The sequence below is a fragment of the Cupressus sempervirens genome, chromosome 11 (assembly GCF_028749045.1).
Source record: "Cupressus sempervirens isolate cs-2001-9-10 chromosome 11, ASM2874904v1, whole genome shotgun sequence".
NCBI classification, from domain to species: domain Eukaryota; kingdom Viridiplantae; phylum Streptophyta; class Pinopsida; order Cupressales; family Cupressaceae; genus Cupressus; species Cupressus sempervirens.
Genome location: NC_143128.1, coordinates 517946742 through 518018830, shown reverse-complemented (window position 1 = coordinate 518018830; position 72089 = coordinate 517946742). Strand labels below are relative to the sequence as shown.

The window sequence follows — 72089 nt, the reverse complement described above, 5'->3', positions numbered from 1 at the left end:
TTATTGAAATTTCGTTATAACTAAATATTCATTGGAGCTTACTTCATGACGATGAGCTTGTGCTCTCAAATCTGATAGCCTCTTCATCATCTCCTCAGATTCCATATTTACCTCATCCAAAATTTTCATTGCTTCTAAATTAATTTTTTTAAATTTTTTCTTCAACATTTTTATGAAATTGGGAGTTTCAGCAATATCCTCATCAGAAGGCGTAGCTAGTGGCTTGGTACTTACTGATGCTGCTTTACCCTTATCTTGAACATCAAATTGTGAGAGGAATATCAGTAAAACTATCATAAAAACTAAAAAATCATAAATAAAATAACATAATAATATAACATTTTTCAACTATCTAATTTGTACAATTTCAAAAACGTTTAGCCTTACTGAAGAAGGGGCGGGAGTAGCATCCTAGTGACCTCTATCATCTATCAGATCCATATCGTCCTGTCACAAAGATTAAACATAAAAAATTCAGCTAACTGAAAGCAATAGATAGCAAAAAAAAAACTTATTAACAAAATGGTAAATAGTACTTGTAGCCCTCATGATAGTAACTTTGTTTGTATCTATGTGATTTAAATGGTAATCGATTAGCAATTCTTCCCCTGCACTTATTGATTTTATTGCACAAACAAAAATTTTGTTCCCCTCACGTGCCTCAAATATGCAATTGGGTTGCTTACTAGTTGAAGGTCACGTACTATTTATAAAACCTACAATATTACCTATTGCTTTTGGTCTCCCATCAATGTATATAGCAAATCTTTTACTTTGATCATTTTCTTTCCGTTGTATATAATTAGCTGATACCCCATACCTATGCATACTTTTTTTATATCGAACAATCCACATCCAATAATTGTAATTGTAACATGGACCGACATACTTGAACAATTCGACAACTTTGTTGTAACATACCTTTATCCAATCCATGGAAAATAGGCCCAAACCATGTAATGAGGATGGAGCAATGCGATATATCCTCTCATTAACACAAAAATCTGTGTTAATTGGAGGTAGCTCATTGGGTACCCATTCTTTCTCAATGTGTGAGTACCGAAAGGGCACCTTGATGTCGCCTTTGGTCTCATCATCATAAGAACATGACCCCCCATTAGCAAGGAAAAATTGCATGCGTTTATCAATTTTTTTTCTATTCTTTTGACCTCTAGTTGATCTCCCTATTTTAGTCGTGCTACATGTAGAGCTTTCATCTACTAGTTCCTCATTTCGCTCATTCGATGTAGATAGATCTAAAAAGTACCTATTTGGTGGGTCCTGCAATCCATCAAATGGAAAGTGAAAGTGACAAATATAAAATGTAGTAAGTTGAAAGTGATTATACAATTATATTTCTATACGGACCTTCTTTGTCTATATATACATTATATGATTATATAATATGTCTATTTATAACATACGTGCTCAATGATAAACAAGAAGAATATAAGAAAATTATGTCTATTTATTGACTTATACCCGCTAATCCATGTCATTGTGCACAATCCATGCCAAACGGGTCAAATTTCCTGTAGTCAATTGAATGTTTGCAAAAAGGGTGACAATCAAACAAAATATAAATATTGGTAATTATAAATAACATATGTTGTAATCATTAGAAATCAACACAATAAGTATGTAATCAAATTTCCTGAATATGTTAATCGTTTACCTTAAGTTAGCTAAAAATTACATGATACACGTTTGCTACAAATAACTTCGAAGACAACATGAACAATAGGCAACATCGCAAACATGAACAAATTTCCCTTATATATGGAATGCAAGATCATCAAAAAAAGGAGTGACGATGTACCTATAGTCAATTGACTATTTGCAAAAAGGGTCATAATCAGACACAACATAAACATTGGTAACTATAAATAACATATGTTGTAATCATTAGAAATTAACATAATAAATATGTAATCAAATTTCCTACATATGTTAATCATTTATCTTAAGTTAGCTAAAAATTACATGATACATGTATGCTACAAATAACTTAGAAGACAACATGAACAATATGCAGCATTGTAAACATGAACAAATTTACCTTATATATGGAATGCAAGATCATCAACAAAAGGTGTGACGACGTTTGTATTCATTGATTATCTTCTTCTTCCTTTTCATCATCATCATCATCATTGCCATCATCGCCATCATCATCGCCATCATCGCCATCATCATCGCCATCATCACCATTGCCATCATCATCATCATCACCATCATCATCATCATCATCACCATCACCATCACCATCATCGTCATCACCATCATCTTGATCTTCATCATCTTCAATATCTTCTTCTTCCATAACATTATACTTTATTGGCCTTCCTCTTGGATCATGTCTAACAACAAATGACTAACCCTGTTTATGTGGAACCTCTAAGTAAAACACTTGCTCACATTGGCTTGGAAGAACATAGGGCTCATCTCCAACTGGCTCAAATGACCTTGTATCGATCATTGTAAATCCATTATCATGTTGAATAGTCGTTCTATCTGGATCATTTTGATTTAGTCATAACCTATACCATTTGACGACGAATAGAACTACTTTGAAGGTGTTAAATTCACACTCAATTATATCATCCAAGATGCCATAGTATTGATTTTGAGATTGTTGAGGATGTATGTCGTTTCTAGATGATATATTGGTGACCTCAAAAACTGCATTTATCCTAAAATCACAAGTTTTCTTTGTGCCATCCAACCTTTTTATGCAAAATTTGTGGCCATGATAGTACATAGCTTTGTGGTGCTTGACCTACAATTTTTGAAGTGTGTGTAAATTATTTGCATCGTGAGTTGATATGAAAAATACGTCGAGTTATGATCATTAATAAATTTCTACGTACCTCTCTACTTCTTAAACCCTTTACTAGATCAACTACCATCGGCATAACATTGGAATCTCCATTACAATGAGCTTCTGTAATCAATGAAGCAACACCTTTCCATGTTAATGAGAAACCATTTTGTTGACATCGTTCAATCCATTCCATCATCTAATCAAGATTGTTCGCAATATACAAATGTATTGCATCCCACTCTCAACCACTTGTTTCAAAAAAATACACCAATTAAAAATAACTTATATTGAAGATTTATAAGAATTAATTAACTACAATAACATCTTAGATTTACCTCTCACTTTCCTTGATCTACCTTTGCCCATCAAGTACTCCCCTTCAAATTTGTTAATTGATTTGGGATCCCAAATACGATCTACATGGATCTTTGCTGCAAACTTAGGAAGATATTCACTAATGTACACCATGGTCTAGTATACCATATATCCTTCCACCATAGAACCCTCGAGATGTGCTCTCTATCGAACCAAGTCTTTCAAAAATTTCAAGTGCCTCTCAACCATCCACATTGACTTGGTTGGTATAGGTCCACACAATTCAATCTCCTCAACTTGATGTATGAGGTAGTGTTCTTGTGCATTGAAAAAACTTGGAGGTAGACACTTTTGCATTTCACACATCAGAAGAGGAATTTTTCTCTTCTAATATTTTATATCTTCTTTATTGATTTCTTTAGATGACAACCACCTCATGTATTTTTCAAGATCATATATAACCTGTTTGACATTGTTGGCGAAGTGACGTGGGAGAGATAGAGGTAGAACATACTGCAATATTTGTAAAATGATCTTGTCAATATTTTATAAAAGAATGCAATTGAAACTACATGCAGTATATAAATATATAGTGATTACAAAATAACATGAGTTACCTTAATAAATGTATGCCAATCATGTGTTTTTAACCTTGGCCCAAATTCACTTTGATTTGATATGAAATTGTTTATGTTCGCAGCAAATCCTGTGGGAAATCGTATTTTTTTATGACTTCTTTTATAGCATTGCTCTGCTACTCTGACAATAACAAACTAAGGGCACTTGTATCAATCGAGTCTCCATTTTTATTTGATTGAATGCCATTTTTCATTGCATGGTTGGATTCTTCAATGTCACTACAAGTTTTGACAATTTGATCTTTGTCACACCTTCCATCCAAGATTTTCCATAATGTCTCTGCTACATTCTTTCCAATATGCATAGGATCAAACAAATGCACAATTGGGAGTTGCTAGTAGTATGGCAACCTAGTAAATTGCGTAGGATAAATTTTTAGTCCTTTTGGAAGTTGGTCATTGATGTCTTGACGACCTTCACAAGCATCAATCACATCATCAGTAAACAAAACACAATATTGAAATATAAATTTGAAACAAAAACCATCAAATGGAATGAGATTACCTCGACAATTTATTTTATTGCATGCCAACTTCCACAGGTGAGGTGTCATTCTCCCTGGCTTTGACATAGTCTCTTCTAGACCATTGAAAAGATGTTTTTCGGTAATTCAGTACTTATGATTTCTGTGCAGAAAGTGTCTATTCTCATCAAACACCTGCTTTCTTAAAAATTTTGAATGACAAGATTTTGTCTTTGGACCACAAACTAGACATGCAAATTTACCCTTTGTCTGAAGACCTACAAGATTGTGTATAATTGGATTAAATGTGTTAACTTTGACATACCAAAAAAGAGGTGTCAAGAAGAGAACATACCACAATAATGTATTAGCACAGGGGCATCGTGTATTGTCCATACAAGCATTGCATGAAATTGAAATTTTCTTTGTCCTATTGGTCTACAAATGTCATACATAGTAACCCCATTACATAACACAACCAACTCATCGATAAGGGGTTAAATATATACGTTGATATCTTTAACTTAGTACTTACCTAGTTGAATGAGAAAAAACATTACATAATTATTTTGACCATTTGATGGATTAGTAATAATAAATTAATTTAGATGACCACTAAATCAAAAAATACCTAGAACAATCAGTGTCAACATTATGTGTTCTCTCTTTATGGACAACCAAGGAGGTATGTTATTGTTGATAACAAAAACAGGCCACACTGAGTAAGTAGATCTCATCTCTCCATAAGGATTGACATCGTCTGCTACCAATGAAAGCTTGAGATTATGAGGTTCTTCTTTAAAGTGTGGCCATTTTTCCTCTATTTCCTTAAATGTCAAACCATCTACAGGCATTCGTATAATGTCATCTTGACTTCTATTGCGTGCATGGTAATCCATAAATTGTGCCAAGCTATTGCACTTGAATAATCGTTGCAGACGTGGAATAATGGGAATATGTCAAAGAACCTTGCGAGGCACCTTTTTTGTTAATTGATCTTATTGATATCTATTGATATGACAAGTAGGGCATTGTGTTGAAAATTCATGATGTTTATGATATATAATATGATTGTTCGGACATGCATGTATTATTTGATACTCCATTCCAATATCTTTCATGATGGCAGATAATTCTCAGTACGAGCGAGGTAGAATGTTTGACCTATCAACCTACGACCAAAATATAATTTCTTAATTTAAAGAATATTAATTGCTACACGAACCCAATGTTAATTGTAAGGGAACTACGAGTAAAATAATGAAAGAATATGGCATACCTTAACATATGTGTCATTGCTACATTGGATAAACCATTCATAAACTTCAAGTTCACCAATAGCAATACAGCAGCAAGAAGAGTTGTTTTGGAGCCTTCATATAAGGACTGGTGTACCTTCTCAAGTAAAAGTACATCAAGCTCTACATCATCATCATCATCATCTTGATCATCATGATCTTCATCATCCTGGTCTTCTTCCGTGGTATCATTACCTTCTACTTCGATATTCACACCTCCATGTTCCCTCGTTTGGAAATCCGCATTCTCCAAATTGTCATGGTCCATAACATGAAACTCAAGGATGTTGACCTATATGAAAATGATGACCTTATATTAACCATGACCATGATGTCATCATCAAATCATGTCTTATGTAATTTATAAACTATTAAAATACATACCAATGGGCGATACTCATTTCCCCCTTCAATGGGACCATGTTGCCTACAATGTTGCTCAATTGTTGTGATTAGATATCTTCGAGTCTTTAAGCCCTTACACATTTTGCAAGGACAATAAAATTTTCCATCACCTTTTCTTTTATAGTTAGACCATAGTCTAGCAATTGTCTCCCTATTTTTTTGTGTGTTGATATCGTCAAACATGATCTTTCTTGAATGGAATGACTCGTTGGTGGAAGAAGGATGATTTGTTTGCAACCTGCAGATGGAGTAGTAAGAGGAAGACACATATAAAAAGGAGTTAGGTCTCTAAACCAAGTAGGAGTTAGGACATGCTAGAGTGGAGTCAGCCCAAGATATTTTGGAATCTTGAAGAACCTGGTAAAGGGTATTTGGAAAGGTCAAAATAAACAAGTATTTTTACAGCTACAAAGGAGGAATCGAGAGCATTATAAATAATGAAGAAGAAACTTAAATCCATACAACTTCACCTCTATTTACAATTTGACCTTTCTACAAGTGAAATATGACAATATACAAAATTTCCAATCACATTTTCACTTTAAAAAGAACACCAAATATACCTTTGCTACAATATCTTCTTCAAATTCTTCACTATCAGATTCTTCAGAACTGCAAGCTCCTATGCAGAAAAAAGATGAGATGTACTAAGTAATTTTTGATGGGCAATATTTAAACAAATCAACTATCAAAAAAATAATTTATGAAATTCAGTTGCTTTATTATGTACTGAACACTTGGCAAGATGTTCCCAAGTCTATCTATAGAATGCCTATCTGCATGGTTGTTTCCAAATAGTCTAGTATGGTGCTACTTTTGAACAACAGCAAATGTCACTAGGGCTGGTAATTTGGCTCAAGAGATGCACAAGCCTGTTGACACCACAGAACTTTTAGTTCATATAGCATTCAGCTGTCTTCTTTAACAAAATCCAAAGAGAATACAAACAAACTAATGAGCCGTGTCTATCTCAATTGAATAGTGAGTATTATGAAACTAACCTTGCGAATAGCATCCAGTTCATAAAGTATTAGGAAACTGATCTTGTTGATTAGTTTAACATAGATTGGTGAACAGAAAATTCATAATAAAAATCTTATTTTTTTCCACACTTGTTCAAACCATATAATGAAATGACAAAAAATGAATTGTATATGAGTCACTTCAAATCCTTAGCTTATAATACGCTTCATAGATGAGATTGCATTATATGTTTTGAACAAGATGTGGAAAAGAATCAAACGACATAGATATAAGCATTCTCACACCCTGAGTGAAGCAACAATTGCATAAAGCTTTATTGCAAAAAAATTGTCAATATTATTTACATTGTACATACTTGTTTATATAATGCTTCAATTCCTAAACTAAGAAACTATAGCTAGTGTTCTAACCATGCATAAAAATAAAATTACAATGCAGATGTATGAAATTATATGCATAACTACTCCTATACTAGTTTATAACTACTATGGAAGCACAACATTGCAATCACCATACCAAATCCAACTCCATAACTTAATCCCAATCCCACTGCCCACCATCGACTCTCCATTATATCTTTTCTGCTAAAAATTGTAGTCTTATTCCATTCTGCTTGATGCTCTCTGCAACCTGAACCACAACCCAGTGTCATATTTTCAAGGGGAAACCCATGAAGGTTGAGGTTTCCTAAAAAGGAGGAAGCCTCAAATGTTGTGAATTGTTTTCCCTATGGTATTAATCCTGACAACATGTTGTTTGAAAGATTCAATACTTCGAGGAAGGTTAGATTTGAAAATTCGAAAGGAATTTTTCCTAACAACTTGTTTTCTGAAAGATCTAGAGACTCTAAATGGGCCATGTTTGCCAAGGATTCAGGAATTGAACCACATAGGTGATTATTTGAGAAGTTGAGAGAAATTAAACCTTGGAGGACTCTCGATGCTGGAGGAATATTGCCTGAGAGGTTGTTATGTGAGAGATCCATGAACTTGTCTGCATAGATTATCTTCTCGTATGTTTGAACCCTTCCTTTTATCCAAATTGTTACTTCATCCTTGAACTTTGATTCATAAGGAGAGTCCAGATTTAAATCAGTGAAATAAGAGAAGGTAAGTCGTTCATCAATAATTTGAGATTGATTGACCATAGCATATAGATTACTTAGATCTTGAGGGATACTTTTTGATAAACAATTACTCGATAAATCTAGAATTTGGAGATTCTGCAACCTCATAAGTTGGGATGGAATTTTACCTTCGAAATTATTACAGGTTAAGCTCAAAATTTTCAAATCTTTCAGCTTTTCAATCCAAACAGGAATTTTACCTTCAAATTTATTATTTCCCAAATCAAATATTTTGAGACCTGTGCAATTTGAAAGGGACGGAGGAATATTACCTTGAAACCTATTGCCATTGAGATTTAGTGCATGAAGAGCTGTGAGATTTCCCAACTCCTCTAGAATCTCCCCTTCCAAATCATTGTGAGACAATTTTAAAACCACTAATTGAGAACACAACCTGATAGTTACAGGGATCTTGCCCATCAGCTTGTTATTTGACAAGTCCAAAATGCCCACTCTATTTGAATTTGTGCAAGTAGAACTTGGAATTTCTCCAAAGAGGTTATTTCTTGACAATGACAGAAAGATCGATGCCCAAATATCTGATGGAGGTCTAATGTTTGGAATCGAGTCGTTAAACATATTATCTAACAGATCTAATATGAATGAAACAAAATCCAGAGTAGGAAGTGTGTTATACAATCTATTCCCTTGCAAATCCACTGCAGAAAACCAATGGGATATCTGCCAGGGTAGAGAACCTTCTAGATTGTTATTTGAAAGAATGAGTGTATCAAGATTAGGAAGATCCCACAACCACGAAGGAATATTTCCCACAATGTTGTTACTTGAAAGATCTAGTTCCTTCAATTGATATTGTTGGGACAAAAATGCAGGGAAAGCACCTTCTATATTGCAAGACCTCAATGCCAAGTACTCCAAATGGTCAAACTGTGGAATCCAACTTGCAAATATAGTAATAGATAACTAATTTTCAGAAAGGTCCAATCCTCGTAAGCGAGAAAAATTTTCGAGCATCTAAAATGAAATGTTGCCTCTTAATCTGTTGGAAGCAAGCACCAACACTTTTAAACTGCTCATCTTCAAAAGAGAATCTGGAATTGTTCCTGACAGTTGGTTATCGCCCAGATGTAGCTCACTTAATGTTGAAAGCTCACATAGAGAGGGTGGAATCTGGCCAGTCAGATGATTATAGCTGAGTAACAATACTCTTAAACTTGCCAACTTTGAATTGGAGTCTAGGATTCTTTCTAACAGCTGGTTGTTACTGAGTTCTAGATGTGCAAGGGATAAAAGGTTGTCAAAAGAGGATGGCATAGTTCTCTCCAAATTATTACGGGACAGATCCATGGTCTCAAGTTTTGAATAGTTTGCAGCAGAGTGGGGAAACTCTCCACTTAAATTGCAGCCAGAAAGAGATAGAGCAACAAGTGAGTTGGAATGGCCTAAAATGAAAGAAAGGTTTCCCTTCAAGTCATTATTACCACTAAGGTCAAGATTTCTCAATTTCGAATGGGGCATGAAATTGGAAGGGATGGAGCCATTTAGATTACTGTAGCTGAGATCAAGTGAAACCAACAAAGACCCATTTTCAATCCAAGAGGGTAGTTCGAACAAAAATGAATTCCATGATAAATTCAGATGGGACAAAGAGGTCAGATTTGATACATCTAGAATATTACCTAACAGCCCACAACTAGATAGTTGAATCTGGGTGAGATTGTGAAGACCACTGAGGGCCTCACCCTAGTGCTCCGAGCCCATTGTCAGGTTCACTTCATTCATTCCCAAGAATTCAAGGCTTCTCAGACCTTTGGCTCATACATCAAACTTACCACCCTTAAATTCCCAATTATATGAAAGATCCAGATGACGCAAGCTTGACATATTTCCCAACACTAGAGGAACCTCACCGCTAAATCCAACATTTGACAAGCTAAGAAATGAAAGCCTCTACAGTTTTGAGAATTGTGGAGGAATAGAAATATCTTGAAAGTAATTCCAGCTGAAATCCAAGTGTTGCAGGTGTTGTAGATCAAACAGCGATGGATGAATTTCACCACTCAACTGATTGCTTAGATCAAGGGTAATCACATGAGATGTATGATAATCGCAGCCAACGCCCTCCCACTCGCAACAATTCAATCCATGCCAAGAGGATAACTGACTAGAGGAAAGATAAAGGCCACCCTTGAAATCTAACAGAGAACTTCTCTCATCTTCGATACATGTTGTTGAAATTGACATATTAAGTTATGGAGTTGGATTTGGTATTGTGATTGCGGTTTTGTGCTTCCACATTTCTAAAAATTACAGTGCAAATGTATGAAATTATATGCATAACTACTCCTATACTAGTTTATAACTCCTATATTGTGATTGTTTAACTCCATCACCCAAGAGGATGCCAAACAAGATTAAGTTTTACCAGAGATGTCAAAAAATTACATTCAGAAAAATCTAATTCATAGAAATAACTGCAGCAGGCAAAGCACATTTGAAAGATAAAAATAGACAACTTATGTCTATAAATCCCAGAATCGTTATGATTCAAAATATTACTTGACTTATAATTAATAATTATGGAAGGTTTTGTTTCCACTATAGTCAAAATCCGTTAACAGAATGGGTGAAGGTAAGGTAGGGATATACCAAACTTGCACTGTAACGTGGTTCCACATTTATAAGACACAACAAAAATTGGTTCCACATTTATATTACACTTTTGAAATATTAAAAATATATAAGTAGTTCACCATAGTTTTTAACTCTCAAAATATTAAAGAAATGATATTCTATGATGCCATTGTTTTTCCTAAATGCTAGACAAACTACATTAGAGATGTATAGTATTCCATATACTACTACTCAAGAGTTCTAATCATTTCAAATTGTAATAGAATAATTACTATATATTAAATGTACATTTATCTCACATGGCCTTTACCTTATTGTTCACTTGTTGTAATGCTTATTTATGGATCATGTACAAATGTGTTATGAGTTTTGGAAGATATTACCTTATCTCATAGACATCCTTGGTATCAAGACTAGCTTAGTTGTATATATGCAAAGCATATTTTCAACATTTCCATTTAAAAGGATACTTCTACATTTTCCATTATCTCCTCACTAAAACACAAAACACTAATTATGAGCCATAAGTTTCCATCAATAAAATACAGATGTATTGATAAGACACAGATCAATGCAAAAGCAAAGAAGAAAAGCTTGGTGAGATAAGGCCACATAATAGAAGGAAAGAAGTATAGGAGAAAATTGTTAAATAGGCACACTAAATTGCTCGTGGAGAACATTAAAATAAAGTCAATGAATTGAACTTCTATGATGCCCCCAATCCATCCGGTCAATGCACCACTACAAGTGATAAACATGACATTTTTAATTACCCTTATAAATACCCATAACTAGTTGAAAAAGCTAAGACTTGTGCATCTCAAATGCAACTAGAAATTTTTTGCTAACACTATTTTGTAACCCTGTGAATAACATGCAATTAGCGAAAGCACCAAACTTCCATTAAGTTTCAAGCAGATTCCATTTAATGTAGAAGAAAAGAAATCTCAAACCAGTCAGCATATTAGTTTCTTGATTTACACCAGTTCTGGAGGGCCTATAAGCAAATGAGAGGGAAATTCCCTTAGTGATGTAACATAAACAATTATTGTTCTTGGCTCTCAGTTGAAGAGGTTTTAGTACAAGGCTCGCACTCCCATACCAAGTAACAAAGACGATTGGTGTTCTTTCTACCAATTAAGAATATCCCAATCTAAGGTTTGTGCTCTCATATCAAGTAACAAAAATAATTATGGTTCTTGGTTCTTATCAAAGAGGTTTTTCAAGCTAGGTCGCAGACTTCCATACCAAGTAGCGAAAATAATTATTGTCCTTGGCACTCAACTGAAAAGGTTTCAGTTTAAGGCTCTTGCTCCCATACAGACTAGAACAAAAATAATTATTGCTCTTAGCTTACAATTGAAGAAGCTCTAATATAAGACTCATGCTCTCATATCAAACAATTAAAAATTATTAGTATTCTTGATTATTTGTCCAAGAAATATTAATCTAGAACTCATACTCTTATATCCAATAACAAAAATATATCATTCTCAACTGTCAATCCAAAAAGTTTCACTCTAAGAATTCTACTTCCATATCAAATAACAAATATAATTACTGTGTTGCTCCCAAATAAAAAGTTCCAATCTAAAGCTCATGATCCTATATAAAATATTATTAAACAAGCTAAGATTTCTTCAATCCATAATAACCTCTCCAAATACAGAATATTATTCATCAATTTTACCAATAACCAAAGTAATTGGTAGATAAAAGGTCACAAGCTACAGATTCAAACAATTAGAGTGTCTAAAAGAAATTACATTGTACAGCTGACACAAAACCTGAGCCAAATTGTTGCATGAAGCTTACAATAGTGAAATAGTTGAAGTCAATCATAACGTAGGTTCAGAAAATCTAAATGTTTTTGGTAGAACTTGCTCAGCACACTAAATTAAGATCTGAATTGTCAATTTTTCAGCTCCCCAAAAGTAGGATGCCACAGCAAAAAAATTGCCTTCTCAGGACAGCATAAATGAATATCTCACCAAGCCACTTTCCACATGAAATCAAAGATTATCTTGGTTAATTTCTTTGTTCAATTCAATGGGCTCAATATAACTTCAATCTCTTTTCATAATTACTGTTGTTTTCAGATGTTATATGGTACATAGTATTATAGTTGTTTGAAAGTTTTTGTAATGCACATTCAAAGCCCTTCTAACGGACAGTTTGATGGACCAAAAGTTCCACAAGATGAATACAACATGTGGTTGTAGAAGACCGGGATGCATTAAGCAATCAGTACTGAAAAAGTAGCACAAGATTAATGCATGGAGTGCTCAAACCACTAATTTTGGAGAAAATGTCCCCAACATAGAGTCCCCAAGCACATTCTTATGAAACCCCTTATAGTGTGGTTGAATTGACACCACATGGTGGAGAAGGGAACACTTTCTACTATTGAATATAGGAGGATAATAAATCATGTAAATCATGTACCAACTAAAAATACATAAACAAGGGCTTGAATGCAAAAAAAGGCATGATCCAAGGCTTGATCGTGCATGAGGAGTTGAGTGCTTGGAAGAGGGGACGAAGTCATTCATGGTGAATCTGTGTGGAGTCTGGACAAGATAGAGGGCGACAAAACTAGACTGTGGGAGTTACCACCAAAAAAATGCACCATCAAAAAATGACACAGGTCACAGAGCGCCTATAGCCCATGCTGATCTTCCTTGCCATCTAGACACAAAGCTGCGGCCAAAAGATTGATTGCAGCAAGAGTATCATAACTGAAAGTCCCATAGAAGGTCAAAACGCTCCCTTCCTCAATTGAATTTAAGTCATACAATTCAAGAGTTTCACATTCTTCACTACTGAGTGGTGATCGTTTGGAAAAATTACTCCCATCCTCATCTGAAGAATCCTTCTCTGATCTCTTTGAACACATGTATCTAACAATCGGTACTCCAAATGTAGACACATTTATGAGAAAACAATAGTTAAACATGAGAGTCATATTAAGGGTTTGAAAGCCTGCAAGGCTTTTAATAACAAGTTTTTATGTTTGGCCCCGGGTATATATGGGAAGTAATCAGTGGTTAACCCTACACCTCAGACACAAGGATTTCATACATAATTAGCCAAACAAAAACCTTATCAACTAAAATTTTATATATTACAACCCTACACAATGTCGTGGTAAAGAAAACCATATAACGCTAAACTCTTACCTGTTACAATGGTCCCTACACAATGCCGAGTCCTCTCTTCTGGAACCCACCCTTGAAAATCTATGCCCTCCTACGAGCAAAATCCTAGAAGTGAAGGAGTTGAAGTGGTGGGTCAATGGAGGTTGACCATCGGCACATCAAGAAGCATTCTAGCAATTTCCATACAATTCTATGCCTAAAATTATATGGCAATCGCGAACCATCGAAAGCACGCCCTTATGTTCTGTTCTCCGGACTCACAGCAACCCTCGCGCCAAATGAAATGTGTTATATTTTTTCCCTTCTTTTTTTTTTATGCTGTGGTGTGTATCGCAATTTCAACAAAAATAATTTTTCGCAATTACGACCAACACGCGCATGTTATTAAAAAAAACAAAAATTTGCTTTATAACTTGACCAACCAACCCATTTAAAATACTTGGTCGCAATTTAGGGTAAAATGCACTAGTGTGTTTCACAAGAATCTATCTCTTGTGAGAATGAATGGACACTTAACATTCATTACATCTAGGAGATGCTCACAAAGGTTAATTATTGGGCCTTCCTATGATGTCACCCATCCTATTACTACTCAAATGCAAGTACAAATATCCCTATAGTTTCCTCTAAGGTTAAGCTAGTTAAGCTTGCAGCCCCATTTGAAAAACCTTCAACACATGTTATACCTTATGAATCATTAATTATAGAGACACTTTAGACAAAAATATTTAAATAAGTGTTGCGCCTTATGAGCCCTTCATTAGATATTCTCTTTAGTTCATCAATTGAGATTGCAAGCTAAGATGGTTTATCCTTGCAAGAAAATCCATGGTTAAGTGTTTCTTGGTCAAATCGGTATTGGAAAGGGTAACATCCTGTGAAGGCCCAACGCTTAATAATTGTGAGCGTCACCTATATGCAATGTTTTGAGTGTTCCAATCATTCTCATGAGAGATGGATTCTTATGGTGTCAATGATTTTGACTCAAAAACTACACAATTAAATCTTAATAGTAATAGCATATTCTGAATTTCTATGGAAATTATCTCCTATTACCAACTAATTATCAAAAGAGACTCCAAAATTAATGGTTCATAAGACACAAAAATTGATAAAGGTTCTACAGATAGGGTCTCAAGCTAAGTGGGCTTAAACATTTTCTTCAATATGTACATTATAGAGTTCTTATTCATATTATAATAGATCTCGTACTTTTTTCTCCATCTCAAAGTAACACCTTAGCACTCCCTTCACCTATTATGTTGCTTCACACTATGTGCCATTAGTAGTTTACCTTGTCAGGGGATATTTTTGGGCATGGTGATATTATTCATATACAATCCTTGTCCCTGTGCCTAGCAAGCAAGAATAGTGTTTCAATCTATTATCGTTCCTAAGGATCCAATTTTCCTTTGTTGCATATTTCATATAATTATTTCCTTTGCATAAGAATTTTCTCTTTTTCAAGATGCTTCAATCCTTGACTACAACTTATTCCTTCCTTTCTTGAAAGAACGTGTTTATTATAAATGATCTCTAACTTGGGGTAGGAAATGTGTTATCCTTCACCAAGAATCCCATTACCTGACAACATGGAAGGTGTGTATTCTTGATATATTTCCCCTCACTTCGTCAAGGGTATTGTACTTGTTGAATATCTCCTCTTTGGGGTATATATCTTTGAGAAAAGACCTCTTCTTGATTTCATTGTGCATCCTTGAAAATGATCTCTTTACAATTGTTGCAAGATATATTTTTACAATAAATATTTCCTTCCCTCAAAATAGATATGCCTTCTTTGTCTTAGATTCCATGTATATTATCACTTATAGGATATCTCCTTTGTGATTAAAGTAGTTATCCTCATTTTTATTTTCCTTAAAATTCCACCATATTCCTATGCTTCCATCTTAAGGGGGCATATATGCAACCTTCTTGTGGAAAATGTTGCATGGTTTTCTTAGAAATAGTGTGCTAATTTTGGAAATCCTTATTCAAATATTGCAAGATTTCCTTACAAATAATGTGCTTCATTTAGTTAGTATTTTTGAAAAGTTGCAGCATTTTCTTATGTTCTTTTCTTGGTTATCCTTATACAAATGTTGCATGATTTCCTTGCAAACGACATTATTTTGTTATCCTTTCTCATAGTTCATCATAATGAATAGACCAATATTACACAATTCTCTAGACCCTTTAACTCTCTTTAGCATCAATTTGTAGTTTTTGTTCTATAAAATAATTTTGTTGGTTATCCTTGGCACCAATTTCTAAGGATGAGTTAACTATAATAAAACAACTTGTGAGATCATTTGACTCTCCTTAGAAACAATTTATATATTTCATTACATACAATGATTTTCCCAATAATCCTTAGCACCGATTTTTCAAGATGAATCGACTAGCTTAACACAAATTTCTAAACTATTTGAGTTTCCTTCTACTGAACACTTAAGATGAGTGGGACTAACATAACACAAATTTCTAGACTATTACAACTATTTATCCTCTCCTCACATAGATCATAGAACATGACACAACTTGGTACCTTGTAGAGTTTGTGCTCTTTCATTTATCACCTAGCATAACACTGTTAGAAAGTCCACAAATATAACTAAGAGTGGGGGGGGGGGGGTGGGGTTAAATTAGTTATACAACTATTATAAAAATTACCAACCTTATTAATCCTCAACCATATGAGCAATATAATTAGCAACCATAACAAAATACTCATACACAATAACACCATATATATTAACTAGGGAAACCCCTGATCAAAGGGAAAACTCAATGGGAAATATGCCCACAAAATGATGTACTAAGGATGGACCCTATTAGGTGTCAATGAAGTACATTCAGTACATATCAATCCCTATTAAGAGACTTTGAACCCAATTAGGAAATTCCAACCCTGTTAGGAGTTGTAGAAGGCAGGTGGACCCATTGTCCAAATAGCTTTAAGGGAAAGACCACTAAACTCATCGTCCAGCTGATCGTTGTATTATTCCTTGTTGAATAATATAAATGAATTTTACTTTAACTTCCTCTTCCTCTATCCTATCAACTGAACTTCTCTTATTCTTTTGATCTTAATGCCAGGTCACCAATTTTGCATCCAATAATCCCTTGGATCACTTACTCGCATTTACCAAATACTCTACTCTTTCTCGCACACTTTGCACTTCATGCATGTTTCCAAACAAGGAAAATATCCTTCCTTTATACCATGTCCTGAAAAAAATTCCTTGAGTCAGCCTTGAGGTTTTCCCAATTAATTATATTAGGACCACATTAAGATAATTAATTATATTACAATTACACAACATTATCAACTCACAGCTCTACAACTTCTCACATGTGCAACCTCAAACCTTGGACACTCGTTGAAATCATCATTAGAATATTTACTATCACTGTCTAACCTCGCATAACACGATTCTATCTCTGTTAGGAGATATAATCCATTCATCAGAAACTTCTTCTTGAGAACTCTATCTATATACTGCTCTCGGTAAATCAAGCATATCTTTTGCATATCTTCACCTTTCTTGATGCACAATTAACCTCGTCATTAGGGCATAGTGTAGAACACGTCCTTAAATACCCTTAACCTGATCATCAACTCATTGTTTGTACGACCTCGTTCTCTCTCTGCTACTTTGTCAATCTTCATAGAAATATTGCTATGTTGACATCAATGACAAACACAGTCATGAATGCAACATGTCAATCATGCTAACAATCTACCACATGCTCTTGCAATGCTTAGGATACTCCCCCAAAGTAATACCATCAACATTCATGTTAACAATCTCCTTTGACATTGATGACAACATATATGAAAAACATCTAAGTTCCTAGAATACCAAACCAAACGTTGTTGTTGTTGTTGCTCTATTCTTTTCAAATCCTCTTCATCAATCAAATCTGAAATCCTTTGGAACATTACTCTATTTGCATCTCTTTCATTAGGATCGGCATAAGTTGTTCACACTCTGACTCTCAGGAAAAACTCTCAATCTTACATGGATGGAAATCAATTGTTCATAATTTCTCCCTATTGACGTCAACAACTCAATCTCTCCCCTATTAGAGGATCTTCTCCCCCATTTGTGGTACTTCTCTCTCCCCATTCATAGGAGATATCTTTTATGAAATATCTCCCCCATTCACACAATCTCTCCCCCATTCATACATAGGAGATGTTATTCATTCAATCTCTCCCCCATTAACATCAATGACAAAGGCTTCATTATGTCAATCATATGGTCCAAGTCTTCAACCAGCTTGAGTGTCCACAGACATTGTTTTATACCAACTACAAAGAGTCCTTGATGACTCTGCTCATCTCATATACTCCCCCATACAGGAAGCATCCACATTTAGTTCAGTCAAACAATAGTACTTTGTACCACTGGACTGATGCAATCTCTACATCATCTACTCAGAAGTAGGCAGGGGCATAACCCCAAGCATACCTCGCAAATATTCAAATGTATCTTTAGGTAAGGGCTTCGTAAATATGTATGTATTCTAATCTTTTGTACTCACATACTCCAATCTTATTTCTTTCTCTGCAACTCTCTCTCTCAATACATGATACTTAATGGATATATGCTTAGTCTTAGAATGCATCACAGGACTCTTAGACATACTCATTGTACTTGTGTAATCACAATGTATGAAAATAGGTTCTAAAAATTCTATCCCAATATCCTTCAGCATCTACTTCATCCACATAATATGATTACAATTGTTTGTTGTTTCTACATACTCTTCTTCAGCTGTAATCTATGAAATAAAATCTTGTTTCTTGCTCAGCCAAGAAACCAAATTTCCTCTAAGAAAAAATGCCCCACCATAAGTTCTTTTTCTATTATCCAAATCACTTACCCAATCTGCATTAGTATAAGCACATAAAGTGAAATCACTTGATATATCATACCATAATCCATAATCAGGTGTACCCTTTAGATATCTAAATATACTCTTTACTGTTGCATAATGAGATTCCTTAGGATTAGCTTGAAATCTTGTTGTTATCCCAAATGTATTTTCTATAACTAGTCTAATGTGAGTCAGATATTGTAAACCTCCAATCATAGATCTATACTTTTTCTTCTCAACTGTAGGTATCTCATCCTTGCTAGATAACTTATGACCAATTATCATAGGCATACCAACAGGCTTATAAATTTCTAAGACATATTTTTAGTAAGTCTTTCAAGTATTTAGCTTGTGATATGAAAATACTATCTTTGTTGTGCACGATCTATAAACCCAAGAAGAAATTCATCTCTCCAATCATACTCATCTCAAACTCATTCATCACATCTTCAGCAAACTTATCACTTGTTTCATCATTACCTTCAAAGATTATGCCATCAACAAATATCACAATGATCAACAAACTATAATATAAGTCACTACATGTTGCACCTTTAACAAATCCCATTTTTTCCAAATACGTATCCAATCTTTCATACTAGGTTCTAGGTGCTTTCTTTAGACCATATAGTTCTTTCTTCAATTTGCATACCATATCCTTTTCTTTTGTCAAAGGAAATCCTTCAGGCTACTCAATGTAAACCTCGTCTTCAAGTTTTTCTAATTCAAAAATGTTGATTTAACATCTATCTGATACACTTTAAACTTCTTACTTGTTGCATAAGCCAAGAACATTCTTACTACTTCCATTTTGGCTACAGAAGTATATGTTTCTTCATAATCTATACCTTCTTTTTGTGAATATCCTATGGATACCAATCTAGCTTTATTCCTCACAACTTCACATTGTTCATTCATCTTGTTTATGAATACTCATTTAGTTCCTATAACATTTTTTTCTTTAGGCCTAGGGAACGATTCCCATGTCTCATTATTCTTGATATGATCTAATTCCTACTTCATTGCTTGAATCCAATGATCATCCTTGCATTCCTCATCTACACTCTTAGGTTCAACTTGATAAATCAAGCATAATTCCTCATCCACTTTGTTTCTTGTCATTACCCATTTATCTTTGCTTCCAATAATTTGTTATGTAGGGTGGTTCTTTGCCAAGTTCATGTTAGGTGTAGGATTTTTTATCTCAACTCTTATCTCTTCTCTAGGTTATGTTCTTTGTTGTCCTCTTTTCTCAACAATCTGTACATCATTCTGCAAAACATTGTAAGTATCAAAGAAAGCTTCAATATTTTCCCTAACAATCTTAGGATTATCTTCTTCTTTATCATCAACAATAGTTACTAAAGTATCTTCTTCTTCATCATCAACAATAGTTGCTAAAGTTGTTTATTCCTTTACTTCTTCTTTCTCAATCAATTCAAGTCCATCGTCATTACTATCATTCAAGAATCTTTCCATACTTGCTTTAAATTCTTCATCATCATCAGACAACGAGTTATTTCTAGTTTTTCCTACTCTCTTAGGACATTTGGACAAAAAATGGCCAAATTCTTTACATGCCCAACAAACAAAAATTTTCATACATTATGGCTCTCTTTTCATAAGAAGATCAATACCTTCTTTGATCTTCTTGTCTTATTCGGACCTAGATTTTTCTTTACTTGTGCTTCTATTCTTGTGTATGCAACAAAAAGATTCTGGATCTGGAAACTCAATGCTTTGTTTTGTACACAATTATGATATCTCACCAAGGAACTCCATCTTTTGAATATCAAGATCAACTTCATCAGACTTTGGGCTTTCTTTTCTAAAGTCACCTGCCATTGATCTCCCCAAGCTATTAAGCTTTCTCTTCGAGCACCTAGTGCTTTGATACGAATTGTTAGAAACTAAATTCCACCAATATAACTGAGAGGGGGGGTGAATCAGTTATACAACTATTATAACAATTATTAGCCTTATTAATCCTTAACCATATGAGCAGTATAATCAGAAACTATAGCAAAATACTCATGCACAATAACACCAGATATGTTAACTAGGGAAACCCTTGATCAAAGGGAAAACCATGGTGGCGATCATACATGTAGACACCTAAATTTGATTACATCACTAGGTAATCTAATTTAGTTATCTTCTAGGACATTATTGATTAAATATTTTATATTTAATTAATTAATCGTCATCCCCTAGTTAATTTATTTATTTAATTAACTATAGTCCAATTGGTAAAATCAAATGATAACCCAAAATCAATTTATCAATAAAATCCTCATTCCTCTATTAAATTAAATAAATGCAAAATTTGATTTAATTTAATCCCACATGCCCATTTATTAAATAAAACATTTAATAAATCAATTATAAATCCCTAACCATCCCTAAACCCTATCATTTACCCTAAGCCAACTCATTCACCCATACTAACCTCACTTAACCAACTAACTAACCCATCCCATCAATGTTAACCCACTTACCTCCTAAGTCCCCTCCTAAGCTAAGCCCAATCCCCCTCCAGAACATGTGGACAACTTTAAGCAAGGGTTGAGACTTTCTAACCCAAGCAAAGTCAAAGGTCTCCCTTATCCTCCTACATTTCTATCCAAGAGCATTAATGGCTCTTACATGCCATAAATGCCTCATACATCCCTCTTCCACACTCCTCCCTCATAATTCTCTTTGACCCCCCACTTTGGCCACCCAATCCCCTTGTGACACTTGTCACAAGGCTAGAGCTTTGAAGAAGCACAATCCGTGTGCTCTCCCTTCCTTGCATCCTAGCCCTTCCTCACCTTTTCTCCATCCTCACATCCCAACCTTCCATCACACCACCCCTTAGGCTATAAATTGAGCCCTTCCCCTCTCACAATATATCTAACTTTCATGCAAACTTATAATGCCTCATTAATCACTATAGCACAACCATTTTACATCCTCACCATGTCAAAATCCCCACACATCTCCATTGTTGAGTCCTTCATCCACCTCCATGCTTGCACTTATCACTTGAAGCTTGAGCTCATGTGAGCACACATCCCCCATTGCTAGACATATCAATGTCATCATAGGTTACACTTGAGGAGCTTACCATTTTTGGTCTACCTTCCTCCATGGCGTTTGCCTTCATCTTATCATAAGTGTTGCTTTGATTTAGTTGTGAATGTTAATTTAACTCTTAATGTCCGTAGCATACTAAGTTTAATAAGCTCTACAATACCCATAAAATAATGTACTAATATAAATGTTCCTTGTTAGAGGATGGACCCTGTCAGGAATCAATGAAATACATTTAGTACATATTAGTCCTTGTTAGGAGTTGTAGAAGGCAAATGGACGCACTATCCAAACAGCTTCAAGGGAAAAGCCACTAAACTCATTGTCCAACTAATCTATGTATTATTCCTTGCATAATAATAGAAATAAACTATACTTGCACTTCTTCTTCTTATGTCCTGTCAACCAGACTTCTCTTTTTCTTCTGATCTCGATGCCAAATCACCAATTTCGCATTCAATAATCTCTTGGATCGCTTACTCGCGTTTACAAATACTCTGCTCTCGCTCACACACTTTGCACTCCATGCATGTTTCCAAACAAGGAAAATATCCTTCCTTTATACCATGTCCTCAAAACAATTCCTTGAGTCGGCCTTGAGACTTTCCCAATTAATTATAATAGGACCACATTAAGATAATTAATTACATTACAATTACACAACATTGTCGGCTCACAATCTCTACAACTTTTCCCACATGCGACCTCAGACCTTACGCACTCATTAACATTATCATCACACTATATACTATTAATGTCTAACCTCACATAACACGATTCTATCTCTACTAGGGGATACAATCCATTCATCATAAATTGCTTCTCAAGAACTCTGTTTGTATACTTCTCTTTGTAAATCAAACATATCTTCGTCTTTCTTGATGTGCACTTAACCTCATCATTAGGACACAGTATAGAACACATCCTTAATCGCGCTTGACCTGATCATCAATTCTTTGTTCGTAAGACCGCATTCTCTGTCTACTATTATGTTTGTCTTCACAGAAATACTGCAATGTTGACATCAATGACTAACACAGTCATGAATGCAACATGTCAATCATGCTAACAATCTCCCACATGCTCTAGCAATTCTTAAGATACTCCCCCAAAGGAATACCATTAGCATTCATGCTAACAGTCGCAACTTGTTATACTATGGAATCAATGTTCCATTTCTCTCTTTTTCCATGATCCATAGAATAATATTAGTGGTTGAGACATTTTAACTATGGAGGTCTCTTCAACTACTTGACTAGGGGCCTTTAGTTTTTAGTACTAACCCCCTTCTGCATATCTTTTTTTTTTGCGTCCTTGCATGTGGTTGTAAGAGTTAAGATCCTAAGGTTGGGATCTTGTTTCATTGAAGTTAGTGATGTCATATCCTCTTGCAGTGTTCTCTCTCTCTCCTACTTTATTTTGAATATGTGGGTATACTCATACTCTTGCTAAAATGGGAGATAAATATACCATCATAAATTGTAATTTTGTTCATTCTACACCATATTTTATGTCATTTCCTTTGTGTGCGGTTTCCTAGCCTTATCCAGGCCTATCTACAACCAAAATATTCAATGTTCAACATTGTGACTTTTCTTGGTGATCCAAATCGCTATAACAAACCAAGTACACCTAATTGTCCACTTGTCTACCTTGATTTAGTAAGTCAAAGGTACCTAAGGCACCCTTAGCCCACCAATTTATGCCCAAATTCAATTATGTTTGTATTAGGTTCTCACTAGTTGTTTGTGAATCCTAGTGTCTCAATATGACCATTGGAAGTTGGCTTGATTTATGAAATACTTGAGAACCCTATATAAGATAATTCTAAATCCATTTTCACATCAACCAAATTTTATTAACATTAGGCATAAGCAATTTTAATTCAAGAAGTGAAGGAGATATTTTACCTGACCTTATCCTTCAAGAATTTCAAGATATTAGTATTGTGGCAAAGTATAACAACCTTCATGCAATTGTGTCTTTATGGTTCATCTCTTTTATGTCATGTCATGTTATTTTATCAACACGTGAATCATATTCAAAGAGAATTCCATCAACAAATCTAGGGTATAACATTTAACATTAGAACTACCATTTCAATTGCATTTCATTGTTAATTCTAAAATTGGAGTTCGACCTAAGCAAACTGCCACCCAACATTTTCTCTTCAATGTATGCGCAGGTGAAAAGATAGAGGAATACAAATTTAGAATCAAGGACTAGACATAGACCTAATAATTTAGCATTCACATTTCAGAAAAAGATGGGTCAAGCAAACCCCAAGAACCACTGACATGCACCTTTTTTCCAAAGATTTTGAAGGGAATATTATGAGCACCATTCGCATTTTGAAAACATAACTTTTATCTACAAACATTTCTAGGTCAAGGACACCCAAAGAACAATTTTACAAAGATTGAAAGGTGTAGAAGTAATGGAAGCTACATTCACCTTCCACACCGAAGGGAAAAAACAAAAAGCTCTTCTAGGGCTAGTTGAGGGCCATAGGTTGAAGTCATTGCTTGAATGCCCTTCAAAGGTAATGATAGTGGTAGTTTAGAAAATGTTAGGGAGTCTCTACTAGGAGACAACACATAAGTTGAAGTTAAATATTGACATTGTTGCAATGCTTCTAGCGTGGGGTTTAGAATTGTGAGAGGACATTGCCACTGTGAGGTGGATTATGAGTTCATTATTCAAGGCAAATTTAATAGTGAGGTTAATCATACATGGAATGGGTTGACCAAAGAATTGGTTTTAACCACATAGAATGTTGTGACGATGAGGATGAGGTGGGATTGGTTCCATTTGTAAGGTGGCCTAAATAGGTAAACCATGAAGCTCATAAGGAAGGCATAAGGGTTGAGTGGAACAAATTGAAAGTTGCAATCTGAGATTATAAGGAATGTGGTAGAAGAACAATGCAAGTCGGTCTAAACATTGCATCTAGTGCAAATATGTGAATGTAAGGGGCAACTTCAATTTTTTAGTAGCAATTTTGAAGCTAGACAAAGGTGTTGCAAAACATTTTGACTAGTCTAAGGTTTCTTTTTGGTTTTGTTTTCAACATGGGAGCATTTCAGTAGACAAAGAAGCATATCAAGGAAGTAGAAATGATTAAAAGCTATGTTTAGAACATTCTGAAAGATTGATTTTCACAAGTTTTTTATCTAAGCCTATATACAATGGTTGTTGAGACTTTTGGTTGGAAAGCTCAACCTTTTATTTTACTAATGTAATAATATGGTAAAAGGGTTGGATGGTAGATTTGGTGGTTATAGTAATCAATGTAAAAAATAGGATGGAAAGGGATGTTCATAAGCTTATATGGAATTCATTTTTATACTAATAAAATATATATCTGTTATTGAGTGCGAAAAAAAGAAAAAAAAAATTTACTAATAAAAAATAATATATATTTAATGTTTATTTATTTTTGGATTTGATTGTGGCTTTTTTAGTATCAACATTTCAGATCACATTGTGATCCATCAGATTAAGGATTGTATTGAAACGATGAAAGGCCTAATCAACTGCTTCCCCTCTCCCCTTTAGACAAGCTCCCACCTAGATTAGGGTTTGGGTTGGCTTGCCCAAGTTCAATATGTGATTTCCCATAGAATTTATAAGGCTTTGCAAATTCTATACTTAACATGCCAATTTTAGTTATGGCAGAAGAGTAGAAGTCAACAAGAAAAATAAATAAAAACTAAACATAAGGAAAGAAGGAACTAAGAATAAAAATGCAAGTACCCAAGAATTTAAGAAATAAAATAGACAAAATAGAAAATAGAAATTAAGCCTACAAGATAACAAAAATAATAAATAAATAAGAAACATAAAGGGGAAGCGACTAAGAAAAAGGACAAAAAATGCAAGAGCACAGAATAATTAAAAAGGAAAAAAAAAAAAAAAAAAGAGCTAAATAAAAAAAAAATACACATTAATAAATATAAATTACAATAAAATAAACTATAAACACAATAAATAAAAATTTACAACCATTATTTTTGGAGTTCTCACATATTTCTTAAAAAATTTCAAAAATCTTTTTTTAAAACATTTTTTTTCAATTTTTTGTGACTTCAAATAGCAAGACCAATTACTTCCTTGTCCAACATCATGTTGGAAGACAACCAAAAGTTTACCTACTCGAAATAGCTGATGATAGCAATCTTTAGTACAAATGCCTTAGCCACATTATCTTGGTAATGTCACTTGTCCAACAAATACCAAAAACAAATTCAATGAAGCTTGGGTTTCCTCACAACACCACCAAAAACACCATTTCCTTAAATAAGTTAGCATGACCATCTTTTGCAATGGTCTAAGGAAACATCTTACTTTTGTTCAACTTAGAGCACACTCCCATGCCATGCTTGACTTATTTTAGCTACCAATGGCTACTCAAGTTTTTGAGGAAATAATTGTGAAGTTGGTAGCTCCATAAATATATATTTCACTGCTTATTTTAAAAAAAGAAATGAAATATATTTTTTTTTAAGATGAAAAAGAGTTTGCTTCAGTCCCTCCTCTTTTCTTCAAACTTACTTACAATTACTAAATAATAATTGTTCCACTAAAATAGTGAAAGATTCTAAATTATCATTTTTAGACAATTTAAATGGTCCATGAGAACGCAGCTACTTAAATTTAAGCACAAAAAAATATAAACAAATTTATTTTGCAATGATCTAAGGAAACATCCTACTTTTGTTCAACTTAGAGCATGCTCCCATGCCATTGCTAGTTTTTGAGGAAATAATTGTGAATTTGGTGGCTCCATAAATATATATTTCAATGCTTATTTTTAAAAAAAAGAAATAAAATATATATTTTTTTAAAGAAGATAAGAGTTTGTGGAGCCACATGTTTTCGGCAATAAGCAGCTACTACTTATTATTTTCAGTCCCTCCTCTTTTCTTGTAACTTATTTACAATTACTAAATAATAGTTGCTCCACTAAAATAGCAAAAGATTCTAAATTATCATTTTTAGACAATTTAAAATGTCCATGAGAACACTGAGCTACTTAAATTTAAACACAAAATAAACATAAACGGATTTAATCTCTTGTAAAATTTCATATTTGATCATTTGGTTGTTCAAATGAAGCTTGATTGTATACCTCTCTTTAGGAGCATAATAGACTAATTGACCTAATTTGAATAACCAAGACAATTTCATCGGTTATATCTAACTTCTCCACATCTAGGCTACGCAACTCAAGTTTCCACTTCTTACTTCTCCAAATCTAGGCTACTTATTGGACCTTGATTAGTTCCCGAATTTGCTGGTGGCGTGGTCAATGAGGAAGCAGATGCACTACTGATGGATTTAGAATCTTCTCAATCTAATTTTGATCCTTGTAATCATTCCTTCTCAATACTCCCTTTGGAGATTTTGATTCCATGGGAAACCGGAGAAGGAGAAGAGGATTTCGTAATGGTTGCGACTTGTACTTCTTAAGCAAACCCATAAAAAAAAATCAAAATCAAAATCAATCTAGGGTTTACCGACTTGACTATTCTGGAGATATCTTTGATTGCACCTAGTTTAATACCAGTATATATGTAAGGGAGCCTCAATTTCGCGTATGCACCTTGAACACTCATCCAATGCAGTTGCCTCTCTTCGATCAACGTTCCCCCAACCAATATTAGACAAATTGATTGTAGAGTTGAATCCATCCATGCATGATCGTTTGTAGGTGTCGTGTTTAAGGCATTAAAATTCCAACTTCATCGATTAAGTTGAGACTTCTGGATTTTGATTTCGCCCATGAATCCGCTTTTAAGATGTCCTCTATATGTTCATCAGTTTCGAATCCCTAGTACCCGTCAACTTGTTTTAAATGTCCATCCATTGTTATCATCTCCCACAACAAAACCCCACACGGATTAAAAATAATTAGATAGCACTTCGGTTTTAGTGAAAAAAAATAAACATGAGCACTTTGTATCTAAATGAGTAATCTGCGGAAGAGAAAGATTTTACATGGCAAATTATTATAAAATTTACCACCTGACCTGAATTGAAAATTTTGGGTTCGTGATAAAGATTTTTTCAGTGTGCTCTAGGAAAAATGCAGTCCGTTCAACATTTGGTTAGGTATTTGCAATGGTTATTTTTAAAACATCCTTCAATGCAGCAATAATCAGATAACTATGACAGAACATGATTAGGTCAAAAGGTGAATTTGATCAATACGAACAGAATAACATTTTGTCCCCGTGCAAGTAGAATGTTGAATTATTATTTGATTGATGTTCAAAAAGATTATATTTAAATGAAGTGATTTATAACTTTTAATTCAAAACGAAGTAGTCAAGAAGAATTTGCAATGTACAACTTTTAATTCATAATGTAATCAAAAGATGATATTGCCATTGATATAGATGGACACACAATATTCAACCAAAAGAAAATTGTGCCATTGATATATTATCTATAAAACACTTGCTTTCAAGTCCTGACTATTTCAAGACCAGAAGGTCGGCTATTTGAAAAGGAAAGCAATGAACAGATACCTGGAGGTTACAAAAAATTGCTGCATTGAAGCAAATATCAACGAATTGAATGTTAAATTGAATTCATGTCGAATGCAGCCCAAATATGTTATAACTATCTACAAAAACCATGTTGCAGATCAGAATAAATTAATTATGTACAGGAACCAATCAAGGATGAAAAAAAGAGGAATATTTACACGTAATAATAACACAAATAAAAAGAGCTTTCCTCAGGGCAATGGTATATATTGCAGAAAATAAATTGGTAGCTGATCTGTTATGTCTTGCTTCCCTTCCCAACCATCTCAGAAAAATCTTCCTCGCTGCCACTCATTTGAGGATCTCTTGCAAAAAGCGTGAGCGAGAAATCACAACCCTGCTGCCCCCCATTTGAACCTCTTTCCTCTGATAGTTGGTGACCTTGGGGCCTCTCCACCCCATTGTAATCCATTCATACCACTTGCAGAGCGTTTCCGAGAAGATTTCTTCTCACCACTACTCTGACTGCTACAGTCATTTGAGCCTCTTGTAGAGATTGTCAATGGGGCCTCACGACCCCTGTTTCTTGAGATTTTTCTTATTTGACTTTCTGAAGCATTATCAGATTTATGGTACAAAGGCAAACTATCTCTGTGAGGCATCAGCTCCTCGGAACTGTCAATGGATTCCATCATTAACTGTACCAGAAAATACAGAGTAATTTACATGAGAAATTTCCAACAATAATACTTCAACACAAAATAGAAAAGCAATTTGAAAATTCACTTGCCTTCCAGTCCTTAAAATCGAACCGAAAAATAAATTGACTATAAGAAGCTTCTCCAGATGACATATCAGTAGCTGAAGGAGCATTTCTTGGAGCTGATAATTAACACACGGTTTAGAGACTAACAAATAGGCACCAAAGATGAGACAAATAAACAGAACAAAAATGGATAAAGGAGTTTACTGATAATATGGTTCTTCTTTTCATCCAACTTTATCTCGGCTCGGCCATCTTTCACCAAAAATGACAGAGCAAAGATGTTTTCTATTGTCTGGGAAAATGACCGTCTATTAAGCACCAGGGCCTCCAACCTAACTTGCTTGTGCCTTCTCAGAATATTGAACATTGTAACCATATTCTTGTCTGTCTCTTTGTTTTCTTCACTACCGGAATCTGCAACCTGCATTATTAGAAGCCAGTAACTGAGAATTTTTTTCAATAGCCTCCCCACATCATCATATTTCCTGTAACCAGCTGAAACTAAAGCATCCTAGACCAATTAAAAAAGGGACAGGCTAATCTCCAGACAAAACAATGTCAAAACTTCTTTTTTTCCAGATTGACGAAAACGTAGTAATTTGTTTCCAACTTTTTGTTGTTTTCGTCTACAAACTATGCAGATCATGTAGATCAAATGCTGAAATTTTCGGAAAAATCAATGATGATTTTGATTTTTTGAAAAATGGTCAACTGTACAGTTTGTAGGGAGGATAGCCGCATCCATTAAAAAATGGCTTATCATAAAAGAAACACTGATCATGCAGAAATTGAATAACTTCCAATAACATTTACTTTCTGTATACCAAATGAAAAGGTATTTTCTATTTGATTTTACTAGGAGGAATGGAACAGGAGCCAACAAAAGTCAAATTTTAACAAATGAAAAATTTCTTTCAATTCACATGGATACCTCTTTTTGTTGCAAGGTGTGCACCTCAACTCTTCTTGTGATGTGCAGAGGAGCGCTTGGATTTGTGAAATGGCTTAAACACTTCTTGTGTTCTATAAGTCTAGAGGTTGTATTGAGTATTATGATAACAGATAGTTTCTATTATCTTTGTTTAATATCTAATGGTTATCTATTGTAATCTTCTGTAACTATTAGAATGTTTCTAATATTTAGTTAGCTATAGATAATTGTTAGTTTTTTCTTATTTCCATTCTTTTGTATATATAGACCTCTTGGTCTCTTTTAATAACAAACAAATATTTTCCAATTACTTCGTAATATTGAGCATCAACAGGTCAATCTTTAGTGCAATGGCAGCCAACAATTGTTATAAAATCTTAAGTTTGTGAAATTACTTAATCACCCACTATGTTCTATTAGGCCCCGTTCAGTTGAGGAAGATGAATTTGTCGCATAACCAAGTTATCTTATAACCAGGTTTTTGAAAACCTGGTTTTGTGGTTTGGAAAGACAATGGTCCGTTTGGTTGACACGGAAGATGAATATACTGTGGACCCCACAATATTATTAAAAAAACTGTCATAAAATTCGAAACCTGGTTTTAATTTTGAATTCCACCTTTTTATTGGAAGAAACATCTTCCAATTTTTGACCAAAATTGGAAGATGAAATTGAAAACCAGGTTATAATTTTAACCAACCAAATGCCCATGTTTTTCTGCAAAACCTGGTTTTAACCCTGATAACCCGGTTTTGGCCCTCATCTTCCAGCAACCAAACGGGGCCTTAGTTGTGGGTATCAAGCATTAGCAGGTTATTCCTTTGGTGCAACAACCACCAACAATTTTAAGCATAGTTGGCAGACTCGCAGACTACTCAGCAAGTTTTTAAAACTCCCCGATTTCTTATGCTCTGAAAGTTTTATGACTGGTAACTCGCAAGCAAGACTCAACGAGTTTTTGTGAAAAAATCGCATAGTCCAAACACAAAAACTTGGCCACATTTCCACAGCCAGCGTTAAAGGCAAAAATCAACCCAGTTGACTTTGTTTTTATGTTTTGAGTGCCTCTGCTTGGCTGAGTGGGAAATAGACTTCCAAGCCCTTGCTAGCTGATTTCAATCAATTATAAGAAGATTAGAGCAAATTTCAAGTGGATCTCAAGCAGTCTTCGAAGAAAAATCAAATTCTGAGGTAAATTTTCTGATTTTATTTTTATTTATTTTATAGCGTTCTATTTATTTTTTGTTATACCTAGATGAATACAAAACTATTCCTAAGTAGTTAAAAATTATTGAGTCATTAGAACAAGATTCAACACTAATTTTTTACAAGATTTGTTGAATCTTTCACCATCGATTTGAAGAATCTCTAGGTTTTTTTTAGAATGAAACCCTAAAAATTTTTTAAGTCTTTAAATGATGTCTAAAATTATTGAAATTAATTTTAATAGTTTGCTAAATTATTTAACTAAAATATCAATTTTATCTTTTCACATTCTGTGTAGGCCAACAGTTGACCATTAACTTAGCATGACAGATTTAAGAAATGACTGGCCACTAGAGCCATGCCCATCCAGATTTATAGTTATCTGTCTTAAAGGTGCTAGAGATAAGACTTGGAGGTATGCCTATGAAGGGCCAGAGCATGGGAGGGTGATTTGCATAATAAGTGAGAAACTAATTCATTGAGGCATAAACCATGTCAAATACAACCTTGCAAGCATTGCCAAGCATGACACTATGAAATGTGGCAAAACCACATAAGAGAGAAGAATATATATTAATGTCACTTGTCATTGGGGAAGAGAAAAAATTGCAGAAGGGGAGGGCAAAATTAGCTATGACGAGCACCATAGCTGAATCTCGAGGTGTGCTTTAATCAACATTGAAGAAGAAGCGGCACTTGAGGGCATAGCGGGCTCTAGTCGTAGCCCATGTATCCACAAAACAAGAACCCCTCTTTTACCGCTTCTGCTTCCTCTAATAGAGTGCCTGCTACTACATATCCACAAAACAAGCTCCCCTCTTTTACCACTTTTGTTTCCTCTAATATAGTGCCTACTAGTTTATCACCATCAACAACGCAACCTATAGTGAGCTACTTTGTGCCAAAGAACACACCTAGAGCACACAAGACAGCAAACTTGCATGCGCTGATATTTAGTACTTCAATAACATTCCATTGAATGTGGCAGAAAGTTCTATTGACTCAATTCGGTGACTACATTTCAGAAAAAAGGTAGAAGGCCCCTTCTCGCAAGGATATGGGTGGTAGGTTAGTAAATACTAAATAATCCACTTGAATTCATTTTTTTAATTTTATTGGTTTTTCTTGTTTATTATATCAAAATTGTGTATTAACACCTAATTTCACTTTGTTCTTGTAGGTTGCTCACAAATGTAGTTGATATGGCATGATAAGTTGTGCATGAGCGAAAAAAGAGTGGAAAAAGTTAGGCTGCACTATTCTTTCTAATGGGTGGATAGAAGGCAAAAACCACACCATTGTTAATTTTTTTGTTGCTTGCAAGGAGCATTTTTCAAATTGGCTGATGATGCCTCCAATAAGATGAAAAAATGCAAAAACATTGACATTATTGCTAAAGAACAATGTCATGAAGGTGGAAGTAGAGAATGTGGTGCAAATTATCACAGATAATGCAGCAGCATATGTGGCAGCATGTAGATTAGATTCCTCCAAGAAAGGCACCCCTCTTTTTCCAAACACCTTGTGCAACACATATCTTTAATCTTCTTTTGGAGGACATTGGAAAAATTGATTGGATAACTCCAATTGTGAAAGATGGAAGGTTGATCACAAAATATATCCGCAATCAACCGTGGGCTCTACATTTGATGAGTAAGCACACTCATGGGAGAGATTTGATGAGATCTAGTGTCACAAGGTTTGCAACGATTTTCTTGACATTGCAAAACACTATTGATGCATTGACTTCTTAGAAACAAATGTTTGTAAGCATGGCTAAACTCACCTTCTTCAAAGAGGGTTGAAGGTGAGGTTGTCACAACCATAGTCTTCGACAACCATTTTGCCCAAAGGGTTGCAGAGATTGTAAAGATAACTTCAAAACTAGAATTTCTAATTATTCTTGATTCAAGTCTCTCATTATTAATTTGTACCTTACTAACTTCATTAATTAATCTTTTTATAATTTGTATTTTTCAATTGTAGGTGTTCGGGCCCCTAGTTAGAATTCTACGCTTGGTAGATGGGTAACATACCCCAAGGAGTATCTTTACGAGGCCATGGATAGGGCCAAGGAGTCTATAGAAAATAGTACAAGGGAGATAGACTCAAATTTGATCCCATTTGGGAAATTATTAATAGGTGGAACAATCAACTCCAACACCCCATTCACGTAGTAGGGTACTTCCTCAACCCCTGTTTTAGGTTTGATGATTCTTATTCAAATCCTAATGGAGAAGTCATGGAGGGCCTTATTGCATGCATTCAAAGGATGATACATGAGGTTATGAAGAGAGAACTCGTTATGGCTAAACAACAAATATATTCTCTTCATAGCTAGCAAAGAGAGGAAGAGGCACTCAAACCCAAGGTAAAAGATTTGCAATTTGGAATTTGAAGTCTAAAGTACTTGATAAATTGATAAATTATGCTTTTGTTTTTCTCTTTGCTTTTTAACTTTTCAATATTTTATTTTGCAAATGCATGGTGGCAAAGTTGGTTGTGGAAATACCCCTCATCTCAAAAAACTGCCCTAAAGAGTATTATGCCAGCCTTGGAGCTCATCCAATTGTGAGCGCAACAATCAACTCCACCACTCCATTAGTAGGGTACTTCCTCAACCCCTGTTTTAGGTTTGATGATTTTTATTCAAATCCTAATGGAGAAGTCATGGAGGGCCTCATTGCATGCATTCAAAGGATGATACATGAGGTTGTGAAGAGGGGCCTCATTATGGTTGAACAACAAATATACTCTCTTCATAGCTAGCAAAGAGAGGAAGAGGCACTCAAACCCAAGGTAAAACATTTGCCATTTGGATTTTGAAGTCTAAAGTACTTGATAAATTGATAAATTATGTTTTTGTTTTTCTCTTTGCTTTCTAACTTTTCAATATTTTTTTGCAAATGCATGGTGTCAAAGTTGGTTGTAGAAATACCCCTCATCTCAAAAAACTGCCCTAAGAGTATTATGTCAGCCTTGGAGCTCATCCAATTGTGAGCGCAATTGGACCTTATTCGAGGCCATCCACATGTAGAAGAGAATGGTTTACCTAAAACACCTCAATGACCTTCTATCTGTGCAATTTAATATTTAGTTGCACATAAGAAAGGCACATGAAGCAATAGTTGCTCCAATTGATTTGGATGATATAGACTCTTAGTGGTTAGATATCACAAGACCAACCTCCATTGTTTACAAAGGATAAATCATGGATTTGAAGAGGCAAGTTATGGGGGAGAAGGCGTGAATTTTGTTTTACATTCGACAACATTGAGGAGGATGAAGAGTCATTGCTAGTGCCAGAAGAAGCTACATCCAAGATGGAGGACAAGCCACCAAATCTACAAAAATATCAAGCCAGGACGCACAATCATGCCCAATGCAAACTCCTAGGATTATAGCCTCTAGTTTAACATCTCACTTAAGTTTTAGTACAGATGGGACAAGGAAGGTGTAACTGCAATTTATAAAGATGTCTTTACTTTTAGTTTTACAGAAACTATTTACTATTTGGCTTTTGGGCTTCCAATCATCAACATTCCTCATGCAAATGTAATTTTTGTAATCACTTTGCATTTAACTTAGTTTGGTTCTTTTTGTGTTTTCGTTAATTAACAAATTGAATGCATCTTCCAATTCAATTTTCCATAGACATGTCCCATGAAGGGACATCTCTATTCATGGCTTCTACTCAATATAAATGTAAGAGATTGTTGCATTTGGTACCATGAAGGGACATATCTATTCATGGCTTCTACTCAATATAAACATAAGTGATTGTCACATTTGGAAAACACATATCTTACAAGTAGTGCCAATACATTTGCAATGATCCATGAAAACCAATAGATCAGACTTCCATGTTGCATGAACAAACTTTGCAGTTTCATTTGATTTGTTTCAAATTTGAGTAGTTTGCAATAAGAAGTTCACCAATATATTTTTATTCAATGACAAACATATTTAAAGTTTTGAATCACTTTAACGTCCTAATAATGGTACCATCCCAAGACAATCATTTCAAACCCTTACTGCAATTCTGTTTTCACAATTGCAAGACCCTTTTCATTGTTACCAGTTATAAACAAAATGGTTACACAATTGTGAGATCAAAACATGTGAAAAAAAAATGACATCATCAAATTTAAAGTCATTGAAATTCATCTTCAAGGGGTGCTTGGCAAGTTTTCCATACCATGCTTATGGGCTTGAGCTAAACCATATAGCTATTTGATAAGCTTGCACTCTCAGTGTTCTTGACCTTTGACTTCATTTTCTTCTAGTTCAGTCATGTACACCATCTTTGAGATTTTCATTCAAGCATATGCTACTTTCACATTCATTTAAATTACTCTCAATCAAATTTTGGATTGAGCGAGCCAACATTGCATAAATAGTAGTTCGCTTCATTGTAACTACAGAGGTTTCTTCATAATCTACACTCACTTTTTGAGCATATTCCTTTAGATGAGCTTTATGTTTTTCAAGGAGTCATCTTCTTTGTCCTTGGTTCAAAAGACCTACTTGCCACCAAAAGGTACACAATCTAGTGGAAGATCAACCAACTCTAAAATGCAATTTTCCAAAAAATTCATACTCAATGCAATGACCCCTAATAGGGTCTATCTTAATCTAGTCAAAATTCCCTTTTAGAGTTAGAAACGTACTCGAGAATGGTAATTGATAATGTTTCAAGCTTAGGTGAGTGTAATTCTCACTAATTATTGCATGTCATCTTAGCTAGAATCAGTATGTACTCAAGCTTCAATTCTTTAATCCTCTCAATCACTAACCCTAAGACAGGTAGAAGAATTACTGCTGCTCAAGTATGGAAACGATCAACATGAGGCTCCCTCATGATTTTCATCCATATTGGAACTCATCTGCCCCAAAGTGACCGAATTACTCCTTCCCCAGTGCAATTCCCTACCTGTCTAGTTGTGTCAATCAGCACTTAAGGACTTGACCAAGCATAAAATATTATCTTTATATCACAATCAATTTTGACAACATTTATGATTCTATAGATTTGTCATCACTCATTATGATCCTATGATTCCTATTTACTTGAGCAGCTTAGCTGCAATTTACATTTTATGTGATGGATTTATCATTTATGTTCCTTATTAATTTATGTTAACTTCTATTTGATGATGTTATAGTGTGTTCAAGTTATATTCACTAAAGGGTGTCTAAAATAAGTTTTAAGTCGATAAAACCTCTAAATCTCAAGGGGTTTTTCATTTTGTTGATTTGTAACCGATTCACGATTCAAGTCGGCCTTGCTGATTCCGAGTTTGGTTCTTTGTTATATAAAATAGGTACCCAATCATCAAAATCGATGAGTTGATGGATGAATTACATGGGGCATGCTAGTTCTCAAAACTTGACATAAAGTATGGATATCATCAAATCAGAATGAGAGAATGTAGTGCTTCCGTTCAAACTCACAAATGCACCAGCAACTTTTCAATCTTGCATGAATCATACCTTTAAAAAATAGTTACAGAAATTCCTCCCCATATTCTTTGATGACATTCTTATTTATAACAAAACATGGGAGGAGCACCTTAGACATATCAATGAAGTTTTCAATATCTTAGAAAGAGAGTCATTATATGCTAAAATCTAGAAATGTGAATTTGAACTTCAAGGAATATTGTACCTTGGACATAAAATCAACAAAGAAGGGGTGAGCGTAGACGAGGAAAAAATTTGAAGCTATTAGAGAGTGACCAAAACCTTAAACACTTACCCAACTCAGGGGTTTCGTTGGATTATGCACCTACCATCGAAGATTTGTTAAAGGGTTCTCAAAGATTGCAACCCCACTTACAGACTTAACCAAAAAAGGAACATTCACTTGGGATAATAAAGCACAACAAACCTTCAAGCAACTAAAAGAAGTTATGAGTTCATGCCTAGTATTAGCCATACCAGATCTCTCTATACCTTTCAAATTACAATGCGACGCCTCAAGAGAAGGAATGGGAGCAATGTTCATGCAAAGGAAACATCTTATAGCTTTTGAAAGTCACAAGCTCACGGAAGCCAAGAGACATTATTCTATTTATGATAATAAAATGTTGGTAATAATGCATGCTTTGGCAAAAAAATTGTCAATATTTAGTTTATGGGAAGTTCGTAGTCAAAACAAATCATATTAGTCTACGCTTCTTCCTAAATCATAAGGACCTAAGAGACAGAGAACAAAAATGGGTGAGCAAAATTCAAGCCTATGATTTTGACATAGAATATGCGAAAGGTGTAAATAATGGAGCAGCAGATGGTTTATCATTAAGAGCCCACATCAATACTATTTCTAGTATCTCCAAAGATTAGAAAGATGAGATAATAGCTGACTATGATAAAGATCAATTTGCAACTGAAGTATTGGGAGGAAAGGTACCTAACGGAGATTTTCAGAGTTTCAAATGATGTCATCTTCTACAAAGGGAGAATCTTCTTGACCCGAAAATCCAAAACGAAAGAAGTCATTGTGAACGAATATCACAATACCCATTGGTGGGACATCCAAGGTATTAGAAAACATATATAAGAGAAAAATACTGATGGAAAGTGCTAAAGGACATACAAAGATATGTACACGATATAGTACCTTCACTGCTTTTGGCATAAAAAGCAGCGAATGGACTGCCCCTAGGTTCAGTGCTTCAACTTTTTTTTGTACATTTGTTCTTTAGGTTGGCTATCTGGAAAAAGCAAGTATTTGCTGTTTACCAGCCAGCCCATGTTTGTCTTGGTCCTTTGCTACCTCTGCTATTTCTTTATAAAAGTGTTGTTTTGTTTTCTATAGTATTCTGTACAGCCTCCATTCCTTTTCAGCATATACCACCTTCATTTCTTTTGGCATAGCAAGCAACGAATGGACTGTCCCTCGGTTCAGTGCTTCAAGTTTGTTTTTTCCTGTACATTTGTTCCTTAGGTTATGATTTTTAGCTATTAACTTTTTTGGTTCATGAGCAGCATGTTATGCATTTTACTGTTGTAGATTTATGATTACTTTACACTTAAAAATAAGAAAATGCTCAGCATAAGATCTCTTGATGCGCAGAGGAAGTTGCCTAATAATTGTCATCATATGAAAAGGGATATAATCATATATGTTTAAAATGGTGCCAAACAAAGATAATAATACTCATTCACAATATATTTGTCAAACAATAGCAAGAGAGCAATGGTCATTAAATCATGCAAGGAGCAGTCTACAATGATAGTACAGTACTCTACTTCTCACTCATAACAAGAGGACGTGAATCCTCGTACAAACTTGAGAACCCTAACAAGAGGACGTGAATCCTCGTACAAACTTGAGAACCCCAACAATTACCAAAGGATGCCAACATGCAGCATTATTAGAAATACTCTAAGTTGCCGATTCAGGTTTGGGGACGGGTTTGGGTTCGGGTTTGGGTTTGGGGTTCGTGGGTTCAGTCAAAAAAAAATTTCCCCATTTGGGTTCGTGGGTGGGTTCGTGATATATATATAGACACACACACACAAAAGAGAAACATGCATAGTTGCAAAACAAAGTCATTTCACAATATGAACAATTGTTGCTTGATCATTGATCAATGCCAAATGCCAAAGGGTTTCGGGTCCCTTCAAAACCTGTTTTTACCTAAATCTAAAAACATTAAATACTCGCTCATTAATCTATCTTCATGATTGTAAAGAAAATTATACATTGAATTACTAAATTGCAAAATGAAATTGCAAAACATAGACTAGTTCATCAAATAATACATTGAATTACTAAATTGCAAATAATAAAGTTTGAAACATGATGATAGATGACAAATGTTTAGTGGTTTATCAATAATCATAGCATCAAATGCCCTTCAAGGGTCAAATGGATCATCATAAAATGAGAGATCAATGGCTTCATCCCCAACTGCAACTATATCTAGATCTTCATCATTGTTACCCAAACTGGTTCCACTAGTCCCATATGCTGCTATATCATCGTCCTCCTCCTTGACATAAGAGATTAGATGAGTGAAATGTTTTTTATTAAGTTCCTTTGAGAGTTACATAAGAAAACAATTAAAAAAACACTCTTTAAAGTTGTTTTAGCCCCGGGTTCGCTGTGGGTTCATCTGGGTTCGCTCCAGCAAGGACCCGGACGAATCCACAGTCAAAACTAAGGTACCTGCCCGGACCCGCAGTGAACCCGGGGACGAATCAGGACCCGTGCGGACCCGGACCTGAATCCAAGCAGTAGGGGACGAATCCGGCAACATAGGAAATACTAAATCAAAAGTGTGATCTTAACCATAAGTTCCACCATCAGCATACAACTCAACATAGGACAGCCCAGACAAAATTGTCTTTGCCCACACACCCTTCCTCACTGAAGTGTGTGAGGGTTTAAAGCTGGTACAAACCATAGTCTTGCATTAACAAGCTGCGATTACTACTTGTAAATCTCTTCCTAAAACAAGCATTGAAGAGATCTGTCACTTCTTTGAAGACCACAAAACACTGAGACTGCAGTTACTGCTCATTGTTACAAGATTGTTTGGCACAATTACCATTATGATAAGCTTAGAACAAATGACTAAAACTTATCAATAATATTGTGATTATTGAACTGAAACCAGTCTACAATACCTTAGTTCAAAAACAGTGAAAATAACTACTGCTCAGAACCCAGTTTAAGTATAGGACCCATTGTGGCAAAATCTCAAAATATCCAAGAAATCCACTATCATTCTTAGATAGCTACATTCTCCAATCTTAACACACCCAATATTTAGAGAATATTTCCCCCCTTGATTAATGAAGAGTTGAACACTGGAAAGGTTTCATCTTCACTATTTTTCTTGAATATACCACCCATCACAATCATTCATGGTCCTCCTCCGAGAAGCTGCCTTATTATATCCTTGCAGCCCAAAAAAGTCCAAACGCATAGCTCAGCAAGCTTATGCCTAGCAAGAGTTTGTTGTCATGTAAAGCATCATGCATGCAAGCATCTGTCATAGAAAAATATTGGGAATTATCAAAATCTTGCAGCATGAAGTTCCTAGTGCAAATCAGCCCTCTTCTTCATGGCAAGACATCTCAGTCTCTAAATGAGATAGTTGTGTCATGTCCCATATATCAACATGGAATTCAGAGCTCCATCTAGAGACATCAAACAAACTCGCTCCAGGCATCTAGTAGAGTATCAATCCTTATGAAAGAATATCAACATAGAGAATCCCATGAACTATCAGCAGTAGTAGATCACAACAAATTCTTCCTAATTACATTCAGCCATTGTGCTAAAGGTATGTATTGTTAATCAGTAAATGTTCACTCTTTACACTACTCAAACGAATCATTCTAATGTTTATATGAGGACATCATACTTATAGTCATGTTTACTACCACTGTTACCAAATCAACAAAACCTATATGTTCTACTGTAGTAATCACCATGTTTCTGAATCATGAAATGTCACAACCTAAGTCACAGGATGCGTCAAATTTCATCCATGATATTTGAATTTCAGAAAAAAATTTGCCTTCCCAAACTTCATCCAATTTCTATGATATTTAATATAATACTGTTGTTTAATATAATATTGTTTTATTTAAAATGATATTTAGTTGTTTAGTAAACTATTTAGCAATGTTAAACCATTTTGACAATTTTGTGGATATATTACTAATATTTAAAAATACATAAATATATATTACTTAAATTTAATGTTAATTTTTTTTCCAGATTTTTACCCTTGCTGAATTTCTTTCAAATTTTATGATCGGCGAACTCAAATGCGAATTCGAATTTGAATCACAACAATCAAAAACTCTAGATATCAAGAAGAAAACTAATGACCTCTGAACTAAATAGCTTGGATCTTGTGAATGTATAAAGCATATATACTCATAAGCCAAATAAGATAAAGTTCTCAAATCCAATATCCAAATTATAAAATAATAAAAGTTGTATATCCAATATCCCAATTATAAACTGACACATCCAAATGTTATATGCTACAAGACATGTTCACAAATTGTTCACTCGTACTCTCAATATCTAAAAACAATCTTTCCAATCACTAAGGACTCATCTCAACAGCAAACTTTGAAATGTGTCTTGAAATCTCACTCCTAAAGGTTCCCCTATCAGATGAAGAGAAATCTTCTTCAAGAAATCAGCTGGAAAGAAAAGGGACTTTAAAAATACAAATGATAAATTTGCAGGGATACCTCTGGTGCACCAACAAAAAATACAAATGCCAAATCAATAAAATCAAACTTATCCCATCAACTGATAAAATGTAGTCCACATGAAGATATAACTAGGGGTATTTAGACCCCTCCGGGAAATGGCCAGGTTAAAGATAAGTCCTCAAAACAAATATTATAGTTAGAATTTTTAGATGCTGCAAGGACTCGAGCAACATAAATCCGATAGTCATGAATTGAGGATCCTGATATCACAACCAACAAGCTAGATAACCCCTGCATGGGAACTATGATTCCCCATGAACCATAGGCCCAGTGTGTGGGGTTGGGTGGGGGTGCATGTGGGAACAAATGGGGAGTTGCATTGAATCCCCCACCCACCCTATTGGAAACTGTTAGATTTTGCAAAACCAAGACAACCAAGCAGGTATTAACAGAAAACAATTAAAGGTCATAGATATGTGTCATGCTTCTAATCCTCGTCTTAACATATAGAAAGTTCCTCTTCTTGACAGATAATAGAAAACTTAAGAAATTCCACTTTTAGTTAAAAGCAACTCTAATTCACTTTAAAATTTAGGGTAATATTAGAGTGGTGCAACAGAAATGAAAGTTGGGAGTTGGGAGTCAACTTGAACACTCTCTCCATGATCATTGCTTGGTTACAAGCAATCATGGCAACAGAGACTGTAATACCCCTACAACCAATTGCAGTCTTAATAATGAAAATAAGCTAGGCGATAAAATAAAGTTAATTGTATGGATATCAAATGAATTGAAATGACAGCATCTAATTTAAGAAGTATTTAGTGGCACTTTATTTTAATAATAAGGCAAACTGAGTTTTGTCGGTGGGAAGCATGCAAAGAAATTAATAACAAAAGGGAGCACTTTACTTAAAAGTGAGTGACATCTCCGATTGATGCTACAGCAGCTTCTAGTATTCAAAAGTTGTCTTGCAATAATAAATGCCACTCTTCCTTAGGTGATAATGAGGAAGCTACATCATTGGGCTCCTATATGCGATGAATATCAACATTATTTTAAACTGCAAACTGTGTCTGATACTATAAGGCTATCTTAAATCTGCTAGGATTGTGATTTACAGCCACAACCAATATTATCTAAGCCTGTGATTCGGGCCCAACAATTAAATAACTTTATTATGGGATTGACTAGACAGGGTTTGACTGGACAAAACAACAAAAGAATTAAATTAAATTAAATAAGAACTTACCATGAAAGTGCAGCAGTCAAGATGAAGGGTTGTACTTGTAACCATTTCAAAATGGATGCAGCTATCCTCCCTACAAATTGCACCATTGACTAAATTTCAAAAAAACGAAAACATAATGAAATTTTTTGAAATATTCAGCATTTGATCTTCATGATCTGTATATTTTGTGATTGAAAACAACAAAATTTTTGAGAAAATTTCGCTGTGTTTTTGTGAATCTGAAAAAGAAACATGTTTGACTTTTTTTTGTCTTTGGTGCATTTTCTCTGGAGATTAGCCAGCGCCTTTCAAAAAGGTATTAGAGGTGAATGGGTGTGACTCTCTCCACAAAGGTATGTCTCAATTGAGGACTTCAGATGAGAATGATGATCCTTCAGAGATTAATTGAGAAAGTGTGGATAACTAGAACATTTGGAAAGTAATTGGTATGTCATATGGGTTAGATATATTATTTTCTTGTTTGTTATCAATCTGATAAGAAGTTTAATTCACTTGTTGCATTAATTTGCCAATACATTAAGAATTGGCACTTAACATTTAATTGATTTCAGCAAGCAATCATATCAAGGATCAGTGTGGAACACATGAGATACAGCAGTACCAATTCCCTCAATTAAGTAGAACATCCCCATGATGGTTTGCTTGTGGTCTATAAGGTAAAATTGACTTGGAAAGTTGCTCCGCACTCTTGGGCTTAATTGAGGACAGTCTCCTGGCATCCTATCGTACTTTCCCATTAGCTCAACTGTTGAAAGGGATCCAATCTATTTAGGATACTCTATGTTCAATAAGGATTGTTTATGATCACAATGCTTAATGTTAATTAATTATTATTTGATCTAAGTTCACTTGCTGTTAAGTAATTTTTTTATAGAATACTTGTAAACAATCTGTAAAGTTGGAATCGTTATTAATGGGCAAACACCAGGAAAATAACAGAGGGTCAGATTACATCATACCTTCGAATGTAAGCCATTTGTTGATAGTGGCTTTAGTAATAAAACAAAATTGCTATACTTAATGGTAGGCTACATCACAAAGTTCAAAATCGAATTTGAGTTTGTCAATCATAAAATCCAAATGAAATTCAGAAAAAAAATCAACATTAAATTTACCTTATGTAAATTATAGAGTACCTGTAAACAATCTGGATAGTTGGAATTGTTATTTATATGCAAACACCAGGAAATTAGCAGAAGGCAAACACCAGGAAATTAGCAGAAGGTAACTACATTATACCTTCAAATGTAAGCCATTTGTTGATAGTGGCTTTAGTAATATAACAAAATTGCTCTTTTAATGGTATTGATAGGGAAAACGCTTACACTTTGATGCAAAGCAATTGAAAGCATATTCTTACTTCATGGGAAGAGATGTAAAGAAAGGCAAGTAGTAATGGAGAAAGCTTATTTGATAAATGCCATATGGTTCTTAAATGAAGAAAATTTACACATTGATTTCAAGAGTATTCAATAGGAGAAATGAAGGTAAGGTGTCACAAAAAATACCAGAATTGCTAATGGAATATAGTGATATAGTATAATATAACATGTATTCAATAGGAGAAATGAAGGTAAGGTGTCACAAAAAAAACCAGAATTGCTAATGGAATATAGTGATATAGTATAATATAACATGTTAAACATATTGACACCAATGAGGTGTATAAGTGAATATATGCATTTGACTTCAAAAACATATTTGTCAAATAAAGTTGCATGTATGATGACACCAACAACAAAAAAGAGTTCATTATGAAAATTTTGAATCACTATGCATTACCGTTCATGCCAACAATAATAGCACCAAAGAAAGAAGGAAGAAAAAGGATAGGTTGGATTAGTAATCCTATAATAGATGGCTTGAAAATAAATCTTAAAAAGGTGGACCAATTAAGAAGCCTAGAGTCACAGCTCTTCAGGCACACCTGCCAAAGGTTGCAGGGCCAAAGGCAAACTCCCCACAGCATACCTACAACCAAATAGGAAACACTCCCCTATATGATCTCACTATCAATGATACGGCTGAGAATACAACTACAGTTGGAGACTAAGAATCACTGACAAAAACAAAACAAACAAGTTGATTGATACACCAAAGAAGTCATAGAATTTGCCATCTGTCTGTCTTCAAAATTCAAGATTTCAAGCAAGACAGACTTTGATTGAGCTAGATTCTATTAAAAATAGGGTCCACCATTGACTGTACTTTTTCTAGGATTGCAAGTGCTATTTCAAAGCAAAGAAAACACAATCATGGAACAACCTTGTCATCTACTGAAGTGTTATTTAAGAAAATTGTTAGTTCAGGCTGTGAGGCAGTATGGTTGCAATAGCTATGAATTCTAATATAGGACTCAAAGTCCTGTAAGATTCATTTTGGGGAAAAAAGGCAGTAATCCATTGTCCAATCATCTATTCAAGCCACTGATAAAAATTAACCACATAGCAAGTGAGAGATGCGTTAACCACAAACAAGATGCTTTTATTTTGCAGAGTTGCCACAATCTATAGAAAAATAATTTGATTTCCATATCCTGTAACTTATTTATCATTGTTCTTATGGGTAGAAAGCCTTTTGTTCCTGAATTCAGGAAAAGAGCATAGTGAATAGGCTTACTTTTTCAGGACAAGTACTCTCAGTTGGTTTCTGATGTCTTCTTATTTGGGCAGCCTTCCTTGGCTTTGCTTCATTATCCATAGGCCCAAGCCTGCAAAAATGAGTCATCTAAATGTCATTAAAATTAAGAATTACGAAGGAAGACAAATTATAATTAGAAACAAGTTGTTAGAACTTACAGTGTAGAGGCACCTGCAGCATGAGAAAAAATTGTAGATGCATTTAACCCCAATTTTTCCCATGAGATGTAGATCTGATTATCATTACCCCGTAAGGATGCATTTACATTACTCTTGTCACCGTAGCTCCTTGACAGAGCACTTATAAAATCTGGGATAGATATTCCATTACTGTTCTGTGTACTCTTAACAGATGCAAGCAATGCACTGGTGATATCATTGAGCGCCTCTGCATCTGCAACTTGCTCACGAGGCCTGCGCACTGAAAATAGGAAGCCTTAAATCTTCTTTGATTCTAAATTGATTGCAACAGCAAGTCAAAAAAGCAAATTCTTGGATTTTGTCTTACGTAATGAAACACTGAGAAACATATTTTGTGCATAAAGCTATCGCATAATATTTAAAAACAAAATGAAAGCAAAATAAGTATAGCAATGTGATAAAAAACTTAATTGGATGGTTCAAAATTGAGCAACCATCAAAGCAAGAAAATGGCATGAGTAATTTACCATGATTGTGCAAATTCTGTACTTTGCTGAATACTCGGTCAAATTTGTCTGAATCAACATTTGCTAATTCTTCTTTTTCCTCTGCAAGGAAGGAAATCAAATCTATGACTTCCTCTGAATGCATTATGATGTTTTCTATGTAATCTAACACCAATGAACCTAAAGTGTTACATCTTGATCCTTACCAGCAATCGAAATCTTGAGGCTACGATATTTGTGCCTCAAAATCCGTCGGTCAACCATCGTCTGACTCCCTTCTTGTGGTTCTTTATCACAAAAGCTTCTCTTCTTGTCTTGTGACCCACCCTTCCCCTTTGAAGGATGTAACATTTTATGGCTGAATTCCCCACCATTTATTCTCGACTTGTAAGCTATACTTCCATTCATATTCTCTGACTGGCAGACAAAACATTAAATTGATTAGAGCCAAGATGGTTTCCAATAGCGTATATAGTATATACTATTCACAAATAAAAATACTTTAACAAAGAAACTTTTTTGATCTGTTGAAAACAATTTAAATGAGCATAATACAACAACGAAAAAACAGATTCATTATCATGTAATCTACCTATAAGGACACTTTCATACTAAATTAATGGATCCATCTGTTTAGGCCTGGATCCTGATTCTGACCGGATTTCCCAGGTTCTTCCGGAATCCATGGGAATCTATAGCTGTAGCTGCCATTTTTTTATTCAATTTTTTATTTAAAAAGCATCTAAGCCCTAAATTCAACCAATAATTTGGTCATTTGATGATTATTCATTCATCTTTCAAATATTTTTCACCATTTTTGCTTTGTTCTTAAGCTGTAGCATTTTTCTTCAATGGTGTATGCTACAGAGGACTAAAATGGCTTGTAGTTTAAATTTTCATTGTGTAATGACATTTCGAGACTTTTGCAAAGCATGAATAGGGTAGATGAGGTTTTTTATTTATAATATTATTGGCAATGATGGACTTATGAGTATCACACTTTAAACTTGTTATTATTATACAATTCATGCCCATGGTACCGGAACCTGCACAAAATATTTTTGCCAAATCTGGGAATTGGAATCCAAACATAAGTCTGAATCTGAATCAGAACCACAATCAGCAACTTAGCTTTCATATAAAAGCAACGATTTTATCTTTTATCTCTACAAAAACTTCAAAATACAGGATCAAGTTCTTCATTCTCGCAATATAATCTTCCAAGTTGCCACTGTAATCGACTAAAATACATTACGTACTTCCAACTATGAATTATGAAGCTCTGTGGAAAATTGAATGGGAAAATTTCAGCAATTAAATTGTCAAAAGCTCCATATGGAAGACAATGACGTTTAAGTCTATATCAATAGTAGTAATTACAATTGACTTATTGAAATAAAGACATGATGAGATCTCCCAACCAAGAATTATCATCCAAGCAGATGTAGATAATTAAAAAACAAAAGCACACCCCTTTGTTAAATACTTTGAAGCTCCAGCTATCATTTGATTGCAATCCAAGCTATCTCCACTAAATCCAGAAGGGTAAAGAACCAAAACCCTCAACTCATGAACCTTTTGAGCCCCAATAATGTTTCACTGTCAAAGCTGTGCATCTTGATATCAAAAATTTGTTGTATACATAGGTTTCATTAAGAGTTCTGTAAAAGATGTTAAAAGTCATTAGACACTTATAGTACATACTTGAGTCACTAAAAGTTAAAACTTCTATTTTAAAAACTGGGGTACCTGAAGATTTAGTTATATTAAACATGTTAAAAAATCTCGATAAATTAAAAAAACTCTAGACATTTGTAATGCCATGGTTTCTTCTATTTTAATCCTGCAAATTTAGCAATCAAATTTTATTTGACAATCACATCCAAATCCAAAAGAAAGAAATGAAGAAATCATATTAATGGCCACGAATGACCATGGCAAGTTACTGGACTGCATTTTTTTTTATGCAACTGCTGCTGCCTTTCAAGTACTTGTCACTCTCAAGCACTACCTCATCTCTAGAGCATCCTCTATAGGCAACTCACTAATTCAATCTCTTGGTGAGGGGATATCATCAGCAATAGAATAACCATTTTTAAAGCACCATCACTACAATGAAGCATCTGAGGACAGAATTAAAATAATGTTCTGAATGCAAGCTAGGTTCTCTTAGCTCTTTAACCCAAAACAACTTCTCTTTGGCAAAATACAACCATGTGTCCCCAAATTCTCCAATCAAGAAGACGATGGTTTCTCATGAAGAAATCATTACCAAAACATTTAACTGAGCAGTTTGAACTCCTGGACTTGTCCACTCAGGTCCAATCCAACTCAGATTCGAAGTCTGTGTTTGATATGCGAGGGGGTTAGTCTAGGGTACTACAAAAGTGCAATTAGTTTATTCAAGGCAAAGCCGAGGCAAATTTAAAGCCAATTGGTCCTCTGACTCCTACCACAACAAACCATCAACTTTTTCAAAACATTTTCCCATTTTGACATTTCAGTTTAATCATACGAATAAAAATGCCTCCCAACCAAGGGCATGAATTGTATGGAGTACTGACAATTCCAAACCCTAATCTTTTCTGACCAAACCCACAAACCCAAACCAACACCAAGACTGATTAACGTAGGAAAGTTATCAGCTGCATTTAGATGAAGCTTCCACTAATTTATCTGATCATTTAGAAACAGTAGCATACAACACATCACCTTTGCATGCAAAGGTTAGACAATTCCTCCCTGCAATGCCAGAGATCTACTCAGAAATAGTCATACAGCCAAACTCTCACTACTAGCTGAAGAAGTATGAGAGAGAAATCAAGTCTTGGTATCAAAAGCTTTCACAAATGTAAATGGCTTTCAATTTCATTGTTGAATGCATGCAGAAAATAAGGCACAAAATGTATGTTACGTAGCTTTTGGATTATCAATCCTACAGCAATGCAAACAACTGAGAAATGTACAGAACTTTGCACAATACTAAATCTCACACCTCTTCAATAATCTCACATATGTGATTCTTAAAGAAAGGCTTGTTAGTCCCTGCCTATTTAGGCAGGGAACTAATGTTTTCAGTCATCAAAACCAGGGACCTCACATTTCAGGCTCCAACACATTTCTGATCAGTCATTAAGGCGATAGAAAAAGTGATACAAGCGGTATCTTGTAGTTTTGAATACGGGAGAGGGCTTTTGTGCTCAACTATAGCTGACCCCACTTATAGCACAGTGTTGAAGCAACCAATTTTGTGCGAGCACGGTTGCTGGAGATCGGCAGGCGGGTCCGTGAAGGCTATTGTGAGCATTGGTGATAAAAGTTTCAGTGATCACAGCAACCACAAGAACCACATATGGAGAAACGGAAAAAGAGTTAGGATGCTACCCACAGTAAAGGATCAGCTTTAGAACTCTGTTAATCCTAAAAATTGTGTTCCCGTCCATCGGCATCATAAGGCTCTTTGGATCAACCACATTGATATAATTCCTTCCTTGGCTGTGAATGAAGAACAAGGTGTATTACATTCTAGTTCATGTAGGATGTTTGATTGGAAATGTCTTGAGTCAATTCAGGCTCATCACAACACCGTGAATTGTCTAATCATTGAACCCGCCTGGTGGGTTACCCTTCACCAGTTCCGCGGACTGTACAGTTAGAGTATGGCTGAATAGAAGGCAAGTTCTCACCCAAACTCTCAATCTACAGCAATGTGCTATAAACAGGGTTGTCGTAAGTTTAGAATCATTACAGTGCTCTCCAAACTTTCCATGATTTATTCTATTGCCAAATGAAGAATTTTTGTTTGAGATGTAGACACTGATGATGGTTTTTAAAGACGGGCTCCAAATAGATCCATTGAATTTGAGCTTTCTTAAGAGGACCAATTGCAGGATACGCAAGTGCAAAGACAGTCATTCGTACCAGAGCTGGAAAACAATAATTTTCCATTAAACAAATCCCACGGTTATGAATAAGACATAAAAGCTAATTATTTACTTCATTTCTCTTAATCTTAGAGTAGTCACATTCCTATAATAATTTGGACGATAATTAGGAAAAGGAGTCAGTTATGACTCATGTACACATTGTCACCATGTCCAAATCTCTAATTGCGGCTACCTTCCCCCCAATTACTACTATAAAAAGCTCAAAAAACAATTGCTTATGTACTAATAGTCTACCACACATGTACTAATAGTTGATCATTTTGTAGTTTTCTTGGCTTCTTATTGGTCCATTTGTGCAAAAAGTACTATAGCAGCTATTGGAGGTCTTAGTGGCGAGTATCAGGCAAACCTTTTAAAATAACACTTTTAGACAATCTTGCACTCTAGGAGTTCTACAAAGAGCTCTGTAACTGCAAGAAAGTTGAAAGATTAGCTTCAAGCTCTTCACTCACCTACAGTGGTTCACTAAAAAACTCTGTAAATTTTGATATACGAAATAGGAACTGTCCGTACGCAAAATTAGCTTGGGCGTCCAAAAAAGTTCACTTAGGGATTTGCAACGGGAACATGATATTTTTAGCCATGTTATAGTGTTGTTTGATATAATAAAATTGATAGGCACTATAATGAAGGCATGTGTTGTGTTTCCTTGAACTCATTTTATGATAGCTTGCGCAAACCATGTTCTAGTGATCCATTAACAATAATCGTAAGATGATCAATACAACTACACGTAACAACAAACATCTAGGTTAATATTTATTGCTATGTAAATGATGGTGTTTAGCACAAATAGGCACAAGCCCACTTTGTGTAATTAAGACTACCTACAATGTGTAACGTATCTTCATTTTTACCTAATGGAGAATCAAACCTAATGTCATCGAACTAATATGACACAATGGGCTGAGTGTGAATGACATTATGTTACATTGTCTCTTTTTATTTTAGCATCCAAATAACAAATGTTGAAAAAACAAAAGCTTAATTTACATACAAGATAATCAACGATGTAGAGCAAATTATGTGTTTTTATTGTGAAATCTAAATAAATCATAAATAATAAACATTATAAAATATATTAGTCGAATTTAATTCAATGAGGAGAATAAACTCTTTATATTTCATTTACTTGAGTTTACAAGTTCACCAATTCAATTCACATGAATTAATTGGAAAAGTAACCTTAATCAATAAAGATAAATTAAAAAATAACTTTAAATCAATCAAATAGATTGTTTAAAATACAATTTAGATAAAAATGTTACTTGAAAATAAGTTAACATACTTTATTCTCCAATTAAATATCTTATTTTCCAATTTAACTAGGTGTCATCTCCATATGTACAAATATTTCCCGCTTGATGGTAAGGTTCAACTAGTGAATTAAATATTTTTGGCTTCACATATTTACTATTTTTATTGCTCAATATCATCTAAAAGTCATTATGATGAACTAATTTAAATTGTTTAATATTGGCGTCATTGTGCAAAAGGGATAATTAGTGTTTGTGACTAGCAATGAACCTTGGAGAATTTTGGTTCACCATTATATTTCCACATTAAAGTGACAACCAATTTTTTTAAATAGTCAATGTGACATGCATTTTGACCAAAGTAACGAGAATCGCCCAAAAATCGACTGAATCGACGATTCGGCAATTAGATTCATCAATGGCGATTTTTTTGGAGTTGGAAATCGCCATCGCCGATTTCATCAGGTGAATCGCCTGAATTGACGATTTGGGCGATTCATCCAAAAAGTCGCATGAATCGCCTGATAAAATCGCCATGAATCGCCTGCGGCCAGTAAAGTATGGACTTGTAAAATTTAAAAAAATTACTTGTTTTTTTACTTTCTTTTTGACCTATTCTCTTTGTTATAACCCTAAAGGGTCTTCTATTTGTTTAACATGAGTAGAAGAGAGGAAAAGTGAGAGAGAAGAAGAGAAAAGAAAAGCCATGGGTTTCTAACCGGCAAGAGGAAAGAGCACAAAAGAGATCAGCAATCCATTTGGTGAGGCCATCAATTGCATTGGGAGCATTAAGGAGCCAATCTGAACACTCCTCAACTCATTTGCAAGAGGTAAGTGCTCATTTTTTTTTTGCATGTTAGTGTATTATGTATTTTTTGTTAAATTTTTATAATTTTCAAGATTTTTAGTTTAGATCTTGAATGTTCTTTATTTTTTCTAAGTTGCAAACTAGGGTTTGTTGTTTCGTAGCTTTTATTAGCTTCAAACTTTGATATTTTACATTAAAAAAATTATTGCAGCAGCCTTTGCTTTCATTTTTCGCAAATTCGCAATGGGTAAAAAAGATGAATGTTGGAAATATAACGAAGAGTTTCCTGGAAGAACCAAATATCAAACAAAATGTATTTTTTGTAAAGAAAAAATAACTTCTAGTGGTATTTATAGATTGAAATACCACATTGTTGCTATACCTGAACACGATGTTACAATTTGCACTCACCAAACTCCTGAGGCAAAACGCACTTACTTAATGGCATTAGAAAAAATTGAAAAAGACAAAGCCAATAGGAAAATGCAACTTGAAGGGTTAAGGGGTATTGGCTCCCATGTTCCCGCATTCGCATCCGCAGCCGCAGCCGCATCCACATCTGCATCTGCATCAGCTTCTGCATCCATATGTTGGAGAGGGTTCTTCTAGGCCTCCTTTTTATCCTAGTTCTTTTGCTCGTGCTAGTGCTAGTGCTAGTGCTAGTTGGTCACATACTAAGACAAAGTCCCACACCAACCTATTGCAGCTTAGAGTGCGAAAAAACAGAATGGATAGTTACTTTGTGCCCTGCACTACTCCTGGTTCCCAACCCACGCTTGAGGGCATGGGTTTGAACAAGGAGATTCATGATGCTGCCAGAAAGGAGATATGCAAATTTTGGTACTTTTGCAACATTCCATTTATTGCAGCCAGGTAATTGATTCTTTTTTCTTTGTTTTCTTTCAAGTTAAAATTAAAAATAAAAGTAAAACTTTAATTATATCTACTTGTTTTATAATTTGAGTCTTTGACATCTAAATTTTTATTTGTGACAGGGCTCCTTATTGGCAGAACATGATAGATGCGGTTGCTATTTGTGGTCCGGGGTTTAAAGTCCCAACTGAGGGTGAGTTGAGCGGATACCTCTTGGATGAGATGGTAGAGGACATGAGGGTTGAGCTCGAGGAGAACCGAAAGGAGTGGATTGCAAAGGGTTGCACCATCATGACTAATGGTTGGACAGATAGGAGGAATAGAACACTCCTCAATTTTCTTGTATCCTGTGGAGGTGATTGATCATTCTACTTTCCTACATACATAATTGTAAATTTTGATTTGTTGAATGCTAATTTGTTGATGATCCATTTAATTTTAATATTCTAATTCGTTGTTTTGTTACTTGTAGGATATACCATGTTCATCAAATCCATCGATGCTTCCACACATGTAAAAAATGCCACATACTTATGTGAGGCTATTGAGGAAGTCATAGCAGAGGTGGGAGAACAAAATGTGATCCAGGTGGTGACGGATAATGTAACAAATTATGTTGCTGCAGGTAAACTTTTAACTTTTCAAGTTTTGAAAATTAATTTATTTGAATTTTGAAATTTGAATTTCTAATTGACTTAAAATTGTCGTAGGTAAACTTTTGATGGAGAGGCACCCCACCATATTTTGGTCCCCTTGTGCGGCACACTGCATTGACCTCGTGTTGGAAGAAATTGGCAAACTTGAGTTTGTCAAGTCATGTGTGGAAAGGGCAAAAAACATATGCAAATTCATTTATAATCATTCATTTGTCCTTAGCACAATGAGGAAGTACACAAAAGGCAAGGAGTTAGCTCGCCCAGGTATCACGAGGTTTGCCTCGAATTTCATCACCCTGCAGTCCTTGTTGACATCAAGGGATGAATTGAGGAGCATGTATGTTGGGCGGGAGTGGATTTCCTCTTCTTATGCTACGACCACTGCAAGGATAGATGTGGCGGATTGCATATTTGATGAGGATGGTTTTTGGAAACCCGCTAGAGAAATCCTGCAAGTAAATTTATTGCAATTTAACATTTAATATTTTACTTTTACTTTAAGTTATATTATTTTATATTTAAGTTTTGACTCAAATTTTTTGTTTTACTTTATATGTAGGTCACTGAGCCCCTTGTAGCTTTGCTACGAACTACTAATGGGGAGAAGCCCTCTATGGGCTACATTTATGAGGGCATGGATAAGGCCAAGGAGGCCATCAGAGCCCAATATGCAAGAGTGCAGGAGAGGTATGGCCCTATTTGGGACATCATCGATAGGAGATGGCAGAATCAGCTCCATCGACCCATCCATGCAGCAGCTTACTTTCTGAATCTGGCATATCGTTTCCGTCCTGAGTTCAAGGCGGATGCGGAGGTTCTCACTGGCTTATACACAGTGATTCAGAGGTTGACTAGCGATGAAGATAGCGCTGCTGCGATTGTTGAGCTAGACCAATTCAACAATAAAGAGGGGCCACTTTTCTCTGGCAGGATGGCCATAAATGCTCAAACAACACTACAGCCAAGTAAAAATTAAATAATATATTCAATGTTCATGAATCTAGATTCTAAACTTAAAGTTGATTATGTAATTTTAGAGTTAACTTGTAATTTGTAAATGAGACTAATTGTTTCTATTTTCAATTTTTCTTTTATTGCAGATAGATGGTGGCAAATGTTTGGGGCCACAACCCCAAAACTTCAAAAAATTGCCATCTGTATTCTGAGTCAACCAAGCAACGCTTCTGGATGTGAGCGCAATTGGTCCATGTTCGAGCACATCCGTTCAAAGAGGAGAAACAGGTTGACAGTGCAAAAGTTGAATGATATTGTCTTTGTTCATTACAACCTCCGTCTTAGGATCAGACAGATTTTGGGCACTGACTCCTCTCTGATCATTCTGGAGGAGATTGATCTAGAATCAGAGTGGCTCATAGAGGTTGTGGATCCAGTCTTTACTGAGGAAGACCGTGTGTGGGTTGACCAAGTGGATATAGAGGCTGAGGCAGCTAGAGCACATTCTTCAGGCATTGGTGGACGCACACATGCACGCACAGGCACAAGCCCTAGCGACGTTCGTGAGCCCATCTTACATGCGAGAGATATGGCTGGGCAGTCCTCTAGGACCTACATTAGATGCCTTGCTACTAGGTAGATTGGATGCTTAGAGGCTGAGGCTGAGGCTGCAACCGAGCTTCAAGATGATGTTGAGGATGATGATGATGACTATGAGTCTAAGGCTTGAGCTGGAGCCTTGTTTTTATATTTTGTTTACAAATATTGATACTGAATCATTGATAGACATATGTTTCAAACTTTCATGGATCTTCATCTTAGATTCTTACATACATTTATGATTTGATGTCTTATGGATCATCTTACATACATTCTATGATTTAAATCATTATGATCATTTGATTTCTATTTACTTCAGCTAGCTTACAATTTACATTTTAGGTAACATAGTTACGTATGTGATGGATTTTATGTTCCATGTTTATGTATGTTAAGTTTTAACTTCCATTTGATGATGTTATAGTGTGTTTAAGTTATATTCAATAAAGGGTGCATGAAATAAGTTTTAAATTGTTAAAAAATTTAAATTTAAAGGGTTTTTTCAAATTTGCCGATTCATTGCCAATTCATTGCCGATTCACAATTCAATTCGGCCTTGCCGATTCTGATCCGATTCTAATTCTTGTTACTTTGATTTTGACAATGAAAAATATGATACTGAAAAGTTAAAACATGTAAGGAAAGGAGGAGGTTGATTTTAGCTCAAATAATGTGAGTGCAACTCTACCTCCAATTAAAATAAGGATGAGGTTTTCCACTAGATCTAAAAATCAAAGTAGAATAAGCCCCATATACACTATAATTACTACAAAATATAGCACAAGAAAGACAAAATTTTAGAAATTGAATTATTTAAATGTCAAAATATATACTCTTAACAAAACCTTGCACCTTAGTCACCAATTTCCAGCCCTCACATAAGGCAGGAATGTGTGCTCGACCAAAGCTCTTGTTTTCTTATCTTACCCTGAATAGCCAATTTCCCTCGTCCATGTATGAGTTGTAATTAAAGTTAAAACAACCCTAAAAGGCAAGCAAAGTCAAGCAATTCAAACATCTTCAAAGATAACACGCAAAATCTTTGCCATAAACTACATTAGTAGGATCATAACTTTTGAGCCAAGATATTCTTGTACCGATTCTCTTGGTTATGTTCTCAAAGAATCTCTCATAAACTACGCCATCAAGTCTATCATTAACAAATCAAACCATCTACTCATATTGCGAAAACTGCATCAACATCTATGAGCAATGAAAATGGTATGTTTCTCTTTGAATCTAAAGAATACCAAAATGTGCCCTCTATAGCTAAGCTTCATCTAAAATGGAATCTTCACATATTCATCAATACTGCTATTGCTAGAAGCTTGTGAAAAAACCCTTCTAACTATCTAGTTTTAACTTTTGATAGGGCTTCAAAGCCTAACCCTAGTATTCTTATTGCTGGCACAGATTTATGATCAAGCCTGCACTCTAACCCCATGTTCCCTTGCATCTGCTTAACTATACTTTCTACTTAACCAGTTGCAATGTTCCCATATGAATTTGAAATTATGGGAAAAGGGTAACTTGGAATCTTTTCACATTGTGGAATTGTGGAGCAACTATTTTTCAGTGAGGTCCGTGAGGAGCTTAAGCTTCTATTTTTCACGAAGAGGTCTTGTGAAGAAAAAAATTGTTACAAAATTATTTGGAAACTTTTCCTAGAAAATAGAGGCACCTAACTTTTAGGCTCGCCTATTCAAGGAGGTGAAAAATGGGGTGGGACTAGAAATCACTCTGGCAGCTTTGGAAAGTTGAGCACTAAGGTAAACGAGCCAATTGCCGCCAATGTACACAATGCTGCCACATTAACCATTACCTTCCCCTCCAATTATCGCCAAGGAAAACCCTCGCTACCTGCATACAAACATGCCAAAACAAATCACCATGAACACCAATGACCATTCGCTTTTGTTCATTTTTTAGTTTTCTTGGTTGATGATTGGTCCATTTGTGCAAAAAGTACTTTTTTGGTGAGCAGCTGCTATTGGCGGGTCTTAGTGGCGGGTTTTGGGCGAACATTTTAAAATGGCGCTTTTAGACCATCTCGCACTCTACAAGTTCTACAGAGAGCTTCGCAAATGCGGGAAAGCCGAAAGGATAGCTTTACACTCTTCATTCACCTACGAAGGTTCACCAAAAAAATCGGCAAATTCTGACATACCTATTAGGAACTATAGGTGTGCGAAGTTAGCCTAGGCAGCTAATGGGTCGTTTCTCCTATTCAAGAATCTGTGTTTATATTTTTGTTTAAAATAATTTTGGAGGGAAAATGATTTTTTTAACTTGTTTTTATTCTCGCACAAAGTATAGAAGACAAGTATTGTATTCAATGATTACCAGCTTCCTTAAATTTTGAAGCCTAAACTCTCAATCCAAACTTGACTACAAGATTCATTAAACCAACAGCTTTAAAATGTTTCTAAAAATCTGACACAGTTTCAGTACTATTTGTTAGGAAGCTCCCTTTCATGGTATCCACCCTAAGCTAAGGAAAAAAGGAAGGGGCCGGAAATAAACAGCAATTGCATATTATTTAAAATCTTAGTTACTGATTCGTGAAACGAATCCAATTCGGGCACATGAATCAGATCCGTGGATTTGTGAATTTTTTTTTTCCCAATTATGATTCGTGGAGGATTCGTGTGTGTGTGTATATATAAACACACTAAAAAATGAGAGAAGTGTACATAATTCTAAAACTAGATCATTTCAAAGTATGAATCTATGATTCTAAACCATTTCATAGTATGAATCTATGTTTCTGGTATGAATCTATGGATCAAATCCATAATGATTATAAGAAAATGATTTTTAAAAAAATTCAAAATTAAAAATTAAAAAAACGGGATGAATCCAGCCACGGATCCAGCTTCTAGGGCACAAATCCAGTAACTAAGCTTAAAATGTCACATGGCTTCACAAACTTTCATCCTACTTTTTTAATATTTTCTTCCTATTTTTCCTTCAAATTTTAATTTGCATAAATTGCTATAAATTCTTTTCACAGAAATTCAAAATGACGGCCTAAAAAAGTCTAAAAGTTATATATTCATGGTGCCACCATCTCCAAATAAATTTAACAGTGCCTGCTAGACAAAATAAACCAAGTAGCCACATGGCACTTGGCACTAAAATTCTTGTTCTTTCCATGAATTTAGGAGAAGCATCCCACAATGTCACTAAAATGATGGGTTGCAATTTTGGCACTCTTCTGGCTGAGGCAAATCTCAAACCCTTTCTATGCCATATGAAACCCCAAGCAGATAATGCAGTTTTTCTCCGGCTACCAAGCAGCCAAGTCTATTAAGCTCTGACTATTGCTGAACCAAGTTTCTAGGATACTATTAAAATTGATCAGACTAATTAACACAACACTCCCAGGAAGTTTTACCATTAGGCAGTTCTTTTGCATCTCACTTTAGCATGCATAAGAAATTTTAGAAACAGAAATTTTTTGAGGACTCCTATGGTGAACTAATGTGCTAGCATTAATTGATCTCTGTTCTGGATCTTCCACCTTCAGTTTGGGAAGATTTATTTTTTCCTGAAAAAACCCTAACCCTCTTTTGCCTTAAAAAGGGAAATGGCAACAGTTCTTGTGCATTATATGCAGCAGGTTACTCAGTCAATATGTGTCCTGAATCGTGATACTTTTCTAGGATTTTAGTTTTATTGGTGAGTAATCATGTTAGATGTTATATAGCATCGCAGGCATTTGCCAGCTTTATATAAAGAATGCTTGCAAGTCATAATTGCAAGGCTTGAGCTACCCCAAGCATCCACAGTATTGATTTGAGAAATACCTGCGTTTACTATATGTCTGCCAAGCCAGTGCCAGATCACTTGCTCAATTGCCATTAACCAAATAGTGTCATGCAAGGCAGCAGCTTTCATAAGGAACACGCCTTTCAGTGGATCTCTAATATGCCAAAACAAAAATGGTACATTGAAAAAAAAAAATTGTTGCTGCATTTTTGTGAACAAAGTATTTCTTTCCAAATCATATCACTAGATATAGATACGCTTATCTGCTCAGCAAAAAAGCCCAAAATGTTGATGTAAACCAAAAACATAGTTTAAAATTTTGCAACACAAAATGAGATGCCCTAAAAAGAAATTGTTTAAAAAGTGGTACCCCACAGAATTCTAGATTTAGAATTAAAAATGTAAACGATCATAAGAAAATATTTTACAAGTTGGACTAATTCTTACCCTTCGTTCCCCTTCTTCTTACCATATTTAGTAAACTTGGTGGCAAGTCACAATCATGTGGCATAAATATTAAAATATCAAAACAGTGGCCATGTGTGTAAAGCATGCATTCAAGCAACAAGTCTAAGCAATAATTTCATTTAGGGTTGGCATGCCCTGGAATATTACTTAATTATAAAAACTCTATTGAAAGAAAGTGTTTTGGTTCAAACTTATTGTTACGAATTCCTCCTGTTACGAAAAATAAATGGATTAAAAACCAGTGCAACATGGGGACTCGTCCCACCACAAAACTCCCACACACCTAGGGCCCCTACTGCTGCGTTTGAACTTTGAACTACCATCTCGCTGCCAGGGGTTTCCGTAAGCAAAAGTTGCAGCTGCAGCACTTGTGATAGAAAGGGGGTTCACTAGCTACCCGTTAAGGTCACTGTTACACAAACACACACACACTACATATGTGTATTTATGAATGTGTGTGCATAATTTTGTATTTGTTTTGATATCAAGCTACTCATTGTAATCATCTTTATAATATGTTTGATATTCATGTCACAATTTTGCTATGCTCAAATGTTTGATATTACAATTTATAAGTTATTATACTATTATACATCATTTCAAAACTAGTATTTCAAGCACCATATGTATAGTATATTACAGTACCACCCCCACCGACCCCAAGATGACCTTTTTAACCCATCCCAAAAACTCGTCCTGATGTTCCCCAATGGCCTATGTTACATTGTTAAAAACTTTAAAATGGGATTAAGCTGAAGTTTTCTCCATGTGGCAAAACAACAGAAACTCTGTCTCTCAAGTTTCAGTAGACCCTCTTTATTTCTCAACACCGGGTCTGCCTCTCAAGCTATTGGTTGAGAAGGGGGTTCTTCCACACCACAACTTCTCTATTTTCTTGATAGTCTATATTTGTCTCACGAGAGTTTTTCAGTGACATATTAGGATTTATTGAACTTCAGCTGGCCCTAGCACCGCATGGGTATCTAAGTAAGTCAAGACTTCTCCCCACCCATCAGAAGACTTGACTTAACAAAATAAGTTCTTCAAATGCTCAAAATAAACATGACCAAGTTACCCACACCCAGAATAACATATAAGCAAGCATATCTTCTCTACGCAACAGAAACCACAATCTGTCGAACAGATATGAACTTTATGAAGCCGGTAAATCCATATGGTCTGAAAACCAGGGCACAAACATGAAATTGATATTCCTAAAGTGTACGATTATAGACCAATTGCTAAGACAAACCAACATTGGTCCATCTAAAAAGTATTTGTAGTTGTCTTTTCTGTGAACAAAAGTATTTTCAATCCAGATCATAACACTACATGTAGAAGCATTTATCTGCTGAGTTAAAAAAAAAGTTTGATGTAAACTAACAAAATAGTTTAGAATTTTGCAACACAAAAAACAATGAAATGCCCTATAAAGAAATTGTTTAAAAAGCGTTACCCCACAGAATTCTAGATTTAGAATAAAAAATGTAAACAACCATAAAATATATTTAAAGGTCGGACTAATTCTTACACTTCATTCCCCCCTTTTTCTCACCATATTTAGTAGATTTGGAGGCAACTCACAATCATGAGCCATAAGTATTAAAATATCAAAACAGCGGCCGTACGTGTAAGATCCAGAACTGTTGCCATGCCCTCCATTGCCTTAAAAAAGAATATGGCAACAGTTCTATTCAAGCTGAAAGTTTAAGCATGAAGCAATGATTTAATTTAGGGTTAGCATGCCCTGCAAAATCACTTAATAGTAAAAAACTCGGTTTGAAGATTCAAGTGTTTTAGTTAAAACTTCCTTGTTACAAATTCCTCTTGTTACGGAAAATAAGTGGATTAAAAACTTACCATGGGATTACGCTGAAGATTTCTCCATGTTGCAAAAAATCAGAAACTCTTGTTCGAATAGACCCTCTTTATTTCTTGACACCAGGTCTGCCTCTCAAGCTACTGGTTGAGACAGGTTCTTCCACACAATAACTTGTGCACGCTCTTGACAGACTATCTTCTTCTCAATAGAGTTTTTCAGTGACATACTACGGTCCGTTAAACTTCAGCTGGCCCTAGCACCCCATGAGTATCCACGTAGGTCAAGACTTCTCATCCCCCACCCATCAAAAGACTTCAGTTGAACAAATAGCCCATCCAACTGAATTCTTCAATATCCGAGAATAAACATGACCGAGCTGCCCTCATCTAGAATAACAATAAAATAAGTGAACTTCCTCTAAGAAACAGAAACCGCCGTCTATCGAACAGATATCAACCTTGTGAAGCAGAAGCATATGGTCTGAAAAGCAGCGGAAAAACATAAAATTGATATTTCTAAAGTGTGCGATTACAGACGAATTGCCAAGTCAAACCGAAAAAGCGGCGAGTTTCATCCAACTTGGAGTAAATGCTACCTTTATTTGAGATCCGTTACTTGACGGTGATTTGCACGACAATTAATCAAAAGAGCGTTTTTGGGACTTTAATAACCCGATAAAGCTTAATAAACTTTGGTAAAGACAGAGGAGAAAGAAAGCTCCAATGTACGGAACCTCAGAGCAAATTGTCAGAAGGGTTTGGAGAAGTTAAACGGTACAGTCAGCCATCATTGACTTCGCCAATGTTCAGTTCCTGCTGACATTATAATTCCCGTCATTAACACATAATTTGAAACAGAATATTCTTTCATTAAGCAAAACCATTATAATTCAACTGCAGAATTTTCCTATTCAATACCATTATAATTCAACTGCAGAAATTTCCTCTTCAATAAAGAATTCCTCCATTCACTAACCAACTGAAGTAAAAACTTGAACACCGTTTATATATACTCAAGTCTGGTACACATGAGAGAGATTACCAGTTTGCGGAAGGGCATGCCGGCAACCCAGGCTTTGTTTATATCGCGGGGAGATTTTATTTTCACGGGAGGGAAGTTGAATTGAAATGGAGAAAAAAAACATGCAGAGAGGTAATAGCTTCCCGCTGAAGTTGCGGTTTTTTTTCCAAGTTTACTTTCCTTTTTTACCACGTGATAGTAGAACCATCGCTGACTCTCGGGACCCTAAATGTTGGCACGAGTCGACTCCTGCAATAACTTTTGATTTTAACATTACTTGAACTAGGGTTAAAGGCCTTGTGGACATTAAATGTGAATTACGTTGAATGAGGGTTAAGCTGAATTTTAGAGTATACTAAGGAGTTATGGTTAGTTCAATTAGCACCCACATTTAGCATGGTTGGATTTTGATGCTAAATGTGGGTACAATTTTATTTATTTTTTTGGAAAAAAAATTGAACTCTGTTTTTCCTTTTTTTCTTTTTTAAATGTGGGAGATATCTTTCTCATTTAGTGTGAGATCCATCCTTTAAATTTAGGACTAGGAGTGTAGAGTATTTAAAATTGTCATTGGATAATTATGCTAATTTTATTCTTGATTGCCGGAACATTTGTGTAAGTATTGGATCAATTGTACAACTTATCACCTTCATTGCCTCTAAGCTAAATCAATAGTTATGAGTATGCTAAATCAATAATTACGAGTAATTAAGTTATATACAAAGTTGTCGAATCAAGAATAGGTGCATGGGTACAAAAGTTGTGCAGTAAACAAAATGTGTGCGTATATATATATATTGAAATTGAATTATGTTCAAAATGTCATGTACCTATAAGTATGGCTAACAAGAATCATTACAAGTTTCAAATTTTGAAACATGTCCTTCTAATTTACATTCAAGTTTTTGTCTCAAAAAGATCAAGCCAGAATCTCATGATAGATAGGTGCATGGGTACAAAAGTTGTGCAGTAAACAAAATGTGTGTGTATATATATATTGAAATTGAATTATATTCAAAATGTCATGTACCTATAAGTATGGCTAACAAGAATCATTACAAGTTTCAAATTTTGAAACATGTCCTTCTAATTTACATTCAAGTTTTTGTCTCAAAAAGATCAACCCAGAATCTCATGATAGATAAGTTTAGAGATCACTAATCAACACCTTGGGTTATACATGAGACCATGAAAATGGTCAACATCTATTGTATCATTAAGTAGCTTAGGATGCAAAATTATTATAGTAGCCCTTGGTACTCTTCCCCTAGTTTAATTACAAATTGTTCTTCACGTTTTTCAATTATTGGCTGAAAGACTTTTGATTGTGAACTTGCCTTTGTACTTTCATGTAGAAAAACGTCTGAAATTATCAAATTACCCAAAAAAAACATAACAATACTTTTGTTTTATTCCCATTTTATATTTGTTCTAAACAAAAAAAAACACTCAGAGTTTGAGTTTTTTAAAAATATATATAATTAAATATTATCAACAAGAAAAAGAATGAAAAATAAATTCAATTTATAATATCAAGTGCTTTAATGAATATTTTTTAATATTATTATATTTAATTAGGATATTATATTTTTTATGTTTCAAAAGTAAAAAAGAAAAAATATTAAAGATGAAAATTTAACTTTATTATTTTTTATTAGTTACAAAATTTATTTTATTACATATGCATTCTTGTAAAATTATAAATAATAATAAAAAATATTAGATTATTTTTATATATTAATTATTTTATAATAAAAATTTATATATTTATATTAAAATTTATATCTTTAATATTATTAAATTATATAGATTTGAATTACATTATGCAATTAATTATACAATATTAAATAAATTAAAAATCTAAAGTGCTAATTTAGGTTGTTATTTATAATAATAATAAATGAATAAATAAATAAATATTGTATATGAAATTTAATTTTAATTTTATAAAAACAACAATTTTTCTAACATTATTCCTATTAATAATTTTTTTAAATCTTAATGAGTCTACGATATTTAAAATTTAAATCACTTAATATTTTATTATAAGATAATCATTATAATACATCTAAATATACGAAATATATTTATAATCATTACACATGAATCATTATTATGAAACATGAATCAATGAGTTTCACTCAAAAACTATAGAATTAAATCCTATAACAATATCACAATATGAGATATATAAAGATTAGTATTAGAAGTGATGATACATGAAAATATGGCTGGTTTTATTCCTTATCAAAACTTACTGTTGCTGTTTATTTAGACTGTCATTCATTATGTTTTTTGGACTGTCATTTATGTCAAGATAATTGATGGATATCATATATGCACAAGATTCAAATTCATATAACAGCTAACATAATCTCCGGTGAACCTCAATCCTTAACTTTTAGCTTAAAATAGTCTCACCGTAAGCTGCGAATCATGCATGATAAAAATTCTTAAAAAAAACCTACGTTGACTCAAATCAATGAATATCACTATCTTGCAGAAAGAAATTGTCTGAACATTTCCTTAATAGGGAGAACATTCCAAAAAAATTGGCCGAGAGAAAAGGAAAAATCTTCGAATATGTTAAAGGTCGGCAAACAATCGTTTTCGATAATGTGAAACGGCTTAGGGAAGGGTAAAAAATTGAGCGAACAGGACGAGACCAGGAAAACCGTAGCGATAGACAGTGTCCGGTACTATTGTTAGTAAAAGGGAGAAATATAAAATTAAGCTCTTCTGATGCTATACAGCAAACGGACGACTCGTACGAGACGCTTTAAATCCTTAAATTCTTATTTTCCTATTATCAATTCGACGAAAAAGCAGTTGATAGACAAGATAAGCCACAGCTCTGCTTTTCTTTACGAACTATTGTCAGTATTACTAAGGATTTCCATTTATTCATTTTTCTTCAAAAAAAGAAAACCTAAACAGAGCAGAAAATGAAAGCAAAACTGAGCAGCAGAGTAGAAATTGCATACCTTTTGCCTGGTAAAAGGGGTGGAGGAATTCGCCCGGGCAAAAGTCGTCGAAGTTTTGGACAAACGAGAGGCAAATTTGGAGGTAAAAGGGATGAAGAGTTTGCGACAGTAAGGAGAAGCTTCCCGCTTATTTTGCTGTGGTTTCCAGTTCACGCGACATTCGCAAGTACGATATGCTTGTCAAATCAGATTTGCTTTAGGTGGCGGTTACTTTGGTTTCACGTTTCCGGGAGCTTTGTTGCATTCATTGTAACATCTGAAGCTTTTAGGTTTTCTCTTTATATCTCTACTTAACCTTTTCGTTTTACGAAATTGTTTTATGTCTATGTTTTTTTTTATTGTAATGAACATGACAGGATTTACACTGCCACCCGACTTAGTGCTAATTTAAATAGCCACGTTGGAAAAGGAAGCGATGGGTTTCTTAAATTTTATCAACGGTGCTGGTGTAATCCCTATTGTATATTTTCTAATTTTATCTCTTTTTCAAATGTTCAGATCTTAATTTATGATTTCCCTTAGCCTTGCACTAATCAAGATTTGATTTTTGGTGGGCTCTTTATGAGCCATTCAACTTCGCCATTAGACCAAAGGCTTATTGACAACTTGTCTATTTTTAGATATGGTTAGAACATTAAAATTATATCTCATATTATTGTCAAAGTCTTTTCAACTTTGGCTTATCTTGTGGACATCATCAAAGATGCAAATAGTATGCTTGTGAAGATTGGGATGATTATCTAAATCATATTTACTTCATTCTGAAATAGATTGTGCTCCATGTGGTTGACATAGTATATATATAATGACAGCTAGGACAGGTTGGTGGTTTGTTTGAAGAAATTGCTATTATTAGTGTGGATTCCATGGGGATGATAGCAATTCTGATGGATTAATCTTTGCAGGGTTGGTGAGGCTTTCATCAAGTTCTCAATATGAATGCTCTAGTCCCAATTTTCCAATTTTGATAATGATTACAAAGAGGTCCATCTTTTTTTGAGTTTCCAGTACACACGAGCTTAGGGTAAATTTCCCAAATGCTCTTTCATGTTGAGTTGGCAGTGTTCAGGGTTTTTTGCTCACTAGGTCGAGGTTTTGTGGTACATTTTGGTGTTTCATAATATGTTTTAGTTCTTTATTAAGGTTTTTCTCAACTTTGTGTTATTAAGTCTATAAGGTTGGTTTAGGAAAAGGTTTAGCTTACATAGAATGTCAACATAGTGACTCCATTGATGCAACTTAATTGTCCTTCTATGTTTTGATTGTATTGCAATTCTAATGTAATGATTTAGTGGGCACGTCTAGAGCTTGCAATCGTGCTATGAAGGAAATGTTGCATTGTAGCTAGCTGAGTTTTGTGTGTTTGGGTTAGGGATTGCTAATTATTTTTCTACAAGTCCACATGATGTAATTGAAAGTTGAGGACTTCTTTTGTACTTACTATGCACTCTATTAATAAAACAAAAATTATTACAGAGAAAAAAATGAATTATGCTCCAACAAAGATGGTTGGATCTTATTAGTTGTTATTTTGTTCCTCCCTTAACTTTTAGATGTGAAACTATTGGGTGGTCAAAATTTAGCAAACTTCTCCAACTAAATCTTGTTATTCATCATATTTATCGTGTCGTTAAACAAAAGTATATAACTATAATTATTGTTGGACACTTTCCATTAACAATTTGGACCCCACTATGCACGAGGTAAACCAAACTATTTGTTAGTATTTAAAGACACAAAATTAAAAATTACATGCAAATATAACCAATATTGAAAAAACAAATAAAGCACACAAAAGAGAACACAAGACATGGAGATTTAACATGGTTGACCCAATCCTTGGGCTACGTCCACCAAACAACAAGTCCAATATTCTTATTATCCAACTATTACAATTTGTAATCCCTTATAGTTCAATACTGTCGAAGAAGCTACTATCACATCACACATCATGAAATCCCTAACCCTAAGCCATTGCATACAAGCTTTTGTCGCTTGCAAAATTGGGTCTAGATAATTTTAACAAGTTAACCTTAAAAACCCTTGACAAGTCAACTTTAGGAAATGGTTGACGAGTCAACTCAAAAACCCTTAATGAGTCAACAAAAAAAAAATCAGCTCAATGCCCCGAACCCCAAAGAATTTGTGAAAAGTGTACAGTACTTCCCTGATTATACATGTTTCTAGCAGATTTGTTGTATTGATTGTAACATCTCAAACTTTTAGGTTTTCTCTTTATACCTACCTACCCTTATTTCGTTTTATGAAATTGTTTTTTTTTTTTTTTTTTGAATTGTAATGAACATGGATAGGAGTTACATTGCCAGATGACTTAGCTATATGTTGATTTAAACAACCACAATATAAAATGAAAGATAAATCAATTTCTCAAGATTTATCGACCAATGTTGGTGTACTTTGCGATAACTTTTCTAATTTTATTTCCATATTCAAATGTTTAGATCCCAATTCATGAGTTTTCAAGTTTTTTCCCTTCCCTCATTGAACATATGATCTTGGTTTGAACTTGTTTATTTTGGATACCATTTTAACATTACAATTATATATCCATATTATTGTCAAAGTCTTTTCAACTTTGGCTTGTGCACATGATGATAATCTTAATTGATAATCTCTCTTTTATTTCATAATAATAATAAATTGTGCTCAACAAAGATGATTGGATCTTATTAGTTGTTATTTTGTTTGTCCTTTGACTTGTAGATCGTGAAATTTTGGGTCATCAAATTATAGCAAATTTCTTCAACCAAATCTTGTTATTCCTCTTATTTGTCATGTTGCTAAACAAAAGTTTACAACAATAATTATTGTTGGACACTTTCCATGAACAATTTGGACTCTACTCTATGTAGGGTAAACCAAACTATTGGCATCCACCTCCATCTCCTAGTGTTCTTGCTCTCACCAACTAGAGGCTTGTTTACGTTTTTTTTCCTTCTTTTTAAGTTATTGTCTAATTGAGACTTTTGAAGTGAGCCTATTTCAATCCACCATTTTTTAGTGAATATGTAAAACACTATTTTATAATGATCAACAAAACTTAGAAGCCAATAGATAGGAATTAAATGCTTTAGGAAATGTCTATGCTTCATGCAAAGAAAAATGGTTATACCAAAAATAATGGAACCCTGAGCTCTTACAAGCATCATTTTTCTTGTTGAAATGCACACACAAAATTGCATACAATGATGTGGAGTGTTTCAGGCAAGAGCCTACAACACAATGGTAGATTGTGAGCCTTTTATTTGGGAGGTCATGGATTCAAATCTACAAAAACCTAATAAATAATAATAATTAATTATAATACATAATAATGATTAATCTGGGCTTCGACCTCTTACTCATCACAAAAAAATGTGGAGGGGTTTGGTAGGACAATATCCTCAATAAGAATTGTGGCCAATATTCTAAGTATGCTCCACCTAGTCAAAAGGGTGTTTCTTACCCTAGCAACATCCATTAGTGTTGTGATGAGGCTTAAATATGAAGCTAAGGAAGGTGACCTTTCAAATTGTGAGGGATCTATGATGCAAGAGCATCCTAGGGTAGTGTACATCATGTATGTTGGAGTGGTTTTGATCTTGGAGTTGGAGAACTCGATTGAAGAAGGTATTGTTTGGTCACTACTAGTGGGATTTCTTGGTTGTAGTTTTACCCGAGGAACTCGATGACTGAAGGAGCTTGGTGAAGCTTCTGGTGCTCATTTGATATTATGTTCGATGGAACCTATGCTCGGTGATGCTTGTGGGAGCTCGATGAACATGCTTGCTTGGCGATGCTTGGCTTACCTAGTGTTTTGCTGACTCTTGGTGGTTTGGCTCACCGAATGGTGTTCTTGGGAGATTTGATTGGCCAACTTGGTGCATTTAATGTGCGTAGCATGTGATCATGGCAAGGAGAAATCACAAGGATGTGTGTGAATCTATTTGGGTTTTGGTTATTTATCCTCTGTGTATTTAATAATTTTTGTAAGCAAACTATGACATTTTATGGTAATTTGGGTTCTAGTTGATTCTAGTCGACTTGTGGTCATGCAACTATTAAGGAGGGGTTGGGTGGTGTTTAGGCATTGAGTTAGAGTGAAGAGTAGTAGAGATTTAGGAAGGAATATTAGATAGTGAATTTGTGAGCAAAGGTGCTAGTAGTTGTGGCTTAAGGAAGAAGGTGATTGCATGGTGGCTTGTGAGCACAAGTTTAGATCTTTCTTGAAGTTTCTACCAGATTGTTATTATGGACTAACTAGAGTTTGGGTTGGATCTTGAGGGATCTTGTAGAACTATTACTTGCTTTTTATATGGTCATAACCAACAAGGCCTTATAGCCCAACACATTGCATGTAATCAGTTGTTTTACGAATAAAGAAGTTGAGTTTGGTATTGAATCTTCTTTATTGTGGTGTGTTTCCATTGTGTAGTTATTGCTAGGGGATTAGACATCTCCTTTGGGGATTCTTTAGGCCTTGCATTGCGTCAGGTGGTATCAAATAAAGTTTTCTTGAGTGTGGGGACAGATCGCCAAAGGTGAGGCAGTTTGAACCAGGACCTTGGGTTGGATGAAGTTTATCAAAGCAAGGTTGATTCAAGTAGTGATTTGTTGCCTTGATTTTATGAAGATCTTGGAAGATGCCTCTAGGAAGATTGGACCCTAGGGAGATTGCAAATCTTTGTGATGTTGTGGAGTCAAATATTACAGAGAAGGTTCGATCAGATTTCAGATCGAAGACGGAGTTGATGAAGAATGATATAGTCGTTGAGATCATGAGAGCTATAGCTGGTGTATCAAGGAATATGGTAATTGAAGATGGTTATGAGGAATGTGCTAAATAATTTGAGGTTTCTCAATCTAGTGGAGAAGATAGAACCAATTGCGTGGAGACCTCTATGGAAGACAGAACTAGTCGATTGGATAGATCTGAAACTCAGTTCAAATTAAAGCATAAGATGAATGCTTCAATTTATTAACTATTTTGAATCCTGAGGACCTAATTTATTGCATTTGTGAGTTGGAAGACTACTTTGAGTTAGAGGATATTGGTGGTCCACTTAGAGTGGGGTTGACACAGACTAAGTTGAAAGGACATGTTGCTTTATGGTGGAAAGAATTGCAATGAGATAGAGAAGAGAAGGTAAAATAGAGATCACTTGGTGGAGATTGATGGTGATTAAATTGAAGACTAAGTTCATTCCTATTGATTATAGACCTCAGTTGTTGAAGACGTTGAAGAATTTGAAACAAAAGGATATGTCCATGAAGGAGTTTTACAAGTTGACAATTCAATCCAGGCATAGAGAACTTTATAAGGAAAGGGTGGATAGGTATGCCAATGGCCTGAGATTTAATATTCAGGATGAGATTTGTATGTTGGAGATTGATTTAGTTGAGGATGTATATCAATATGCCTTGAACATAGAAGATAAGACATAAAGGTAGTTCTCGAGGGAAAGAGAAGAAGGATCACTCGGTGACAGATAAACTAAATGTTGAGGATGAAGAAAACATGTTGAGCAAAAAAGAAGAATGGGTAAGGTTGCACTTAAAAGTACTTATTTTTGTTGTGGCGAAGAAGGACATGGAACTTTTTAATATTCCCAAAAGGATGGTGATTGAAGAACTATTGTGGTGCATGAGACTAATGATTCAGTTAATGAGCCCGAGCATGAGGAGGATAACTTGTTGGTTCGATAGGTGTTGCTAGGTAAGAAAGTGTCAGAATCTTGTCAAAGGCATAATTTATTCAGAAATTGTTGTGAGTTAGGATGTAAATGTTGGAATGTGATTGTGGATGGTAGTAGTACTGATAACTTAGTTGTTGAGGAGATGGTTCAGAAACTTGGTTTGAAGAGAGAAATACATCTTTGTCCTTATATCCTTGGTTGGTTGCAAGATGAACATGCTTTGGAGGTAAGGGAGCAATGTCTTGTTGGTTTTCAAATTGGACAATATGTTAATCGGGTGCTATGTGATATTGTGGACATGAGTAGTTGTCACATATTACTCGATAGACCTTGGTAGCATGATTGTAGGGTTGTGCATGATTGTGTCATGAATGTATTTATTGTTGACAAGTGGGGCAAGAAGTTTTCACAGATTTCATTACAAAATGCAGAGCTCAGTTGGAGGAACTTGAGTTTCAGTAGGCGAGTTGAGTTGAAGGATTCTAAAAGGATTCAAAATTAGTTTGGGAAACAAACTTTGTGAAACACCAAGAAAGGATGTGAAGAGGCTGAGGAATAAGTTATCTAGAAAGGATTTTGCAAAAGTGGAACGAAGTGTACCAACTAAAGACTTGGAGGAAATGTATGTGAAGAACTAGTTTGAGGTTTATATGGTAAATCCTGAAAGATTCTCTTCCAGCTACTAAGAATATATTTTTTACTCCTAGGGTGACTAATACGTGAGCATCTTGGGGTAGTGGCAATCTTGTATGCTAGAGTGGTTTAGATCTCGAAGCTGGAGAACTCAGTTGAAGAAGGTGTTGCTCAGTCAGTACTAGGGAGTTCTTGGTTGTAGTTTTATCTAAGGAACTTGGTGATTGAAGGAGCTTGGTGAAGCTTGTGGTGCTCGGTTGATATTCTATTTGGTGTAACATGTGTTAAGTGATGTTTTTGGGAGCTTAGTGAACATGTTGTCTTGGAAATGCTTGACTTTTTTAGTGATTTTGTTGATGCTCAATTGTTTGGCTCACCGAATTGTGTTCTTGGGAGATTTGATTGGCCAACATGGTGCATTTAATGCACATAGCATGTGATTGTGACGAGGAGCAATTATAGGGATGTGTGTGGACCCATTTGGATCTTGGTTATTTATCTTATGTGTGTTTAATGATTGTTGTAAGCCGACTAAGGTATTTTATGGTTATTTGGGTTCTAGTTGATTCTATTTGCAACACACATAATGGTAGTCATGCAAGTATTTAAGGAGGGGTTGGGTAGTGTTTAGGCATCGAGTTAGAGGGAAGAGTAGCAAAGATTCAAGAAAGAATCTGATATAGCAAATTTGTGAGCAGAGCTAGTA

At 34.8% G+C, this 72089-nt stretch overlaps 1 protein-coding gene and 1 pseudogene across 7 annotated transcripts; both read right to left on the bottom strand.

Annotated features, from left to right (window-relative positions):
* Nucleotides 1-7394: 7394 nt before the first annotated feature.
* LOC149530634 (uncharacterized) lies at nt 7395-10259 on the bottom strand (annotated as a pseudogene).
* A 17925-nt stretch (nt 10260-28184) lies between these two features.
* Nucleotides 28185-65305, bottom strand: LOC149530633 (non-structural maintenance of chromosomes element 4 homolog A-like). 7 transcript variants are annotated; one of them, XM_089808770.1, is made up of 10 exons: nt 65055-65305; nt 61646-61862; nt 61089-61530; nt 46102-46312; nt 45917-45997; nt 45408-45669; nt 45229-45319; nt 29234-29450; nt 29054-29145; nt 28185-28961 (listed from the first exon to the last, which is right to left on the bottom strand). In XM_089808770.1, the coding sequence occupies exons 3-10, from the start codon at nt 61089-61091 to the stop codon at nt 28653-28655; spliced, it is 1266 nt and encodes a 421-aa protein (XP_089664896.1). In that variant the 5' UTR covers nt 61092-61530; nt 61646-61862; nt 65055-65305; the 3' UTR covers nt 28185-28652. The 7 variants fall into 7 exon arrangements, with proteins under 7 accessions (XP_089664896.1, XP_089664895.1, XP_089664892.1 ...); XM_089808769.1 differs by lacking the exon at nt 65055-65305 and adding an exon at nt 62092-62244; XM_089808766.1 differs by lacking the exon at nt 65055-65305 and adding an exon at nt 61968-62241.
* Between the last annotated feature and the right edge of the window lie 6784 nt (nt 65306-72089).

Bases quoted from the DNA above. Each gene is read 5' to 3' on its own strand.
- LOC149530633 (XM_089808770.1), bottom strand. The intron at 45,320-45,407 runs GTAAGTTCTAAC...TCATTTTTGCAG, and splicing joins GCTGCAGGTGCCTCTACACT to GCTTGGGCCTATGGATAATG. The intron at 28,962-29,053 runs GCAAGTGAATTT...TTTCTGGTACAG, and splicing joins TCGATTTTAAGGACTGGAAG to TTAATGATGGAATCCATTGA.